The 72,089-nt window shown below is 33.6% G+C and overlaps 4 protein-coding genes across 13 annotated transcripts; 3 read left to right on the top strand and 1 right to left on the bottom strand.

The window, feature by feature from the left end:
- Window positions 1–18,196: 18,196 nt before the first annotated feature.
- LOC100265506 (uncharacterized) lies at window positions 18,197–43,302 on the top strand. The gene is made up of 10 exons (XM_002264730.4): window positions 18,197–18,564; window positions 19,631–19,696; window positions 20,895–21,075; window positions 31,580–31,776; window positions 35,155–35,205; window positions 37,758–37,849; window positions 38,115–38,179; window positions 40,581–40,672; window positions 42,474–42,578; window positions 42,710–43,302. The coding sequence occupies exons 1-10, from the start codon at window positions 18,304–18,306 to the stop codon at window positions 42,845–42,847; spliced, it is 1,248 nt and encodes a 415-aa protein (XP_002264766.1). The 5' UTR covers window positions 18,197–18,303; the 3' UTR covers window positions 42,848–43,302.
- Window positions 43,303–46,845: 3,543 nt separating this feature from the next.
- On the bottom strand, window positions 46,846–49,368 carry LOC104877459 (uncharacterized). The gene is made up of 2 exons (XM_010645714.1): window positions 48,233–49,368; window positions 46,846–48,091 (listed from the first exon to the last, which is right to left on the bottom strand). The coding sequence occupies exons 1-2, from the start codon at window positions 49,366–49,368 to the stop codon at window positions 46,846–46,848; spliced, it is 2,382 nt and encodes a 793-aa protein (XP_010644016.1).
- Window positions 49,369–52,878: 3,510 nt separating this feature from the next.
- On the top strand, window positions 52,879–57,012 carry LOC100253346 (myb family transcription factor PHL11). Its single transcript, XM_002264221.5, has 6 exons — window positions 52,879–53,427; window positions 55,481–55,557; window positions 55,662–55,713; window positions 55,956–56,016; window positions 56,138–56,207; window positions 56,302–57,012. Exons 1-6 carry the CDS (start codon window positions 53,307–53,309, stop codon window positions 56,704–56,706), a joined length of 786 nt encoding a protein of 261 aa, XP_002264257.2. The 5' UTR covers window positions 52,879–53,306; the 3' UTR covers window positions 56,707–57,012.
- Window positions 57,013–58,447: 1,435 nt separating this feature from the next.
- Window positions 58,448–62,031, top strand: LOC100243193 (isoflavone reductase homolog). 10 transcript variants are annotated; one of them, XM_019225128.2, is made up of 8 exons: window positions 58,448–58,674; window positions 58,898–58,988; window positions 59,151–59,382; window positions 59,484–59,579; window positions 60,220–60,725; window positions 61,190–61,430; window positions 61,525–61,728; window positions 61,800–62,031. In XM_019225128.2, the coding sequence occupies exons 5-8, from the start codon at window positions 60,396–60,398 to the stop codon at window positions 61,961–61,963; spliced, it is 939 nt and encodes a 312-aa protein (XP_019080673.1). In that variant the 5' UTR covers window positions 58,448–58,674; window positions 58,898–58,988; window positions 59,151–59,382; window positions 59,484–59,579; window positions 60,220–60,395; the 3' UTR covers window positions 61,964–62,031. The 10 variants fall into 10 exon arrangements, with proteins under 10 accessions (XP_019080673.1, XP_059590728.1, XP_019080680.1 ...); XM_059734745.1 differs by lacking the exon at window positions 58,898–58,988 and having other exon boundaries at window positions 59,280–59,382; XM_019225135.2 differs by lacking the exon at window positions 59,151–59,382.
- The last annotated feature ends 10,058 nt before the right edge of the window (window positions 62,032–72,089 follow it).

The raw sequence follows: 72,089 nt of genomic DNA, 5'->3' as shown, positions 1-72,089 counted from the left end.
TAGTTGTTGTTGTACTATGATACCTCATCTAATCTCTATGGAGAGGGAGTGTGATCAAACATCGTGTAATACGTCGAGACCACTCCATATATGGATCATGAAACTGCATAGCACCCACCATAGGTGGTGCCATCGCAATACACTCCGCACAACTAGCCCATAGGGTAATATACTATGCATGGAATGCCCCCCAATCATACTTATGTCGTCCTCGCCTATCCATGAAATGAAGGTCTTGCTCTACGAAGTAAGATGGAAGTATCCCTTGTTGGAGGCCAAACTATCGCAGCACTCGCTCCGATCGATGCCACTCGACAATGTCAAAGCAAATAAGAGGTGGCATTGTTCGCCAAATCTCCTGGTCTGCTAGAGATATCGCCGGAAGATGGGCAACTAAGTCTCCCACGTAAGGCTCCCATAAAACCTGTTAAAATCAATATTTGAAATTAATAAAGTTAACATTTATATGGTTAACAATAACACATTACATCTTATATGTACCTGGTCATGGGTCTGTGCATCTAATTGGCCTTGATAAAATGTCAACACACGTGATGGGTTTTGAGCCCATGATAAAGGTATTCTCCACCTATATCCTAACAGATCAGCTAGTAAACCCTCATTTAACAATGCCTCATCCTGTAATCCTTGGTCTAAATGCTCAACTGGTAAATCATCGGCTGCATCATGCTCTAAATACTGGGCTATTGGAGGGGTTGGTGGTCGACCAAAATCGGGTCGACCCAGGTGAAGTCTCTCCCAAGACCACAACTAGAAAAAAATGTAACATTAAAATTTTACTTAAATTATAAACTTGAAGCAACTAGAAATTTTAATCTAATGTGAATAATTAATTATACACGTAATAGTGTGACACATCCAGCAATATCGGTGGCACCATCCAAACTCGCTCAACACAACTCCCTATATAGGTGTGCTAATATTGCACTGCCCCAACTATACATAGATGTCTGAGTCAAGTCTCTAAGTAGTGGGAGATAACACATATGGATGTGGGTACCCTTCTTGTTTGTAAGTAGCGTTGAACCTATGAGTCATAATATGAAAGCTCGTGCATACCGTTCTAATGTGGCACCATCTGAATCAACTAGTGGATGAGAGAACTGGTAACATAGCCATCGTGTCGATATCGCTGATCCTTTAATCTCAGATGTAGGGGGAGTCACCCCTAAAAGTTCATAACATTATAGTGACCAATCTATATCACATGTGCCAATGATGGGAAACCCATGAATGCGAAGTCCTAATATGACAGCAACATCTTGTAAAATAATGGTCATCTCCCCAACAGGTAAGTGAAATGTGTGTGTCTCAAGACGTCATCTCTCAACTAGACTAGTGATCAATCCCCAATCTAGTGCAATGTGTCCAATACGGTATACACCATAAAATCCAGATCGAATAATATAAGGTCGAAGACGAGGATCCATCTCCCACTCCCGTATAAACCTAGATATATGTTGTCGACAAGTCAAGACTGAAGCAAGCTATAAAAATACAAATAAATCATTTAGATAATAAACTGCAAATATTTTCATTCTTTAAAGAGATATTATGTGTTTTCATATACATACCTAACCAGAGTCAACTAAATGAGACCTATGTCTATCCTGTAGAACCAAAACAAACATATCTAATGGATCTGGATCAGAACTATGTCCTCTATACTCCATATCTGTAACAAAATTGTGAAGATAAATAAACAATACTTATTGTTTTTAAATAAAAAAAATATTTCTAATGGAAAAGTTTTAAAAATTTATGGAGTTTTCCTTATATTAAGTATATATCAATTTAATAAATTTAAGTAGATCGATTCATTTATGACCAATAAACAAGTCATACTAGTCTAAATTAAAATTAGAGATACAAATACAATGGAACATTTTGTTAACATTTTTAATAGAAATTTTCAAAATTTTGACAAAGTTTCCCTTATAGTATGGACATTATTCCAAATACAAATAACCTGATCAGGCAAATAACATCAATATTTATAATCAAACCAAAGCCAATAATTGCATAAAGTTAGTATCATAGTAGCTTACATCACAATATCCAAGAAAATTACATGCATACATCACATGGTTTAATCAACTCTATTACTGTTTTGACAAGAATGGCGATTGTGGCCACTTTGTTTGCATAACCCACATGTAATAGAAGTCTTGCCCTTTCTAACATCCATTTCATTATGCAAACGACTTGATTTAGGTCGTCCACTTGATGCACGTTTCATCGACTCAGAAGGCATGATAATCGGACCATCATAAGGAGGCCACTCATATACATTGAAAATGGGATGGAACAAGGGTGCCCAAGTATTATAGTACGATTGTGTACTATAGTAGTTTTGAACAAGTGGTCTAAAATCAACTGAACGAAAATGACATGTTGCTAGAATATGACTACATGGGAATCCATATATGAGTGTTTTACCACACGTGCATGCATACTCATGTAAGTTGATGCGATATGTTCGACCACTAGTTGAGCTACTCTTAGTACCCCTATTAGTCTTCACATGGAATTGTCCTTGGATGTGATCATATAAAAAAATATCATGAGATCCCTCCTTAACCACATTTGCCTTAATCTTAACATCGACATATGGAGTGTATTCCTCATTTGAAGCAAGTCGATTAACACCTTGTTCGCTTCTCACAACAAAGTAACTATTTAGTCGAAAAAATGTCAATTGAACCAAAGCAGTTACGGGTAAGCTACGAGCCCCTTTAAGCACACTATTGAACACCTCCAACATGTTTGTAGTCATGATGCCATACCTTCGACCTCTGTCATGAAAGAGCGCTCATTTCTCAAAAGGGATTGTTTCCAACCATTATTGTGCGACTGCATTAATCCTCCCAATTGTGTTCATATGTTTATTGAATTTTTCAATCTTGGTTGCTAAGGCTACTCTACACATCAGATTTTTCAATATTTTATCCTTGAATTGAGTCATAAAATTGCTGGCAAGATGATGCATACAAACCCTATGATATGTGTATGGCTCAGACCAGCCAAGATGAACATCGCTCATTGCAGCCATAATGCCTGGATGTCGATCTGATATAACACAAAGTTTCCTCCTATGAGTTACTTTAGTTCTAATTCATGCCAAAAACCATCCCTAACTATCAATATTCTCACCCTTTGTTAGAACAAAAGCCAATGGAAATAACTTATTATTTCCATCACAACCTAGCAATCATTAAAGTGCCTTTATACTTCCCATGCAAATGTGTACCATCAATACTAAGTACAAGCCAACAATGCTTGAATCCTTCAATAGATGGCTAAAATTTCCAAAAAAACTCATTGAAATATCTCTGTATTCTCCATAATACGAGGAAATGTTTTTGAAATTACAACACATCCTGGAATTGCTTGCTCTAAGGCAATGAAAAAATGTGGCAGCTCTACATATGACTTATAAAAATCACCAAATAAGTTTGTAAGAGCATTAAGCTTCACTTTAGATGTCTTCTTGTATGATATTTGGTATCCAAATTTCTCCACATTACTTGCTTGAATAGCAGCCACTGAAAATGTGAATTGTGTCTTAATCATTCCTTAGATATGCGCAGCAATCAAGTTGGAATCTAATTATTGATGGTCCCGATTCAAGCAAGGATTTACACATTTGTGGGGACCATTGTATTTATTGATTTCAAATGAAGTTGTACCTTTTATAACCATAGCACGAGGTTTCCTTAGACATTGAGATTGCTCAGCCTTCTTGCATCTTAAGACTAACAACTTTGTAGTTGACGAAACAACAACGTACTTTTGGTGTGCACTAATAGAGTACAACTTCGCAGCATGTTGTAAATCTACTTTTAAATTAAAAACTTGGCCAACCATGAACTCTCCACCTGAGTTTCCAATATTAGTGTTCCCCCATGGGGTCTAGTCACTTGAAACGGCATTACCAATGTTTTCTACATTTTCAAACTGCAATGATGGTGCCAAGTGATACTGAACAGAGAAAAACTCTATTAGGTCCTCAGGATCTGGGTTATTTGACATATCACAACCTTCCCTATTCACAGAGACATATCTCCCTTGTTCACTTTCCATTGCTTTGTGAAGAGCTAAGAAAGATGAAACAACATTAACATTATTTTTTTCCTCATCAATAAATTCGAACACCCCATCACCATTATGTTGAACATCTTCTGCTCTCTCACTTTGATCATCACCTTCTTGGGATTCACATTCTTCTTCATCTTCATCTACTCTATACTCATAAGTCATTGCAACTGAGGCACTACTAGGTCCACAACCATACTCAAATTCCTCAACAATATCATTTTGTCCGAGTAATAATTGTGTGAAGTTACCCAATAATTGTCCCCTCATCCATGGTTGTACTGGCACTTTTTCAATATACAATTCAATTTCGTACATTCCAAATGTGTTAACCAATTTCAACATTTGAGATAAACTATTATCATCCCATATTGGACAAGGTTGGAACCTATTTTCCCTTTTTAAAGGATACCTATAGTTGAGAACTAATTGAAATTGTTTTTTGTCAATGCCAGTTCTCGAGTATATCATAGATAACAAGTGTTCATAGGTTGAACTACTAGACACATCCAAAGGCACAATTACAGCTAGATCCCCAATATACTTTACATATGTTTCTGTCCTCAACATTTTTCCTTTACAAAAGCAAATCACAGGAACAATAGATTCAGACATGATTTACCTATAAAAAATACAATATCAAATGGTTTAATAATCAATGAAATAATAGCAAGAGAAATTGCATATAATCTTTTAACATGTGAATACACAATTATATAATAAAACACATTCTTACACATTAGGAGGAAAAATATAAATCACTTCATAATAATAAATTTTTTATTTAAATAGTTATCTATGATACAAATATAATCATAGATAAATGTTTTAATTTTAATAAAATTGATGCCAACATAAAAGTCGATATTTGATTAATGAAAAAATGAAATTGATCAAAATTGGAACAAAATATATTAATTTAAAAAATACGCAGATTTCAAATTCAGTAGAAATCAATTTCAACATTAAAAAGTCAATAAGATCTATAATTTATCAAGTTAGGTTGAAGACCTTAAAATTTCATCTAACCTGATATTTAATTTAACTTTAAATTTAAATCCATTAAAATCTCAAATCATGAATCTTAATTGCTTTGATCAATTATTCATAATTAAACTCAATTTATCTTTAACTACCTTCTAATAGATCTTATAATGAAACTATCTCATCTTATCAATATTAAATATTTGGCGAATTTCTTATAAACCCAATGTTAAGTGGGTATGATCTCATGTTCTATATTCAGAGTTGAACACTTAAAGTAATGGCATTAAATCTGCTCATAACTTTCAGTCTTAAAAAAAATGCATAGAACTAAACCATTCTATTGATGAACTTCATCATTTGATTGGAAATTAAATTTATGTCATCCTAAAAATAACTACGAAAAGGCAATTATTGCTATTAAAGGAATAATAGAAATGGTTGTAGCACAGGGAAGTGATCTCTGGAGAACAATTTGGAATAATGACCAAATGATTAGAAATTCCAAAAAAAAAAAAAATTCAAAATCAGGAAGAGGATGTGGAGAGAGACTACATTTTGATGAAGCATAAAGAAAATGATTGAGAGGAACTTTCCTAAACACTTTTGAAAAGTTTGATAGTTTGTCCTATGTTGGATTTTATTTTATTTTATTTTATTAGAAATTTATATAAGTATGTATTGTGAATTATATGAAGGAAAAAAATAATACATAGCCTAAACTTAAGGAAAATAGATATTATTTTATAAATTAAGGGAATAAAATATTATTATTATTTGATTATTCTTGATTTATGAATTCTTATCCTTATTCTTGTGTTTCGGTATCCTATATTTTTGTTGTCATATCTTATTCTTTATCATGATTGATAAAAATATCGAGTAAAGACTTAATAAAAATATCAAATTATTATTATTATTATTGTTATTATTATTGTTTTCTTCCTCAAGCATTTCAATTAGGATGATGTTTTCCAAATAAAAACTTATACATGTACTAAAAATATTTTCTCTCATTTTTTTTAGTGGGTGATTGTTTATATCCTTAAAGAGCTTATACACGAATTGATAAACTTTATCTTAATGTAAAATTGGCTTTTGATGGTGACAAGATTATTATTATTATTATTATTATATATTTGAAATTTCTTCAATATTCTTAAAGAGATTATGACTTTTTTATTTAGGTCATCACCATTTTTTGGTAAACACAATTTCACTAGACAAGAAAGAAAAACCAATTACCCTACAAACCACAGAAAAATAAACAATGAATATATTCCTCCTAAAAGTTGCTTGTCCTTGAAAATGGACCAATTAATTTTACACTTAACATAGTTGCCAAGGAGGAAAGTGAACCAACCTACATTTTAAATTTCAGAAACAAAGGAGCAATGCAATTTGTACGATAGTGGACCATCATGTTTGTAAACATATTTATTAATTTTTAACATATAATTTAGAATTCAAGAAATAATCCAATTACCACTAAAAATTACAAACTAAAACTAGTTCAAATGAATATTGTTTCTTCTCTACACTTCATTATATTTTTTTATAAATTTTTAAACTAAACAAATGAACTTCAAATAATGTATTAGATCAATTAATGAGTAAATTTTTAAAAATAGTTTGGAACTAACAAATATGCCCAATAAATACCAAAAAGTGATTAGACCAAAACTATTTTAGAAGATGCTGAATTTGACTTGGGATGAGAACTTGAAATACTCGTCGATATGTTCTCTATGCGGTGCATTAACCACAATATGGAGATTGTTCTAGATCTCTCAAGTATGACAATAATATTCATTGTATGAAGCCCTCCACCACAACTCTAATAATAAATCTGAAACAAGTGAGGTAACCAGTTTAATAAAACAATCATTTGTCTTCTAATATCTGTTTTTTATTTGTTATTGGTTTCTATACTTATTTTGTAGATGATATGCCAAAGTTAGTTCGAGGAGACTCTACTATATTTGCAAATCTAATCAACAATTCTATCAAGTTTACAACATGTAAGTTCAGCTTTCCTATTGCTAAATGCAAGCTCTAGTTGTGCAATATTGCAGCTTGAGTAATTGAATGGGGGAAGGAAAAACTCATTATTCATGGTTTTTTATTTAAATAATTATCTATGATACAAATATAATCATAGATAAATGTTTTAATTTTAATAAAATTGATGCCAACATAAAAGTCGATATTTGATTAATGAAAAAATGAAATTGATCAAAATTGGAACAAAATATATTAATGAAAAAAATACTCGGATTTCGAATTCAATAGAAATCAATTTCGACATTAAAAAGTCAATAAGATCTATAATTTATCAAGTTAGTTTGAAGACCTTAAAATTTCATCTAAATTGATATTTAATTTAACTTTAAATTTAAATCCATTAAAATCTCAAATTATGAATCTTAATTGCTTTGATCAATTATTCACAATTAAACTCAATGTATCTTTAACTACCTTCTAATAGATCTTGTAATGAAACTATCTCATCCTATCAATATTAAATATTTGGCGAATTTCTTATAAACCCAATGTTAAGTGGGTATGATCTCATGTTCTATATTCAGAGTTGAACACTTAAAGTAATGGCATTAAATCTGCTCATAACTTTCAGTCTTAAAAAAAATGCATAGAACTAAACCATTCTATTGATGAACTTCATCATTTGATTGGAAATTAAACTTATGCCATCCTAAAAATAACTACGAAAAGGCAATTATTGCTATTAAAGGAATAATAGAAATGGTTGTAGCATAGGGAAGTGATCTCTTAAAATCCCAGTTAAAAAAAGTTAATGTCCCTCATATTTCACCAGCCCACAAGCATCTCCCAACATGTCAACCATTTTCTGGCTCTACTAGTTGTGGATAAGCACAAGGTTGAAGATAATATAGTTTTCTTCTTCTCTGGGGGTTTCTTCTATTTCTCAGTTTATAGAAGGTTTATAAGAGGAGGAGGATAAAAAAAGGAAAACTGAAAACTAATGTATATTTCTTCCTCTCCTCTGTTTTTCTCAGCAACCAAATGGAGTTCTTTACCCTTTATAGTTTAGTTTTCCATCTATATGCACTTCATCTTTTATAGTCCATTTTTTTCTCTTGTAACAACTCCAACAAGGGGTAATATATCTTTATGATGTACCATACTCCAACAAGTAAACAAGGAACATAAACAACAATTTTATATGCTAAAATGATGACTATAAAAAAAAAACTAAAAGAATTTTATTTTATTTATTTGTTTGTTTTTTTTTTTAGGATTTGTCATCTTTGGACTATTTTTTTTACTTTCCTCTATTTTCTCAACAACCAAACATTCCCAAAATTTGGAGAATGATGTAGAAACTGACCCCACACCTTCAATCTCGTAGCTTAAGATAAATCTAGCCCTTGAAAAGTGGAGTACTCCTATTTTTTCTATTCCTATAACAAAAATCACCGCTTTTTTGGAGTTTTTTTATAGTGGTCCCCTCCATTTTTGGTATCTTTAACAAAAAAAAAAAAATCATACTAGCCCCCCATTCCATATCCGTTTTCTTTACCAAAAAAACCATTTTCTTTTTACTAAGCTCAAAATCAAAATAAAATCAAACACATCTTTACCAAATAGAAACCAAACACATCTACAACAATAACAACGTGAAAACCAAACAGATTTAAAAAAAAAAAAATTAAAATTTACGATAACCTGAAAAACTCATAAATCTTACCTAACCAATGACTTCCAAATTTTGAATTTGAGCCAAGGATGAAACGAGAAGGACAAAACCCTAAAGGGAAGAAAGCTAACTAGGAAAGGAAGAAAGCTAAATGGGAAAGGAAAAAACCTAATTAGGAAAGGGACGGAAAAGGTAAAGGATTCAAAACCGTAGTTGGTGACTACAGTTTTATGATGTGGCAATCTACGTGGCCTAGACGCACTAGATTGGGCATTATTTTCAAAATTGGTTTAGTTTATGGAATTTTTTTTAAAAAATGTTGCATTTTGGGTCAAAGCTCTATAATTTTCACCTTTTGCAACATTCAATGCAATATTTTCTTCTGTTTTAGGACCAATGCACCCATTCCATTTTACAAGTCCATTTTTGTGCTCAACTAAAAAAGATCCTAACTTATCCATATGCTCAATGAAGAAAACACAAATGTTATGGTGTCGTTCATGTCTTCACCAATAATTGAAAGACTCAGCCAAATTACTTGTCATCTTATCCCAACGCATCTTCTTAAATTTAGAGATTACCTAATGTTGAGGGTTATTTTCTTCAACCCACTTTGCCAAATCATGATTAAATGTCCTTAAAGTATCCATTGGAACCTCATAATCACAATCTCACCTAGCATAAGTGATAGAATCGAGCATTTGCAAAGCATTTTCCTTCTATTTCCTCCCTTTAGTGTTCCGCTTTGTTAGAAAACTACTGAAGTTTTCTTTAATGTGACGATAGCAATGTGCATGGTTTTCACTGTCAAATACCTCTAAAACACTACAAATAATCCATTGGTGTCTATCAGATATTATTATAACCTCTCTTTCACCTATGACCATCTTCAATTTCTCTAAGAACCAAAGTCAATCCTTGTAATTCTTGGAGTTAAATAATCCATAAGCAAGTGGAAACATGCCATCGTCAACATCATACGAAGAAGTTGAAAATAAAGTACCCTTGTATGGCCCACTCATGTGGGATGAATCTATTAATATAATAGGCCGACACCCCATTTTAAACTCATGTATTGACACTAAAAAGGCAACAAATAATTGCATGAAATGACCATCATCTGAACATTTATATCTAGCAATCGTCCTTGGATTTTTTTCAATAAGCCTTGTACACAACCAAGGCAACAACTTATATGAACATTGGGGCACACCATGAATTCATTCTTTAGCCTTCTCTTTCAAGTTCCATGCCTGGCAATAATTCAATTGCATTTCCTATTGTCGATGAAAATCTTTACATATTTGATGGGGCAAGTAATCTAGATTTGAACGAATAACATCATCAATCATAGCTATGGCTCGATTATAATGACTGCTGGTTCGGAAACTGACACATCTTCTAGAGAGTGGTTATGTTCATTTCTAAATGTATGCACCTGAACTATTTTTGTTCTCTCAACAGCACGAGCAGTTACTTTCCAAGGGCATTCTTCAACAACACATATTACACTCATATGCTTATGACAAGTTCTCTTGAACTTATATCTAAAACGGTCTCCTACTGACATGAGATATATTGCATCCCGAAAGTCATTTGTAGTTGAGAAGGTACGTCCACTACCAAATATTGTACTCTCAAAACGACTTGACTCTAGTGGACCAACATGTGATTCAGCACATCTTTGATGAAATCCTCGTGATTGCATTCTAATATCAACATCTCTTCCTGAATATTGGACCAGTGAGTTACACCCTACCATTGTTTCGTTCAATCTGCATTATAAATATGTTTATTTATCAATTTGTCATCTAATGAATAAACATAAATATTAAAAAATAAATAAATACATGAAATCATTTAAGATTCGATATTCTTTTTATATAACTTACATTTGTCCTCCATTCTCAACTATTTCATTGCCTTCAACTGTTGATGCTAAACATATATATGCACTTGCAAATCGATCACTAAATTGAAACATTTATGTCAAGTCTTCATCATTTTTCAATGGTTGAAGTGCATATAGATCAAACGGGAGACTGTATAAAAATATTGGTCCCACTATATCAATGCTTATTTTCCCACAAATCCTTGAAATAAAATCATTATATGTCATTGATAGTTTTAAACTTATACCCTCTTGTCTCCCACCCATATATTCCACACTGCCATGTTCACCCTTTACTAGCTCCCTCCCAATGTGTAGATAACAATAAATTGTATTACTTAGATCCATTTAAATGGTACTCGATCATGTGCAGCCCCTGTTTAGAAACATGAACCTTTAGTCAAGCTAAAACAATTAACTAATTTCTTAATAACACTACCTAAACCAAATTACTTATAACAAAACTTATTATCACGCCTATGACCATCATATATTAATACATCGTTTATCTTTAGAACTTTACAAGTGAGCTTCATTTACATTTCATAGTCTACAATTAATGTTGTAAATATGGACATGCATAACATATACTTAACATTAAGCAATGCAATTATTCTATTTTATTTGGTAGTAATTTGCTATATTATATAAGTTGGGAAGTGAACCTCTCAATTCATGGGCCAACCATTGTTTTTGTAACTCTTCAAGCCAAATTGTGCTAATGCCCTTGTCTTCGAGTTAGCCCTTGAAACAATAAGTTTTCATTTACTTTGCCTACTACCTAGATTAGACCACAACAATGTTTACAACTAAGGGCTTACCTCCAAGCAAATGGGTCAACCTCTAATTCACTTACTACAACCTCTTACGAAAACAATTATTTCATCCAAATGTCATTACCTGAATTACGATCAATCGCTTCATCTAGACCCCTACCTTGACCACTAAGGACATATAAACAAAACAAATTTCATATTTGTGGCTATGACCATTAGATTTGCACCTAAGGCTCCACTACTATTTTCTCTAATTCCCACATAAATCCATGTCTGCTTTACTATATTTGTTTTATTTTCTTCTTCAATTCAACTCTCATTCATTACAAATTCAAAACTTTTATGAAGAAATTTATTCAAACTTTACTCCTAATCATTTTTAAAATTTATACTCATCTACTCATGACTAAACATGAATTCTTTTCTCATGCATTAAATTCACCAATTAACAACTATAAAAAATCACTCAACCTACTCATTTTGGAATCCCATATAAACAACATTAAACAACAAAACATCTTGAATCTCATATAAACAACATTAAACAAAAAAAGTTGTTCGAACATTCTTAAAAATTATATTCCCTTCTCATTCAATAGTCATATTTTTCTTCTCTTTTTCGTATTCTTCCCAACAACCATATACAACACAAACACAACAATCCAGAAAATAAAACAAAATCAATATAGCTTACCACCATCTCATTTTCCCATCATTTATCAAATTTTAAACCATATTTCATTTCAAATAAACCCTATATAAATTAAAATATAAAATTAGATACAATATAAATGAACATTCAACATGTACAAATATTTAATGTAATCAAGTTTAAATCACAAAATTCCACAAATCACATAACTATGATAGTATTCAAATCTCAAAGAATCAAAATGACAAATCAAAATAAATAGTTATTAAAAATTTTAATAAAATACATATATCACCTAAAAAAACCCTTGCTTTAAAAGTTAAATGCAACTACAATATTTATATACTTCGTTTCCTCTTTATCTCAATTGTTTTCTTTCTCCTTCTTCAACATAAAAGTAAAATAGGAATTATAGGAAAGGAAGAAATGACTTGTCGATGCTGAAATGAGAAAAAGGAAAGGGGTTATTTGTCTACCTAGGCTTTGTTAGGGGGTTCACACTTGGACTTTTGTTTTCGAATTGATGTTTGGTGGGAAAATGATGATGTCGTCTTCCTTATGGTGATGGAGGAGAAACAAAATAAAGGATCATGTTTGGAGGTTCGTTTGGGGTTGATGGGTTATGGTGAATTGAGAAGCTACTAGATTTTTTTATGGATTGTTTCGCCTTGTGATGGGTTGTGCCTGTGAACGAAGAAAAAAGAACATGGGTTTTTGGTGTTAGGGTTTGGTTGAAGAGAGAAGAAGACATTTAGGGGTAAATATTTTTTTAAAAATCAATCCATATGAAGTGTCTAGTTGGATGGTGACACGTACATGAGCCATGTCATCAGCTTTAGTGGGTAGCTGACTTGGACCTTGCTTACATGACTTTTCCTAGTGGGTGATCCAACTAGGAGAGTTGTCAAAGTATAGGAGGACATTTTTAGAAAAGTCTCAACATTACTATTACAGTGTATGAAAAAACATTTATTTTCCCCAAAATCCACTAACCTTCAAAAGTAAAAAAGCAAAGTTTCTAAAAAGCAAATTTTTGCCCCTTAGTGTATGGTTACATAAATTTCCCAACTAAGAAAGGAGGTTGGCTTGGGGTAGCTCAAAACCAACTATTTGTTGTGTATGTTTAAGGTTAGATTATACTTAAATATATTTTTTTCAATTGTCATACATTATGTGGCTTAAATCACACTTTCTAACCATTCTTTTAGTAGCCACTAGCAAACTATAGTGGCAAAATAAAACAAAAGCCAAGTATATGTGTACTATAGAGAATATACACTACTTATAGACACTAATAGTGCTTATTTTACAAGAAAGGTCCTTACAAGGTAATTTCATTCAAAAAAGTTTACCATTGGCCTCAAGACAAGAATTGAACACTTCAAGGACCCAATCTTTAAGTTTTTCTCAAAATTTTAATACTTAAAGAACCTTCCCCACTACACAGGTGTAAAGTTGCCTCCATTGCACAAGTGTTCTTGTACTTAAGATTTTGGACCTCAAACTTTAAATTAAAGGATATTAAGGCATTCATAGTGTTGAACTATTTAATCATATACATGAGAAGGAAAAAAAGAAAGAAAATAAATAATGGAAGAATCATACAAGGCTAAAAGAAAAAGAGAGAAAACAAAGTAATTAAAACAAAGACAAGAGAAAATAGTGCATATTAGTAGATTATTTAAAACCTAAACTCAATAGATAGAAAAATGCAGAGATAATCATGAGAGTATCATAGAGTTTTAGGAAAAATAAATTATCCCAAACAAAATAAAACACACTAAATATAAGTTAAACATGTCCTAAAAAAATAAAAATGACCAATCCTAAAAGAAAATAAATAGCAAAAGAGATCATTTGCATCCAACTATAGTCATAAAAGTAAAAAAAAAATGACTCCAAATTAGTGTCAATCTAGATGTCCTCCTTCCTCCTCTTAAGTCTTCTTCAGTGTCTCCTTGTTCCCTTCAATAGCAATCTTCATGTCCATAAGTTCATGAGGCCACCCGATATTAAAGACCACATTATCATTTTGTGTACTCTTAAGCTTAATCTTGATATTGACATGTTAAACTTATTATGTCATAGTTTACTAGACTTCACTACTTACAAAAGGATGTCATAGTTGGCATGCACACGTCATGACTCTTCAAAGATTCTTTGCTCAAATGTAGTATAACTCTCCTATCAATTGTTGTAAAAGTCTTATAAACCAATGATAGTAGCCATCATGTAGTCCATAGATCTTGTGGAAAGTTCTTCATGGCTAGTGGGAAGCAACAATGAAAGTGTAGAAATACCATGTTCAACTTTAACCCATCCTCCTTCACTACCCTTCTCCTTTTTTAACCCTCTAAAGAAGCTATTGTTCTTCATGGCTAGAGGTGGATGAGGGGTTTTTCCCAATGTTCTTATTATAAGGAGAGGCAATCTTTCTCATCTTGTCAAACCACCTTGCTACCTCAAAAATCTCATGACAATGATAGCTCTTTTCATTAGGCAATAAGGGATGTCTTTTGCTGATGAGAATGGACTTAAGGACAAAATTTATTTTAATGAGGATAAAATGTAATTACGTGCATTTTTATAAAATGAGATTATTAGCTTGAGAGCCTTTTAATGAGGATTAATGACTCAATTATTGGTTCAATTGGTTATTTAAGGAAGCTTATTAGCTAAGCAATTAACATGTTAATTAACCAACTATAGAATAATTTGTTGGTGGACCATGATAGTGGAAATCCTCTATAAGGGAGTTGTTAGTTACAATAGCACTTAAGCTAACAACAACTACTTACTTGATTTTGTTGGTGAGAACAACCTTTCTACATTTTAATGACCAGTGTAGAAGTCATTTTTCATCTCAAGACTAATTTAAAAAAATGACGGAACAAGTGTGAGGAGAAGGTAATTTGGTGATACTTAGGACGACTAATTGTGTGACACTTGGTAGCAACTTGAGATGAGTTAACTGCTAGCTTAGAGACATGTCTATTTAATGAGTAGCCTTAAGCGTGTAAGGGGAAACACTAAAATTTCCTCTATTTTCTCAAAAACTTAAAATTTCAATTGAAGGAAAATCAAGAGAAGAGCTAGAATTTAAAGTACTAGTCAAGTTGCTGAATGGGTAAAGAAGTTGCTATTTTAAAAACTCTTTTTTTTTTTTTTTGGTTTATGATTCTTTGAACTAAAACTAGTTATGTAAATGATAATTTTTGAATTATGTATGAGTTGTAAAAGCAGTTAATATGTTGAAGTATTTATTGTTAAGAAAAATTTTAATCATATGTAATGACTAAATAAAAAGGATATTGATTGAAATATTGAGATTTGTGGCTGATGATTGTTGTAAAAGTAGTTAATATGCTGAAGTATTTACTATTAAGAAAAATTCTAATCATATGTAATGACTAAATTAAAAGGATATTGATTGAAATGTTGAGATTTGTGGCTCATGATTGATATACATTCTTTGTCATGATATATATTGTTATACTTGGGAATTCACCTACATATGCAACCTGAGCAACATGTAGAAGTATTGAAGACACTGTAAATTCAAATTTAAGGCACAATAAGTGACCTTATAAAAAGTAATAAAGATGAACAATCCTTGGGTGAAGGTCCCTAAAGAAAGAAAGAAAAAGCACTCTAAGGTGAAAGACTCAAAACATCCTTCAGAATATCCATGCATAAATGTAATAAGGGGTATAGAAGTATGTCATTAGGTGAGAATCTTTAAAGTCCATCCCTATCACTCATGAGATCCAAACAAACTACTAAAAACAAATTGACAATCAAGAAAATAAAAATGGCACAAAGAAGTTACCTCTTAATTATAGATTTGAACTTTAAAAAAAATGGAAATAGATTGAGTGTGCCAAATCATTGTTAGGTTTATTGTTCATGTGACAGTTTAGGAGGCAGAATGAGTAGAAAACTCTTGAATATTGAGGTTAGGATTTATGTGGGAGAAAAAAATATGGAAGAGCATGAGATAATGGGATACGAGAAACTAAGATAGGGTCTTGTGGGTTTGAATGGGAGAAACCGGAGAAATTAAGAGGAGTTTTGATTTGGTTTTTTTGTCCACATGACACAAGAGATAACAAATGTCCAATATTTTCTTAACCAAACTGGTCATTGAATCAGAAAAGTTACTAATTCACGGTTTATTGGTCGAATCAATAGTCGAACAACGGTCGAACCAGAGATGTCATAAATATTATTTATATATATAATAATAATAATAATAATAATAATAATAAATAAATAAATAAATAAAATATGGAAATGATTCAAATTTTAATTGCAATAAATGAATCAACAAAAATTTCAATAAATTGAAATTTCAATATGCAATAAATAAATGAGGGATGATAAATTTTAATCAGAAAAATTATAAATCAACAAAAAATTAAAACATTAAATATTAAGCATAAAATATAAATATATTAAATATTAAAGTTCAAAACTAAAAACTTAGAGTGTTAAACTAATAAATGGATTTGAGCCATAGCTAACAACTAACAATTACAAAAAAATGGATTTGAACCATAAAAATTTAATAGTAATATTTAATAAACTCATAGCTAACAACCACAAAAAAATGGATTTGCTGTAGGGAGAGTGGTTGGGTCAAAAGCTAGAGTAGGGAGAGGGGCAAGGTTTCGCCAACGTTTTGATGAGGGGGGAAGGGGAAATTAAAAAGGGTTTGGTTTGAAGGGAACCAATTGGTTCATTCAATTCACCGGTTTGATCGTCGGTTCACTTGGTTCAATGCCAATTCAACCCTTAATCAATTCAACTCATCGGACGAAACTAGAACCAGGACTGACCAACGGTCAGACCTAAGAGAAATCTTGAGGAGCAGTTTGAAGGAGAAAATCAACACATTACTTTTTGTTATTGATCTTTTAGGTTTATATATAGATAATCATCAAGAAACACAACAACATATATGCACCAGTTAAACTCCAAGAAGGTTAGACGGTTGAGAAATCTCAAATTGAAAAGTTGTTAGTAAAAGAAACTATTACCATAAGCTGTTAGGAACTATTAGCAATTTTATTTGTATATAAACCTAAAAAATCAATAACAGAAAGTAATGTGTGCATTTTCTCTAAGGAGGACCATGCTGCATGAGAAGTTTGGTGGCCAATTATCTAGCCCATTATTTCTTGTGTGAGTGAGGAATAGAGCCAACTGAGTATCATCCTATCATACCTTCTCCAGTGTATGAATTCTAGATTGATGTCCCCGAAACTTGTTTCCTTTGGTGGACAAGGTTTCAGACCTTCAACATGATCTTCAAAACCATTTGCAAACACAATATTCTCCATTTGTGTTCGCTTGAGTATGTAATTAGTCGTATCTAATTTGATTGGTAGGGAATGATTTAATACCTGATGAAGAACATTTGTTGTTGTAGAGGCTATAGGTGTTACACCAATTTGCTGGTTGGAAGAATGAATGGAAGCTGCCATATTTTGTAGGAAAGACTGAGAAAGAAAAGAGGAATTATTTATCTTTAATTTCTTGATGCAAACGAAAATTGAAAGCAGAACCTTTGCTCTGATACCATGAGAGAAATCTTGATGGACCAATCTGAAAGAGAAAATCCACACATTACTTTTTGTCATTGATCTTTAGGTTTATAGACAGATAAAGTTGCTAATAGTTCCTAACAACTTATGGTAACAATTTCTTCTACTAACAACTTTTCAGTTTGAGACTTCTTAACTGTCTAATTATCTTGGAGCTTAATTGGTGCATTTATGTTGTTGTGTTTCTTGATGGTTATCAGGACCGATCGATTTAATCTGGTTTTTAAAATCATGCAAATGCCACACGGTTATTTAGCATATACGAGGGAATTTTGAGAACCTATTAACAATTCATCTCAAAGTGTATGTCATACTAAATATTTGTTAACAAAAAATGTTATTATATGCTTTTAAAAAGTGGAGGTTACTTTTACATGTGAAAATAAATTTCTCCATTTCAATGGAATGTGACCTTTCTTGAGATCCAAACCCGTTGTATGAGTGGGGGGGTCCAATTCATATTCATTGTAGATTTTGGATGTGGGTTTGGGGAAAAAAAAAAAAAGTAGAATAATAATAATTATAAAAAGGCTCAGACACGAGAGGTGATAAACCCTTTTGCTAGGGTTTAAGGTTTAAGGTTCCGTTGCTACTTGAAAATGGCCACCAGGTTGTTATCAAGAACAACAACCAAAAGCCTGTGCAAAACTCTCCACCATCACTTCCAGCACTCTTCTTCATGTCTCGTTCAGCTCCTCAGAAACGCTCATGTCCTTGGTTCTAGCCCATTTGATTCTACTAAGTTTCTTTATAGAAACTCCAGGGGTATGGTTTGTGCCCCAAATTACGATATTAGCTCTCTCAATCTCGACAATAGGGTTCCTGCCACTGTAATCACTGGTTTTCTCGGCTCTGGAAAGGTGGGCTTTGTTTGTATCTTTGGTACCAAGTGGGTCTGTTTGTTTCTTTCGAAAATGTTTCCAGATATACTTTTCCTCAATTTATTTTTGGCAAGGAATGCTTCTGAAAATTCTCAATGTCGTGCCTTTTTTTTTTGTTTTTTCTTTTGTTGTTGTTGTTTTGTTTTGGTGCTAATCAATGGGTTCTTTTTGTTCCTGTGGAAGTATTTCTGGGCATTTTCAACAATTTATTTCAACTAGAGACTTCTTCTGGAAATTTTCTTTGTCTTGGGTTTTGTTTTGTTTTGTTTTTAGTACTCATTGGCCCTCGTTTTTTCTAAGGAAAATGTTTCAAGACAAAATTTTTCCAATCTGATTCCGTAGAAGATTTTTCTAGAATTTCTTTTCGTTTGAATTTTGAGGAGTCATCTTAATTGATGAAATTTCTATTATGAAACCTAAAAGATTCTCTTGAGGAAAACGAATAGTAAGAAAGAAATTACGTTCTTGTACAAACAGATACGTTTTCCAAAATTTCGTTCTCAGTATCGATTAAGGAAACATTATTGTTTAGAGTATTTCTGGGATCTCTTTCCCTAAGAAGTAATGAAAAACTTTGGATGAGTTCATTCTCAAGTTTTATTATTGTTATTTTTATCATCTCAGGTGGTTTTTCTTTTTGGTACTATTGGCTCTGTTTGTTTCCATGGACAATGTCTCCAAACAAAGTTATCCCCAATTTGTTCCCATGAGAGAGTTTTCTGAAAGTTTCCTCTTTTATTTGAGATTTTCACTTTATTGATGGATTTTGTATTTTGAAACCTAAAATTTTTTCTCTCAGAGAAACAAGCAATAAGAAACATTTCTACTGCATGGAAATAATTTCCCCCAAACTATAAGTTTCCCTGAAGTTTCACCTTAAGAATCTATTGAGAGATTTTTATTTTTCTGGAAAATTTTCTTAGTAATCTAATTATAAAAAGTAAAAAAACCGGATATATAAGTTTGATTGTTAAACTTTATTGCTGTTGTCGTGTTATCTCAGATTGTGCTTATTCATTTCTTTGGTAATATTTAATAATGACAGACCACTCTCTTGAATCATATTTTAACTTCACAACATGGAAAGCGGATTGCTGTCATAGAGAACGAGGTACCGAATTTTATTTCTTAAGACAAAGAATTACTTTCTGTTTTTATACTTGTTTTTTGCATGACATTTTTTTTCTTTGATAAGGCAATTTCAGCTGCTTTTGTTTCTCTTTCAGTTAAAAGTATATAAACATGGTGGTTTAGGACATTTTAGTTTGTGGGCATTTTTGACCATTAGTTGAAATTTACTTCACATTCTCTCCCAGTACTTCTAATAGACAATAATTCAACATTTTTTAAATCTTTGTCTTATTGGTTCATACTTGTGCCATGTGTTTGCCATTATTTATTATGATAACCTTGAAAAAATGAGTTCTTGGTGTTTGCAAGTGTTTACACAAGGTTATTTGTAGAGGTTGATCACATGGATGTGAGGTAGCTACTAGCTAGTTTCAATGGAAAAGTGGAGCAAACTGAAAGGTGAAGAGGGGTTGGCAAAATGATGATGGACTGGTAGGCCTTGAAGGTTCTCATATGGAGATTAAGAACTTTTGAACTAGAGGATTTGCCCGTTCAACATAAGTCAATCCTGAAATATCCAATTATGGTAATCTTTTCAATCTATGAGATGATGTCATGTAAGCAGCTAGCCCACCTTTTGGTGGGAAATCTGATGATAATGATATGTGAGGTTTGTGTGGTTGTGGGTGTTGACTACATAGTCCAAGCTAGTAATCAAAATTTTAATTTTTACTTGGATTTTAATTTCAATCAATCTCAATAGATTCAATAAGGAATAAAAATTTATTAATCCCACACAAGAACACCGAATACAATGTGAAAATACCTATGATATAATTTTGGAGAGATATTCTAAATTTAGATTTACCAAAAGGCCTTTATAAACAGGGAAGGAAGTACCAAAAAAGCCAAAATAGAGGTTCTGGAGGGGGGTGTTTGGCTATTGGGAGGGGTGTTTGAATGCCCTCTATGGGACGTTTTGAACATCCTGGAGGATGTTTGAATGCCCTTTAAGATGTGTGAACACTGCTTAATTTCTGCTTAATAAACTTTGTTTATCATGATTTTCTCTTAAACTTTCACCTAGCCTAACATACCATAGTTATTCTTTAAGCTCTAACTATTTCAAATGCATATGTACCTTGAAGATTAACCAACTTTTAACCAATCTGAAGTCGGCTATTACCGGTCCTTGGTGTGACAGTGCATGCATCTTACTGACACTGTTGTTATTGCAGTTTGGCGAGGTGGATATTGATGGTTCATTGGTTGCTAGTCATTCCTCAGTGGCTGAAGACATTGTCATGGTTAATAATGGGTGTCTATGCTGTACCGTACGAGGAGATCTAGTGAAAATGCTCTTGGAATTGGTTAAGAAAAAGCGAGACAAATTTGATCATATTGTTATAGAAACCACAGGTATGGTATTTTAATATCTGATCCATAAAAGTTGTCAACTTTTGACCTAAGATGGGTTTGTTTGTTTGGTGTCTTTATTATTTATCTATTTAACAGAGCTATCAATTCAGTCCACAGATTTAATCCTACTTGCTCCTAATTACAGTAACTTCCAACTTAATCATATGGTTTAGAAATCTCAATTCATGCAATTCAATTGAGATATGATGAAAACAGTGTTGAAGGAATATTCTGTATTATTATTGTTAATAATGTTATTATTTTTTCTATCTTTCGCATTTGCTTCTAAACATTAGCAAATATTTATTAATACTTATTTTTAGTCTCACATACTCCAAGAATGTTAGGATTTTTCTTTCATGGTTAAAAAATTTCTAGTGCAAAAGTTGTTCAAAACTTATACTCCAAGCATAGAATAGAAGTTCATTTCATCTAAATATGTACTTTTCTAAATGATAAAACATTTAATTGAAGAACAGATATTAGTGGTGAAGGTTGATAATAGTTTAAACCCTTTGCTATTTTAACTGAGATGAACCTAAGTTCATACTTCCCTTTTTCCAATTGATGATCTTTTTTATTTTAAACAAGATATTGATGATATTTCAACTTTTATCCTTTGTGCTTTGAGAGTTGATCTACACTGTCACATCATTACTTTTTACTGAACTTTAAGAAGCTCACCTTTCTTCCTCTCCTTTCAAAGTAGTGACAAGATTCATGGAGTGATGGTTTAGGAATGGGCTCTTGGCGCAATCTTTAGATTGATTGCCTAGTTATTTGACATAGTTTATGAAGCAAATATTTGGATTTATTTTAGTTCTGTTTTTTTTTTTTTTTAAAAATAAAAAGCAAAGTATATTAAAATTGGTTAAAGCATGTGCATGAGAAGGTTGAGTAATCCTCCCTGGATTTACAAAAAATTGATAAAAAATGGAAGAAAGACCTATACATCCATATAGAACAATATGTGAATATGCGACATAAGATCTCCCATGCCTCTTGAGTATTAAAAATAGCTCCTTTGAATAGAAATCGAAATAAATCTTCTCTCCTTGCTAAACTAATCCTTATGGCTTACGCACTAAATGCTAGTCAAGCCTAACAACATTGGGAGGAATGCCCTTAAATGCCATGGAACAAGAGGCCCAAAAGGATGAATACAAATGAATTTAGATTCCATAGTCTCTGAAGTCCTCCACTTGTCCTCGGAAATCTTAGCATTTCTTTCCCTCTACACAATCTATATCAGCGTGATACCAGTGATTTACTACATGACTTTGCCTCTGATGGAGCTCCTCAAACCTCTATATGAGATGGACATGATATCAAAATGCTCCTAGGAGGAACCCAATCCAAGTTAGCTAATTTGGATGGCTTATGCCGAAGGCCCAAAGTCTGCATGCAATGTAAAAAAAGATGGTCAACTATTTCTCCACTCATGCATAAAATATACAAATGGGGTTAAGGGTTTTGTAAGTTCTTCTCAATTGTAGCATGTCATTGGTGTTGACCCTCTTGTGAGCCACTAACCAAGCAGAGATTTTGACCTTAAATGAAACTTTAGATTTTTATAGAAATTTAGCTGCAGTGATAGGATTCATGTCCATAGGATCTAACAAACAAGGCTAAGAAAAACATGCTTTACTGAGAATAAGCCTGAGTAAGATAATGACCAAGCTCTTGCATCTGTAGTATGTCAATAGTTGTTCTTAGGTGGTTGAGTTGTGGATTAAGTGTTTATCTGGCTAGGTATATGGTATTTAGAGACTCATCATATGTTGGATGCTATTCTAGAATTGCTTTATTTGCTCTAGTGTATGCTTTATGTGGATAGTCTTATAGGCAACTGCATCATTTTGTGTCATTTCATGTTCAGTTTTTGGCTCAAATTTTGAAATGACAGTCACACCTTTGAGCTCTTAGATTCTAGGTGTGAAACTAAAGATTACCCTCTTTAGAGGAGTTTTCCAGGATTCATTATTGGGCATTCTTTGCATTTCTGGGTTTTATTTTTAGGGGGTTCTTACTTTTCTTTTTGGACATTTTGAAGAATATGCATGTATAGCATACATATACGTATATCTACTAAGAATAAGCATAGTTTAGTAAGTTTGGAACTATAAATAGTTCACCATGTCTAGGGTTTGGAAATTGTTATTAATCATCAAGAAAATTATTATTATTATTTTTTTTTTCTATATTTTCTATTTTGGATTCTATTCAAAGGAGACTATGTTTTTTTCATTACTCAATGTTATTATTTCCTAGAATCAGTAAGACTTTTAATGCTATAGTCTTGATGTTTGCACCACTGGATTGTGATTTTTTACTGGTTAGTTTTATCTTCCAAAAGTCAGCTTGGTTCTTCAAATTTAACCAGAGTGTCCTTGATGCTAAAAACTCCAAAACCAAAACAATCTCTCTTTAGAAAATTAAAAAGGATTTTTTTAGCTAGCTTTAGTGGTTAGGTCATTTCCACAAGGATTTACTATAAGGACACAATTTTTTGATAACCATCAATCATATTTCAAATACAATCATTTTGTGAAAAGATAATCAATGCAAAATTTGATAGTTTAAAAACAGATTTTTTCAGTTTCTTCAATTGAGCAGTGAACCAAATAGATGTTTACAGAAATCTAAGTCATTGATATCTGGAAAAATCAATTCACAAACAGATCTTATCCACCCAGGATTGGATTTTCTGTTTATCAATTGAAATTAGTTTTGATTTCCTGTTTATCAATTGAAATTAGTTTCGATTTCCTACTTATCAATTGAAATCACCTTTTAGAAAGTGAGATTTTGAATCCTTTATACTCAGATTCATTTCTATTCCATTCCTAAAATTGGACATATTAGATCTAGTGAAAGACAATAGACCAATGCATTGCAGAGTATCTATTGTATTCTCAAGCATCAAATATGTGAGTTTTACAATGGTAAATCAGAAGAATTCGAACTGATGAAAACAGAGACTAAAAGAGCGCAGTGAAGAACTCACAGAGAAATGCTAATGATGTCCATTACTGCATGCTAATGTTCCGCCAAATATCAACAGGTAATTAGCTGTCCATGACAAGATCTTTGACAGTGCAGATCATGTTTGGCAGCTAAGAAAATGAAAGAACATTTATCAGCAGAGAAGACTATTGTTGAAACTATCTCTAATTCCTAACTCTGTCTAAAATGTAGAATATAATCTCTAATATCTGCTCTCTAATCTCTAAAATCTACATATGGTAAGCTATTTGTAGGCAAAGACGCATGCTTCTAGTAGGTTTGCTCTTTATCGAATTATCTTTTGGCAGACCTCAATACCAAGCGATACCAATATCCTTTTGTCGCATAGTATCAAAATGTGAATTTGATACACAGATACTATAGTTTCCCAGTAACTCAACAGTGTCATCCTAGTGTCAAATGTCCAAATCGATACCACTAAGATATCAAAATCTTCTCAGTCCCAACCATTGTTATTAGTATTGTATGATACATGATACTTATCGTGTGATACATATCGTCTCAAAGTGGAATTGATACGTACCATATAGTGTATTGGAAAATACACCATATTGTTCGAGATACGAGTTGTGGTGTTCCGATACATTCGATATTATGTTACAACGATACTAAGACAAGCCAAAAAACAACGCCGTTTAATCTAAAAAACAATACCATTTCAAAAAAAAATCGTTGCAGCTTTCAAGAGAAGAATATTTTAGGTTTTTTTTGGTTTCTACATTTGACACATGCATCACAACTCTTGGACTCTCGACATAAGGAGAAGGCAAGGGAAGAATAGAATGGAAAAAGAAAAGCATCAACGACATTACCGTGAGGTGAGTTCTCTGAGTGCTCCATCATTTGGTTCTTTTTTTTTTTTCCTTTCACTTTCTTTGTCATCATCTAGTTCTCTTTTCGTTCTTATCTTTGGTTCTTTTTTTTCCCTTTGATTTTCTCTCATTTTTGCTATTAGAGAGACCTTGATTTACATAAAAAAGAGGGCTTCTGGTTCTCTCATGGAAATATCAGCTGCTTTAGAGAGAATGGTGTTTTGGGTAGCCGTGTTAGTCTCTATTAGGTCAAACTATAGCCTATAGGAGTATGAACCTCACAACTGAAAGCATAGACCTCACAGTTGTAGCTGTCAGCCTTAGTATTATAGTTGCTACTGTCTTTCTTTAAAAAAAGTATTTTTTTTCCTGCTTTCAAGCTTTAAAAAAATTATTTTTAATTTGGGAGACTCATATATTGAAGATGATGGGTCATGGGATAAGTGCAACCTTAGTGTTGCAACTTCATTCAACTTTTTAAAATATTATTTTTAATCTGGAAGACTCATGGATTGAAGATAATAGCTTGAAGGAGGGGGAAGTGTGGTTGAAGGAGGGGGACAAACTGAAAGTGAATGGCTGTTGGCATACCAAGGAGATTGATTTAAAAGATAGTGTGGTTGGGGCGTTTCATAACCTCTATTCAGAAGAAGGGGGGTGGCGTCCTTGCATTGATGGGTTGACTTTTATGGGGCTAGATAGTAGTGAGGTTGAGAGGCTAGAGATTCCTTTTTTGGAAGAAGAGGTGTTTGCAACTCTCTCAGATCTAGGCAAGGACAAAGTCACAGGTCCGGACAGCTTCACCATCACATTTTGGCTTTTTTGTTGGGATGTTGTGAAGGTAGAGGTTATGGGTTTTTTTTTAGAGACTTTCATGATTGGGGCAGATTTGTAAAGTCTTTGAATGCTACTTTCTTGGTTTTAGTCCTAAGAAGGGAGGTGCAGAAGACTTGAAAGATTTTAAGCCGATTAGCCTTGTGGGTAAGCCTCTATAATTTGTTGGCCAAGGTGTTGGCTAATAGACTTAAAAAGGTTATGGGCAAAGTGATTTCGGAGTCCCAAAATGCCTTTGTGGAGGGTAGATAGATTTTAGGCGTAGTATTGATTGCAAATGAGGCTATGGACTCAAGGTTGAAAAGCAATGAAGGTGGTGTGTTGTGCAAGTTGGATATAGAGAAGGCGTATGATAATGTCAATTGGAAGTTCTTGTTTGCAGTGCTTAGAAAGATGGACTTTGCGGAGATATGGATAAATTGGATAGAATGGTGCATCTCCATTGTGAAATTTTCTGTTTTAATAAATGGATCTCCTTCCGGTCTTTTCCAAAGTTTAAGGGGATTGAGACAAGGAGATCCCCTCTCCCCTTATTTCTTTGTGATAGCCATGGAGGTGCTTAGTTGTCTATTGAGGAGGGTTATTAGGGGGTGCTACGATATGTTGGAGGGTGAGAGGTAGGAGTGGCGAGGGGATTCTAATCTCGCACTTGTTATTTGCTAATGATACATTGGTGTTTTGTGAGGCGTCTCAAGACCAGATGACTTATCTAAGCTGACTTCTCATGTGGTTTGAGGCTTGCTTAGGTTTGAGAATCAGTTTGGAGAAAAGCGAGTTAATACCGACGGATAGGATGCATAATATAGAGGACTTGGCCTTAGAGTTGGGGTGTAAAGTGGGTGGTCTCCCTTCTTGCTATTTGGGTATGCCTTTGGGCCCCCCCTTCAAATCAGTGGTGGTGTGGGATGGCGTTGAAGAGAGATTTCGAAAAAGGCTAGCAATGTGGAAGAGACGGTATATCTCAAAAGGAGAGAGACTCACTCTAATCCGAAGCACTTTATCTAGCATGCCTATCTATTTCATGTCCTTTTTTTGCATGCCAAGAAAAGTGAGGTTGAGATTGGAGAAGATTCAGAGGGATTTTCTTTGGGTTGGTGGAGCTCTTGTGTAGAAATCGCATCTTCTTAGGTGGAACAGGGTTTGCTTGGTAAAAAGGAAAGGTGGTTTGGGTGTGTGAAATCTAGCTCTGATGGTTATAGCTTTCTTAAGCAAGTGGAATTGGCGGTTTGCCGATGAAAGAGAGGCCATTTGGAAGCAAGTCATTAGTCACAAGTATGGTGAAGAGGATGGGGGCTGGCGCTCCTGTGCAGTGAGTGAGAGGTATGGTGTGGGATTGTGAAAAGCAATTAGGAAGAAGTGAATTTATTTGAGTGGTAGGTTGGCCTACTAAGTGGGTAATGGGCAGAGAGTGAAATTTTGGATGGACAAGTGGTGTGGAGATGAGCCACTTTGTGAGTCATTCCCTTCCTTATTTTCCATTTCTTTGTCTAAGGAAGTTTGGGTGTCAGATGTTTGGAACTCTGATGGTGATGGGGGTGGTTGGACCCTTCTTTTCTCAAGGGCGTTTAGTGATTGGGAGGTAGAGTTGGTGGAGCCTTTTTTGCAAAAGATCCAAGCTTTTAGGGTGCAAAGGGAGGTGGAAGATAGAGTGATTTAGATAACTTCAAGGTGTGACACCTTTATGGTCAAGTCTCTTTATTCTATCTTGGAGCCCAGTGATTCTCTTTTGTTCCCTAGTGGTAGTGTTTAGAGGGCAAGTGTGCCTCCTAAGGTGGCTTTCTTTGCTTGGGAGGCTTTTGGGGGGAAAGTCTTAACTTTAGACCAACTTCAAAGGAGGGGGCACTCACTGGCAAATAGATGTTTTCTATGCTTCTCTGAAGTAGAAACGGTGGATCACCTTCTTCTTCATTGTGCAAAGACTCGGGTTCTATGGAATCTTCTTTTCTCCCTCTTTGGTGTGGCTTGGATTCTTCTTTGTTCAGTGAAGGAAACTCTTCTTGGGTAGATGGGGCTTTTGTGGGGAAAGCTCTTAAAAAGACTTGGCAAATGACCCCCTTATGTATATTTTGGACAGTCTGGAAGGAAAGGAATATGTTAGCGTTTGGTAATGAGGAGCTTTCGCTCCAAAGATTGAAAAATTCTTTTGTATGTAATCTTTGGTCTTGGGTTAGGGTGTCTATAGTTGAGCCCTTCTTCGCTTGTAAGCTTCATTGATTGGTTAGGGTCTAAGTAAAGGCAGGTGATGTTTTTTGTTTCTATCCCTTCCCCTTCGGTTTGAGCCTTTTGACTTCTTTTGTATACTCCCTGTATACCCTGAGGGCATTGCTTTTGGTGCTTCCTCTTTTCTATATATACATCTTTTTTATCTATAAAAAAAAATAATAATAATATGTCATGGGAAGCGTGTAAGTGCAGCCTAAGCCTTAGTTTTGCAGCAACTTCTTTCAATTTTTTAAAAAATCTATTTTTATTAGACTCATAGCAATATGGGTTTTTGAAGAGGTTGAGCTATGGGAAACCGTGTTAATGCTACTATTTTGTATACTTATATTAAGAGAAGGCTACAATATAGTGCTATGACTGCCACCGACCTTAAAAATAGTTATTTTATTATGTAATCTCATGATTTGATAGCAAAAGTTGACAACAAAAGAATTTTTTTAACCTCTTAAAAAATTATTTCAAGAGGTTTACACTACAACATTATTATTGTCAACTTTTGCTACTAGACCCATTGCTTCCAAATCATGAGATTACATAATAAAACAACTATTTTTAAGGCTGATAGCAGTCATAGCACTATACTGTAGCCTTCTCTTAATATAAGTATACAAAATAGCAGCACTAACACGGTTTCTCATGGCTCAACCTCTTGAAAAACTCATATTGCTATGAGTCTAATAAAAATAGATTTTTTTAAAACTTGAAAGAAGCTTTTATAGCATTAAGGCTTAGGTTGCACTTACACGCTTTCCATGACTTATCATTTTCAATATATGAGTCTTCCAAATTAAGAATATTTTTTTTTAAAGTTGAATGAAGTTGTTGCAGCACTAAGGCTACACTTACTCACTTCCCATGACCCATCATCTTTAATATATGAGTTTCGCAAATTAAAAATAATTTTTTTAAAGCTTGAAAGCAGATAAAAATATTTTTTTTATAGAAAGACAGTAGTAGCTACAGTACTAAGGTTGATAGCTACAACTGTGAGGTCTATGCTTTCAGTTATGAGGTCTATACTCCTATAGGCTATAGTTTGGCCTAACACGACTATAAACCCTTTTTTATTTTTTATTTTATTTTATTTTATTTTTTTATGTAAAACAAGGTCTCTCTCATAGCGAAATTAGAGAAAATCAGAGGGAAAAAAATGAACCGAGGATGGAAAGAGAACTATATGATGACAAAAAAAGGGAAAGGAAAAAGAGAAAAAAAAAAAAACGAAGAAGAAGAACCAAATGATAGAACACTTAGAGAACTCACCTCACGGTAATGTCACCAACGCTTTTCTCTTTCTGTTCTATTCTTCCTTGTCTTTACCTTACGTCGAGAGTCCAAGAGTCATGATGCGTGTGCCAAAGGTAGAAACCAAAAAAACCCCTAAAATATTCTTCTTTTGAAAGCTGAAACGATCTTGTTTTGAAATAGTGTTGTTTTTTTAGCTTAAACGGTATTGTTTTTTGGCTTATCTTAGTATCGTTGTAACGTAGTATTGAATGTATCAGAACACCACAGTTGGTGTCTCGAACGATACAGTGTATTTTCCAATACATTATACAGTACGTATTGATTCCACTTTGAGATGATATGTATTGCATGATAAGTATTGTGTAATATACGATACTAATGACAATGACCAAAACAATAGGGTAATGAAAGAATGGTATTATACAAAAACCTCAAAAATAATTCTTTAAATAATCTTAATTTTGTTGATCAATAATAATATCTCCAAAGCCTTAGCTGTAAAAATATTTTTTGCTTTCAACTAGCCAAACTGGATTTTTTTTCCTAGTTTTATAAATAATGAGAAATAGTTTTTATCCCCCATTATTGACTTTATTGCCAAAGATAAACATGAAAAATATCTAAGGTATCTAAAAAATAGAAACATGAAAAACAATGAACAAAAAAGAGAAAGGAAATTGCTCAACAAGAAAATAGTCAGAATTGTATGTGGATTTCTGGTACTACAACAACAACACTTCTTCATGCAACCAGGATGCATTAATCCCCCAAAATTTTTGATGAATCATTTGGCAATTCCAGATGTGTCAATAGAAATATAAAAAAAGGGAGGATTGAAGAGAGGGATTCCCAAAGAATTTGACAATCTCAGATGTGTCAATATTAATGGTGCCATTATTTCAATGAATCATTTCTTCATGCAATATTATGGCATGCATGGGAACATCACTACTGCTGAAACATGTCAATAGCATGGGTGCTGGTGATATCATTTTGATGAATCATTTTTTCAAACAGCAGATTATGGTACCCATAGAAGCATCTCTATTGATGAACCATTTCAATAGCATGAATGCTGGGCATGGCCATGGAAGTAATGAAAATGAAAAATGTAGTTGGACCATGTTCCCTATGCATTTGAGTTTCACTTCCTTGGAGAAGATGAGACACTCAAAATGAAAGTGTTCTAGTGCACCAGGAGGTCAAAAAGCAATAAATTGGAAAGCAGAGTATTTGGCTTTGGAATGATACCAAATCTAGTATGTGTTGTCTGCCAACTGCTGAGCAGTTATCCTTAGGGCATCCATTAAATTCTTGATAAGTGTTTGATTCTTGGTAACTTCATTGCTAAATTTGTGGAAAATTCCAAACTATGAAACTCTCTCTTTCATCATAAAGGCTGCTTAACCACGCTTTAACCTCCTGTCAAGGTGTTCATCAAACATTTGCAAGGATTCCAAAGCAAAAGGTATTTGTGGTCTACCAACTATTAAAACAATCATTCTTACAACATTCAACAAATGCTTGGTTAGCGTTATTCTTTTTTTTTTTGATAGGAGGTTAGTGTTATTCTTTGACAACTTCATTGCTGAAATTAGTGAAAATTTTCAAATTATGGCACTATCTCTTTAATCTTTTCCTCCTCAAGACTATCTTTTGGTATGCCAAAGGTATCACATTTCCCTTTAAGAATTTTCATTCAGCTATTTCTGTTTGCTATTCATGATGTCCTCTTTCACCACAATGTATGTTATGTTCAACTCTTGCCTAAATCTAGGTTTTTGGCTTTGATGCGAACTAAAGTGGTATGAATATAGGAACTGGTTTGGAAAATAAGAAAAAGCATCACCTTCCATATTCAATGATATTTTCTTAGAAAATCAACAAGTTCTAAGGAAGGAGATGCCTTTTCCTATTGCTCAAAATAGTTCCTAGATGCATGTTGTTCACTAACACCCTCCCAAAACTGCCATTCCAAATGTTGATAGACAAATGAGGGTCTTAATTCAAAAACCTTTGCAATCCTTCTTGTATTTTCGAGGACTAGCCATTCACTTCCTGGTAACATTTTTTAGTACCCTGCAAATTTCTTATTCATTCTCAAATCCTGTTGTATGTTTCTGTATTTTTAGTGATATTAGCTGTAGTTTTGATGGACGAATGAGGGTTCCTGCCATTCACTTAATAACAACCCAGAAAATTTGTTGTTTTTCCTCAAATCTTGGTAACAATAGCCATGTTTTCACTTTTTGTCTCATCATGTTTGGACCATGTCATATCTTGTATCTGTGATGTGCTGCCTAGGGTGCAGGCATTGTTAGTTTCAGTATTTAATTTATTGATGGATGTTGCTTTTTCAGGCCTTGCTAAACCGGCTCCTGTTATTGAAACATTTTGTACTGATGAGTTAGTTTCACGTTATGTGAAACTTGATGGAGTTGTTACTTTGGTCGATGCTAAGCATGCCATGCAACATTTAGATGAAGTAAAACCCAGATTTGTGGTGAATGAAGCAGTGGAACAAGTTGCTTATGCAGACCGTATCATTTTAAATAAGGTATGATTTGTTTATTTCCTTTAAAATGTGATGCAGGATGACACTTAATCATTTAATAACACGATAAAAAATTTCTGTTAGTAGGCCAAATAATGCTTCACCAAAGTCTAAGAGACGTTGTATCTTGAGGATTTTGGTAGATGGAAGTCAATTTTTAGGTTTTAACGCAAGCTTCAAAGGTCAATAATTGCATGTAGTTCAAAAATTGGGGTTTTAGGGTTAGTAAGAATTGCTCTAAGGGATTGAGTGATGATGGATAAATGCATTGAACTAAGATCTAATTGATGCAATTGTGGAAGTGGAGAAATACAGCTGATCCTATGCACAACTTGAGGGAAGAATGGTATGGGTGGAATGAAGCCTTGGAACTGAAGTTTGGCCTAGCGGATTCCAAATCATGATTAGTTGCTATTCCAATGGGTTTTTTCGCCCAGGACTTATTATTATTATTATTATTATTATTAAATGATGTAGAACTGGTGAGAACCATAGATACATGATCCCTACCCTAGAACTGTGTATTGGATATGCCCGGAACTTGAAACTAAGACTGCATACAGGAGAGGGAGCACCTACCAGTTGAGCTGCCCTTAGGGGGTGTTTTTGCCTTTGTACAAAAGCCAATATTGTCTCCTTAATTACTTTTATCTTTTTCAATGTAGTGCTAATGGTTCTTACTGATGCAGAACAGCAGAAGTAAAAGAAATATGATGATACTCTAGGCAGCATTCCCAAAAACCTTAGGCTTCACAACTAGGTTTAGTTTGCATCACAGAAATAAGAAAACATTGAAAGCTAGAAGGTTTTGTGTTGTCATTCATTCATTTTCTTTTTTTGATCAGTGTGTTGTCATTCATTCATCCTTTTAGAAGATAGACTGATCAGCTTTATACACTTCAATCCTAAGACCCCTAAGACTCTTTGGAGATAATCACAGGAATAATAAAACTGGGAAATCAACAACTTGAACTAATAAACAAAAATTAAAAGACTCTTGTAAATTTTAAAAAATATTAATGATTTTGGAGATAAGAACACTTGTGGCCCTTTGACTGTACTCATAAAAAAAACTTGGGCTGAAATCCATGTTGAATTATATAAAATCCCAACTGAGGCTGTTATCATCCATTGTATGCCAAATTATACTTTTGGCCTTATAGTCCAATCCTTTATGCCTCCTGTAAACTTTTACAGGTGGTTGCCACTTGTGACCATCGCGGACTTCCTTACTTTTAAACCATCTAACATCTAATTCATTAGCTTCATAAACTTTAAGAAAGTGCATCAATGCTCTTTCTTTGTGACTGCGGTGGTAGGATTACTGAAAGAAAATAAAAAGGTTTATTGAAAGTCAGAGCCTTGCGTTGATACCAAACTGATGCAAGATTGAGCTTAAACCTTAAATAGTGTTGTCTAGGGCCCCAAGGTCTAGGGAAGTTTCTAGTATTATTTTCCCAGTATCATGGAGGTGTTCCTGGCTGGAAGGATACATCATCCTTTTTTTACACAATTTCTCTATCTCCTTGTTTCTTATAAGAAAATAAGAAAAAAGGAAAACGGAACAAAAAGAATTGGAAAGAAGTAGGATGAGAAGAAGACAGAGAAGAAAGAACCTAGGACATCATGAGTTATCAACTTGAACCTTAAAACTTTGATTAATCAATTCTAATGTCTTTTTTGGTCTGAAGGGATGCATTTATGGACTCTTGATAACATTAAGGCAAGTGAAGACCTTCCAAGAAGTCAAGAACATAACCCCCTGCAATAGAAACTGAATAGGACTCAAATTCTCTAAAATAGAAAGTTTCTGAGCACATGATAGGCTAGCTTGCAACCAGATAAAAGATTTCTAATAGCTCAAAACTAGGAACTATTATAATTGAGTTTGATGGGAATAAATATTTCTGAGTAATTAAAATCCCCAGAAAAGAAAACTTTCTAAATGGCAACTAGGACTCTACCAAACCCAGATACGAAACAAACCTAGAACCATATTACTACTAATTTGGATGCCAAACCATCCTAATCTTTAAAGTTGCTAAGCTACACATGGTAGACGTAAATTCAATGAAGTTACAATTAACTTTTTTTTTTTTTTTGATAGGCATACGGGGAAACATGTATTAAAAGCTCCTAAAATGAGACATAGCACAATACATATGAAATATACAAAAAAGGCCCAACAGGACAAAGGAAAGAAACAAGAAGACCCCTCTCCTTACTTTAAACTCAACCAATCTACAAAATCTAACATAGACATTATGTGATCCTCTATATACACCTTAGCCTATTTCCCAAAAGTATATAAAAAAGCAAATTTGATTGCTTGGTTGGAGTGCTTAACATCCTGAAAGGCCCTTTTGTTTCTCTTGTTCCAAAGAGTCCATGACAAACATAAAATTAGTGGCCCTCCATGCTTTTTTCCATTTTTTTCCCCACGAAAGAGCCATGCCAACCCAAAGAGAGAATGCGTGACCCACTCCACTCCAAAGCCCTTTGGTTTTGACTAAAGAATGCGTAGCCCACTCCACTCCAAAAAGAGAAAAAACCAAGCGTCATACCATTCTTGTTTTGGAACAATATAGAAGCAAGTGGTCTGTCGTGTCCTCCGCACCTTTGCACAAGTAACATCTACTTGGGAGAGTCCAACCCCTCCTTTTGAGTTGGTCAAGAGTAAGGATTCTACGCCATGATCCTTCCTAGGCAAAAAAACTGACCTTCATTGGTGCCTAATAACTCCACACAATACTAGATGGATGATGCTCTCTATATCCCCTAGATAAGGAAGAATAGAGACATCTGTCTGAAAACTTGCTGCACTTGGATTCATTCCACCTTAGTTTTTCCTCCAGTTCTCCTTTAATTACCAATTATTGCAATTTCTGAAAGAAACTCTCCACTTCATCCAACTCCTAATCATTAAACTGCCTTGAAAAACGGGGGCTCCAACCACCCCCTACCCCATTCACCTCCCATGCCTTTGCCATCCATCTCTCTTTGTTAGAAGCAAAGAAAAATAAATATGGAAAGGCTTCTTCCAAAGTTTGATCCTCGCACCACTAGTCTTTTCAGAATTTAACCCTTCTCCCATTTCTGAGTGAAAAGTGAGACCATTATGATAAACTAACAAACTCATTACTCAAGCATCTAGAATTGAGGCTTCCTTTGGGCCCAAACACATTCATTTTAGACCTTGACAGAGGGCATGTCTTAGAACCAATCGCTGCTGCATTTATAGTGCCTTGGCATTATTTTCAGTTCATTTTCTATCATGTGAATTGTCGAACTTATGTATGCTCCAGTTGTTTGCTTTGGGATTTTAAGGAGATTCTATATTCCTATATTTAATATTTATCACTGTTTGATTCATCTTGACAGATTGATTTGGTGACTGAGGCTGACTTGGAGAGATTGACCCAGAGAATTAAGGTAAGAGTGCTGTACAAGAAGAGATTTTTCCCTTTTAAAGTGAAATTAAGTTGTCTAATGGGTATTAGGATTTCTGTTTTTTTTTTTTTTTCATTATTTTTTGTTCTGTGCTATGAAAAGTTGAACTTGTAATCAGCGGTTTAAGGACCATTCATTAAACCACAAAAGGAAGCACTTTAGTTGTTATTGACAATAACTAAAAATGTAATGCTCAAATAATTTTACCAAAATTCACAATTACTTTTTAAAGTTGTTACTCTTTTCTAAAAACTATGAGCATTTTTAAAGGTGAAATGATATTTCATAATCAATTTACAATCTCAACAAGGCATAATTGTATATGAATTGATGTGAAGAAAATAAATTAGAGAACTAAATGCAATCCTGGTTCTGTTGAGTTAAAGCTTTGCTTTGTTTACCAGTGTTGAATTACAGGTTTGAAAACCTTAGTTTGTGAATATTCTAGGACACTGCAATGTTACCATACTTTATGAGCCATTGCAAAGAAATAACCCAAAATTCTCTGCATATGCTTTGTTTTTCTTTCCCTCCATTTTTTTGGTGAAACATCTGTTACTTTTTCCACTGTCGAGCAATACATCTTAACCAGGGATATCATGTTGGAAACTGTATGTTCAAAACCAAGACCATGTGGCTAAGTATTGGCATGCAAGTATTGGACTTTAATCTATACCTTGATTAACAACATACCTGCGAACAAGAAATGAGTACCTAAAAGACTGGTGTGTGTATATTCATATATATATATATATATATATATACACACACACACACACATACATATGCATGCATGTAGATATCCTTTAGAAATAGCTTGGGTTTTTCTGTGTGGGAAGCCAGATCAATTGGCTTTCCAAGTGGTTGTGCGGCTCACCCCTATCAGGTTTTAAAATAATTGCATGTATTTTTTTCAATAGCCATTCTAAAATTTAAGATTTAAACTAGGAAGAAGAATGCATCCAAAAATATCCTGGTTGTCTTAAAATATAAGGCACATAATTAGTATTTGTTATTTCTTAAGAGAAGCCTTTTCCTTCCTTATTTATGAGGGACATAATCGTAATTAATATTATCATTATCTTTCTTGTTACTTGACCAACTTTCCTAAAAGCTTTAAGCTATTAGGATATGATGCTCCAATGTATATTAGGCTAACATCTTCCTTCACATGTGGCTCCATACCTACATGTGGAGAGACAAAACAAGGATCATGGATTATAGATAAATATATAGGGCAACAAACGGTAGGAGAGACTTGAACTTGAGACATTTAGTTAACCGTAGCTTTGATATCATGTTAAGTTACTAATTTTTCTAAAAGCTTAAACTATTATGAATCCACAATGTATATCTAACTTTCATACCAAATGAAAGGATTTAGTTGAGCATCGCAAATGGGGTAATAGTCCAAAAAATCAAATTTGCAGTAAATCTATTATTACAAAATCAGGTTAATGATGAGTTAGTGTTAGTATCTATGATTTAAAGTTCTTGTGAAATTGGGTTGGGTTCTTCAGTTGGAAAATTGATAGGTGAAAGGGGTCTTTGGAATTTGTGGTTCTCTAGACACTTAAACAATTGGGAGCTATGTATTGTTGGTTCTTTTTTCCTCAAGATACAAATATATTTGGTAAGGAGAGTAGAAGACGATAGGTGTTTGGAAGGATTCAAATAATGGAGTTTTTTAAAGTCAAATCCCTCTATTTTGTTTTCGAATTTGGGAGTGAATTTCTTTTCCAAAGGACATTATTTGGAATTCATGGGTGCCATCTAAATTGAGCCTTTTTTTCTTGGGAAGCTAGTTGGAATAAAGTATTGACAATATATCAGCTTCAAAGAAGAGAATGGCCATTGGAGAATAGTTTTTTTTTGTTTTTTTTTTCCTGTAAAATCAAAGGGGAATCTATTGATCATATTCTCTTCATTGTACCAAATCAAAGGTTCTACGGCAGTTGCTATTCTATTTCTTTGGCTTAGTTTGGGTGGTCCATTCCATGGTAAAAGCAACTCTTTTAAGCTAGCATGAGTTCTTTGTAGGAAGGAAAGAGAAAAAAGCATGGAGAGTCGATCCTCTTTGCATTTTTTTAGACAATTTGGCAGGAACAAAATGGAAGAGTTTTTGAAAATGAGAAGCAGCCTGATCAACAGTTGAAATATTCGTTCATAAGTAACTTCTAGTTTGGGTTTGCATGTACATAAAAGAAGGATCGATGTCTTTAATTGATTTTGTATATTGGTTGGGATTTATGTTCAGAGAGGATTGTTTTTTGTTTCCCTCTTATGAGGCTTAGCCATTTGGTGCCTGTTGTATATGTCTTGTTTACTTTGGTGTACTATTTTCTCATGCAATATATTTACATCTCTTATTATCTATCAAAATGTTGAGTTGATTCATTAATAACATATGTTACTTGCATGTGTTTAGGTTTTTAACATGTGATTTTTGCATTATTTTTTTTTTTATCTTTTTTTTTTTTTAATTTTGGTTTTTATTTTTATGTTTATTTTTATTTATTTGTTTATTTTTACAGCATATCAATGGGATGGCTCAGATAAAGTTAGCTAAATTTGGATGTGTTGACATGGACTTTGTTTTGGGAGTGGGAGGATATGATCTTGAGAGGTCATTGTGCTATTTATTCAGCTGTGTATCTTCTGTAATGTATCAGTTTTTGTCCTTAAAAGACAAAGGAATTCTGTTACAGCCAAAAAATCTTTTCCATGTCAAATTCTTTGTCATCTTTATTTCTAATCAATATTTTTTTTTCCTTCCAATCTTTACCTTTTCTATTTTTTCTGGATAGAAGAGACAAAACTGTGATGCATATCTATATTTCGGCATTGTAATAAAAGCTCATATTTGCATTGCATATGCATTGGTTTTGCAGAATTGATTCCGAGGTTCAGGTAGATAGCTCCCATTGTGCAACCCATCAACATGAAACCGGGAAAGGTAGTGTCTTTTCTTCTTTCTCTGATTCATGCCTTATCATGATCTGTTTGCCATCAACAATAGAAGTTTGTTGCCAGGAAAAAGATAGGGAAACAAAAGTATGACTCTGGGGAAATTATGTTTCAATTAGTTGCGTTTGAGCATATGTTTGTATGACTGTCATCCCATGTTTCAGATGATTCTTAATAGTTTAAACAAATCGGGAAGTACTTTTTCAAGTTTTGATTAGGACACTTAAAAATTTAATTCAGGACACCTACATTGAAGTGTCTATCAGGAACACTAACCCTTCAAGGTAAAGTGACTCTAGGCTGTGCTGTCAGTTATTGTTCCTGAAGATGTTAGCTGAAATGCAAAAAGATAGGAATGCCATTACCTTGAAGGTCAAAAGGCTTCCTTTTGAGCCGCCTTCTCCCTTAAACCCTAAATCACCAAGCACCATATATAGAAAGGCCCTTGTCTTCTTCCTCCATTCACTTTTTCCCTTTCCTTTCTGAAGAAAAAGAATAAAAAAAGCCCCTTACCAAGCTTTTTGAGGAAAAAAGAAGGCTACACTGCTGCTGCACATTGTTATGGTCTTCCAAAATAATAATATTAATAATAAAAAACCCTAAATCATCAAGCTCCATATATAGAAAGGCCCTTGTCTTCTTTCTCCATTCACTTTTTCCCTTTCCTTTCTGAAGAAAAAAAATAAAAAATCTTTGCGGTAATTGGCACCGCTAGCCCCCTACCAAGCTTTTTGAGAAAAAAAGAAGGCTACACTGCTGCTGCACATTGTTATGGTCTTCCTAAAATAATAATAATAATAATATATAAATAAATAAAATAAATAAAAAATAAAGAGAGGGGGGGAAGAGACTCATGGCTGTGCATAGCAACCAAGAAATGACTGAGAAGAAGAAAATCATGAAGTAGAAGATTTGGAGGTGGAGAGGGTGGATTTTGGGGATAGGAAAAAAGATGTTGGGGTTAGGGGAGAATGTGGGTTTAGGATTGGGGTTTATTTGGGAGCAAAGAAGAGAAGTTGAGTTGAGATTTTTTTGGAGAAGGGTAGTTTGGGTACCTTATAAACTTTTTGCATGCTGATGTCATCAATTGTCACCCATAACTTTAATGACTATTCTATGGAGAGGAAGGTCATATGATCAACACCAAAACTTGGGAGAGGGGTGCGTAATTTTTTAGACCACAGGAATGTTATTTGTAATTAAGGTTAACCTAATTTGCTTTCAATCTTCCTACTGAGTAGAGTTATCTAAACTAAAGTTGCATTTAGCAAATGTTGGGACTTTTTGCAATAGTGGGGAAAAGCCTTCCAGTAAAAGTAGATAATCTACCACTAAAGAGTGATTAAGACCTTTACTAGTGTTTAGCCCTACTTTAGTAGCAACTGCTTCTGATAATAAACCATTCCATTTTTGGTTTAGACTAAAACAGGATTCTTTGGACACAGTGTTGTTGTTTGTTGAAAAACTAGTAGCAATGTTTTTTAACATTAGGTTCTTATTCCTATAAAACACATTGTAAGATTCTGATTTTAGTTTAAGTGTCATCAGAATGTCATGCAGCGATGTATTATCTGAAGTGATAAAATTCATAGATGGGGAACCTTTTCCCCTTTTCATATCAATCTCTCTCTTCTCTATCCTCTTTCTCTCTTCTCTATCCTCTCTCTCTTTCTCTCTCTCTCTCAAGCTCCACTACAATATCAGATTAGAAGACATCTCTATTTTAATATATGTCTTTACCAGATGTTTTGTTGTACACTTCTTATTTGCTCTATGCTTGGAATCCACCGTTAAGACTAATAAGTTCTTCTAGTTTGTATATTCTAAAAAGAGTTGAATGACACATGATTTGGATTATTTAAAGCAGCTCTATTTTAATATATATTTGTTGTCTGATGTTTTTTTATTGTATATTTCCTACCTGCTTAATGCTTTGATTTTGAGTTGAATGATAATTGATTTGGACCTATTTAACCCTTATTTATGTATTTCAACCTTCTTATTGGTGGATCTCAATATCTACTTGTTTTATGATGGTGAACATAACTCAGTAGGAGGTTGTTTCCTGATGTTCCATCTGATGTGCCATTAGAATTTCACAATTAGCTCTCAGTGGAACAGTATAAAGTTGTGCTAAGATAAGTCATCTGCAGGAAATGGTTTTGCTTTTGGTAGAAAGAGTGCTTTAGCATTCAAATGGCACATCTAAAAAGTTCTTTTTCCTTTGCTTGCGCCTGTTCTATTAAAATGTTATGTAATGGACTATCATTTTAGTTTATTTGGAAAATAGCTGATCATTTTGATATGATTTCACCTGTATTTCTAACACAAAATTGATTCTAGAGTGATTTCAAACTCATTGTTTTGGTGTTTCATTTTGGTTGTGACAGGACACCATAAAGGACATCATCACGATCATGTGCATGATTCTGCTGTCTCCAGTGTCAGTATAGTTTCTGAAGGAACCCTTGACCTTGATGAGGTAAATTTTTCCATGATGTTTTGTGGATATCTTCTATTTGAAGGTCATTTGATGAATTAGGCAATTTCAATGCTTTGAACAAAAAGTTTTCTAAAATGTCGTCAAGGTGCTGAGAGAAGCATTTACCCCATTTCCCAATGACTTGGGATTGTGTGCGCTATATCCTGCTTCCCCATGCCTTCCTGGATAGACCATTGGAAAGGCACGTGTTTATTAAAGAGGAAGTGCGCTGTTGGTGAAAGGCAAATGATAGCATTGAAGTCTCCAAGTTTAGGAATATTAGGAATATAGGCTCTTGCAGGATTGGATCAAGTGATGTTGACTAAGCCCTTAAAGATTTGAAAAGGTGTAAATCAAAGGGAAAAAGCTAGGGTGAAGTGGGTGGAGGAAGGAGACTAATTCTAATTTCTATGCTTTTGGGATGGCAAATGGTAGGACATGAGTTCATCAGAAGAGGGCATAGTTTACTTTTGTGTGGTTTGTCTTGACATATTCTTCTGCTTTTTGTGTCTGTTGAGATTGATTACATGAATAGAATCTTAAAGATAGGGAACTGATCTGGAAACATCATAGATAAAGTGGAGGTATTCAAGGATAAACCAGGTAGCTGAGCTTGATATCAAAATCACATCCCATGGAGAGGGTTAATTGTGATGTGAGGAAGAGACCAGGTGGCCTTCTTGTATGTGGCATGCAGGGGAGCTGTTTGGAGAATAGCTGTACGGTATTGGATTTAATTTTCGAATTAACTTTCCTAACTTGAGTTGTATAAGCTCTAAGAGCCCTGATATCTGCAAGTTAACAAAGCATTTGGCCTCTATGTCAGCTCTAAGATTCCTAATTCCAGCCACTATCAGTATTTAAGGTTTATGTTGTCGGTATCAACCGGAAAATTGAGATTATAGATTTTTGTGATGAAGATTACAAGAGGTTTACAGAAGAAAAATCAACAATTGCTGAAAATCTGATACTCTCGGAATTTAGTGGAGCTTTGAGGCTTTTAGACAAAATGGAGGCCTCTGGTTTTTGATGTCTGGGACTTAAATGTAGTGCCATAACAGAGGAAGCCTGTAGGATGTGACATTGCTGATATGTAGCATTTTACATTTAAAATGTTTTTGACAACCACACCTATCATCTATTGTTAGAGTGTAGTTCACTTTATAAATTTCTATTAATATGCTTGCAATCATTATATTTAATCAATCAGTTTTGTATTATAGTGGAGGGTTTTTTTTTTTTTTTTCTTTTTCTCTTTTTCTTTTGGTAATAATCAGATCAAGTAGTTTGGATCCTTGTATATCCAGTCACTTGATTGAAGTTTGTTATTATAATTTATATCCCTATGTTCACAACTGTCAAATCATCGTAAAATCATTGAATAGGCTAGTTTTGACCTGATTGGCATGCTTAGGTTGGGATCACATCTTGTAGTTTGGAGCTCTGGTTGGTTCCAACACTGATCAATGCTTTGCAAATTCCAAATAGACAATGTCTAATAGGTGAGTGGTGATTTGGTGGTGTTCTAAACTTTCAACCCCAAAGTCCCTTTAGGAAAGTTAGTTGAGTTTGTTTAAAGGCCTGGGGTTTTGCTTCTTTGAGCGCATTGCTCAGTAGCTAAAAATGCACTTATAGAGAAATCAAATATTGAAGCAATAATGCCAATAATACAAACAGCACTACTTTTCCTATGTCAGACTCAAAAAGATGCATACATGCACAATATGTTTCGTACACAAATCAACCATAGGAGAATCGTAAGAAAAAGTATATATTTTCTCTTTGGTGGCATGTGAACCAGGTAGATGATTGGCTGGAAAGGCTTCTTGAAGAAAAAGGGGAAGACTTGTACAGGATGAAGGGGGTCCTGTGTGTGAATGGTTCTGATGAACGTTATGTTTTTCAGGTTCTTATCATTTCTTAACCTGAATTTTCATGATCTGAGTCATTACTCACGACTTAAAGATGAGATTTTAATCCCTTTTCTTGTGATTTTGCTTTTCCTTGTTTTCCTTTTCCCTGTGCCATATCTTTCAGGGGGTGCATTCTACATTAGATGGCTGCCCAGGCAAAACATGGGAACCTGATGAGAAAAGGGTGAGCAAACTCGTATTTATAGGAAGGAACTTGGATGAAACTGCTCTAAGAAAAGGTTTCAGAGGTTGTCTAGTGTGACTGAGAAGTCGGTCATGTCAGATTGTCCAAAAGCTTAAACAGCAGATGAATGGGGGATGACTGAAGGGAAACACAACAGCAACATAGGCCTCCAAGGATCACCAACCCCCAAGATTTTTGTCAGAATGATGGGGTTTGCATCACCAAAGCATTAGGTCTTTTATTATGGTGGTGGGATTTCTAGGGTTTTAGCTATTGGTAGTTGGGTCTTTATCTCTCAACTTCCATAGTGGAATAAGAAATTTCTGAGATTAGGCAGAAAATTTCATATCTTTTGTAAACCTGATTATCAATGTTGTACTGTCTCATATATTTGTGACTTGAGGCTATTAATTTTGTTGGAGAAGAAGAACTCAAGGAAAGGTCCATTTGTTAGTGATTTTTGTGAAGCGATCCTAGCCTGTATTGCTTTGGTTTGGAAGCAATTCTAAATAGTTAGGTTACATTTTGATTGACGGAATAGGATGGAAAAAGATACTTATATCTTACGATATTATATTCTATTAAATGAGATATGCATATTTTAGGATTTTAAGATATCATTTTTAACGGGATATGATACCATTAGACATTATATTCAATGTATATGATATCCCAAGGTATCGTACATAATAAGATATATTATGTCATGCTTATATTTAATTTGTAAAATAAATGAAAAATACATTATTTTTTGTTCAAAAGTATATTGCATTTCAATATTTATTAAAAAAATATGAAACTTGTCTTACCTTTATTGATATTTAGAAATTGTTTAATAATTTAAAATTTAGTAAATATTTATTTATTAATAATATTCATGTCTGATTAAAATATTTTAAATTTATATAATTTTACAATATATTTTATAATTTTGTTAACTACAAACTTAATATTTTAATCAAAATTTTTTATTTTACAAAATAAGTAATATAAAAAATTAAAAAATTAATGAAAAAAATAAACTTATGATATATATGGGATATATATCATAAACCATTAAAATATATCTTGTATAAAAGAAATATAAAAAAGAGAGTGAATAATATATCTCATCATTTATTACATATTATATGTGCTAAAAAAATAAGGGAGAATTACCCAAAAGGATAGGTTGGGCAAAACAATTACTAGAAAGGATGGTATCTTTTAATAATTATTGGAGAGGACTTTAGTAAGTTTAATATACCAAAACTGTCCTTTAACTAAAACTTTTAAAATTCAAAGCATTTAAAGCACTTCACTTGATTTGTCAATACATTTATGGTATATGGGTCCCACATTTATTGTAATTATTGATATTTAAATTTTAAATCAAAATTTTGGGTTTAACCCTTACAATTATATATAATTTGTTATTTAAATTTACTATTTAAAACAAAAATACTTTTAAAAAATATTTTCAAAATATCATTTATTGTTTTTTTACCTTTTTTATTTTTATTCTAATTTTTAATTTTATGAAGAAAAAAATAAGTTTTATAATTATATAATAAAAATGATGATTTTTTCATATATATATATTATAATTTTAAATTGATAAATTATGTTTTTGTATTAAATTTAAGGAAGATAAAATGTTTAATTTTTCATTCAGATTCTCTAAAAATAAGAAGAAAATGATAGAAAATGTTTAATCATTTTTTATTTTTATAATAAAATAATTTTAAAAAATTTATATGATTTTGTTTCCTTTGCATAGTGTTTTTTTTTCATATAAATTTTTTTTCTTAATGCATCAAGTGGATGATGTTAATATATTTGATATGTTGAATATTAATAAGGTATAAAAGGTGATCCTTAAGATTATTACTTTTATTATACAATACAAGCACAACAAAAATATGTTATAATTACAATATAAATACACTTACATTACAATACATTACAACAAAACCTAATTAAGAAATTTATGAATTTTTTTATAAAAATGATAATTTTGTATAATCATACCATATTTCACAACATACCTATATCATAAATAATTTCTGAAATTAAATGAAATACTAATTTGAATTCACGTAGTTTATATATATATATATACAAAAATTATTAAATAATTTCAAAATACTAAATAAATATTGTTAATATATTAATACGATGTGTTAATACCAATAGGGTATGAATAAACATTTTTAAAATTATTACTTTTATAATGAAATATAAGTACAACATAAATGCATTATACTTATAATATAAATACACTATCATTACAATATATTATAACATAATTTAATTTATTTTTATTTAATTTTTTCACGTGCTATATTACCCAATGAATAATTGTGAGTTATTCCATTTAATAGGTGTGTGTTAGTCAATTGAATATTTATATATTATTCAATTGATGCATGCTCGTAAAAAATAATTATTTATTATATTATGATAACAAAGTTTTTAATTGTATGTTTTATATATAAAACGATATAATAACTTTAGAATATGATTTTTTTTTTTTTTGAAGTAAACATACGGAAATTTCATTAAACATCATAATGAAGACAAGAAAGAATACATTGCGGGGGTGTATAACCCCAAATGTGTAGACTAGTAAAAGAACCTGCACCCTTGGCTAAGCAATGGGCAGCAGAATTCGCTGATCTACGGGCATAAACAACTTGGACATCAACCAAGTGTTGTAACACATCTAAACAGTCTGCAATAATGAAACCAAAGCTTGTATTTGGGCAAGATTTGTGCTGAATAGCTTGAACAACACGCAGACAATCGATCTCCACTACAATCCTGCTTCTTGATCGCTCATGAATCCAACTTAAAACTTCGCGAACACCCAAAGCCTCTACAACTTCAGGAAGGGTTTGATGTGGAAAAGGCTTGGAAAAACCACCCATAAAGCGTCCCTAATGATCTCGGAAGACAGCACCTATAGCGCCTTTATCCGGAAATACAGCCCCATCCACATTAATCTTAATCCAGCCATAATCTGGTTTCTGCCATTTGGAACTATATGAAGGAACAGTCACTGCAGTAGCCAACGTCTCATTTGCATGAAACCAACTTTCCAACATTGTGAAACAACCATTAACAACTTGCTGCGAATGCCGAATTCTACCATTCCAAACAATATCATTTCTACGCCACCATAATCCCCAACAAACAGCAAGATATTTAGCAAATACAACAGAGTCACAATATGCAAACATCGTAGCTAACCAATCCACAAAACTTCCAAAATTACCTTGTAGCATAGCAAGACCAGATTCATCCCAAACATCACGAGTAGCTACACATTCTACAAGAGCGTGAAGGGTAGTTTCTGGTTCTGATCTGCAGATGGGACAACACATTGGAGTGTCAACATGGCGAATAGTCAAAGCAAATCTTGTAGGTAAGCAATTCCTTGCCGCCCTCCAAGCAAAATTTAGAATTTTGGGAGGTGTTGTAACCTTCCATAACTGAGCCCAAACAAAATTAGAATCGACATCACTAGCCACAAGAGCTGCAGATTGTCTAAAACATCTCAAAGCACCATAGCCGCTTCTGGCAGTATATTCACCTCTAGCATCAAAACTCCAGGAGATCTGATCTTCACGACTTGACATAGGAAGTGGAATATACAATATGAGGTCGGCATCTCTAGCCATAAACTTGTCCCTTATGAAATCCTCACGCCACAACCCTTCAGTAATTAACTCGTCCACTTTAATTTCGTCGAAACCAGCAATAGGAGGAGTAATGATAAGTCGATTTGAATTGTCAGGCAACCAAGAATCGCCCCAGACCTGCACCTTTGTCCCTGATGCAATAGACCAGTAATAGCCCCTTTTGAGTAAATCTTGAGCTGCTAAGATACTACGCCACATGTAGGAGGGATTACTACCCAGCTCGGCATTAAGAAAGCTCGAATTTATGAAATATCGGGCTTGAAAAATTCTAGTAACAAGACTATCCAGATTTCGTAAGAAACGCCAACCTTGTTTGGCAAGTAGAGCAAGGTTGAAATCCTCTAACTTGCGAAAACCCAAACCCCCATCTTTTTTCTGCTTACACATTTTACCCTAGGACATCCATCTGATACTTCTACGCTGAGGATTAGAATCCCAAAAGAAGCCATTCATCATAGACTCAATATCCCGACAGAGGTCTTTAGGAAGTAAAAGCAATTGCATAACATAAGTCGGAATAGATTGAGCTACCGTTTTCAAGCAAATTTCCTTTCTAGCTCTCGACAAATGGCGACCATTCCAATTCTGTATTCTGTTCCACACTTTACGCCTTACAAATTCAAAAAGCTGCTGTTTATTTTTCCCCACCACAGCTGGCATACCCAAATAAATACCGGGATCAGCTTGTTCCTTAACTTGTAGTATCGAACAGATACCACGTTTAACAACATCATCAGTGTTGCGAATAAAAGTAAGAGCAGACTTATTCAGATTAATCTCTTGACCTGATAAATTCTGATATCGCAACAAAATCTGCTTCAAGCTCCGGCTTTCACTTTCGGTTGCTTTAAAAAACAGGTACGAATCGTCGGCGAAAAATAAATGCGAAACCGTTGGGGCTCCTCTCGCCACACTACAACCATGAAGAACACCACAATGCTCACCCTGTTTCAAAAGAGCTGACAACCCTTCAGCCGCCAAAATAAAAAGATATGGAGACAAAGGGTCTCCTTGGCGCAATCCTCTCGTTGGGTAGATAGGACCCAGTAATTCACCACCAAAAACAACTTTGTAAGAAACAGTACATACACACATTCTCATCCATTCCAGCCATTTTGAACTAAACCCCATCGCTTCCAAAACAGCAAACAAATAATTCCATTCCAGTTTGTCATGCGCCTTGGATATATCGATTTTAAGAGCAGCATATCCAATTCGTCTTTCCCGTTTACGCTTCAAGAAATGCAAAACTTCATGAGCAATAAGGATATTGTCTATAATCGAACGCCTAGGAACAAAAGCGCTTTGTGCCTCCGAGACAACGCCATCTAAAACTTTCTTCAATCTGTTTGTCAGAAGCTTAGAAGCAATCTTAAAAATCACGTTACACAATGATATAGGCCGAAGATCAGTCATACTAATAACCTCTGATTTTTTAGGTATAAGAACGATATTAGTACGGGTTAGAGAATCTGGGAACATACCATCATTCAGCCACCCGATACAAGCATTCGCGACATCCTCGCCTACAATCTCCCAGTGTCGTTGGTAAAAACCCGGACTAAATCCATCATTACCCGGAGACTTATCCGGATGCATGGCGAAAAGAGCATCCTTCACTTCCTCAACAGCAAAAGGCCTAGTCAAAGACTCATTTTGTTCCACAGAAATAACAGGAGAAATAAGAGATTGAACATCAGATATATCACAACCCCCACTTCTAAAAAGCTGCTTGAAATAATCAACCACAATCTATTTAGCACCATTATCCACACCATACATCTGACCATCCTCGCCTCTTAAATTTGCAATAGTATTACGGCTTCGACGTTTTGATGCGGCTAAATGGAAGGCTCTACTATTGGAATCCCCAACCTTCAACCAAAACAATTTGGCCCTTTGTTTCCAATATTCCTCTTCTTGCCGAAGAACCAGATTTAATTCATATTCAGCATGGTTAAGCAGTGCGACATCCCCAGAAGCCCCTGCCCATTTGAGAACCTTAATCTGATTTTTCAACTCCTTAATCCTGGATTTCCACTTCAATCGTAGTCTCTTACCCCAATCTTCTAAATCCTTGCTACACCGAACCAATTTGGACATCACATCCGAATCTCCATTAGGGCCCCAAGACTGCCTAACAACCTCAACACACTGCGGCTCCAGGGACCAAGAATTTTCATACTTAAAACGTCTCAAGCTTTGACGAGGCACAAACTTCCTTAATTCCAAAAGAACAGGGAGATGGTCGGACGTAGAAACAAAGAGATGAATAAGACGTGACTGGTGAAACAAGTGTTTCCAATCCGCAGAGACTAAAGCCCTATCCAACCTCTCCTCCACCCACCGAGTAGTTCCCCTACCTCTTTCCCAAGTATACGCATAACCCACATACCCCAAATCAGAAAGACCACAATTCGTAACTACTTGGCGAAAAGCTTCAATCAAAGAACCAGGGTGAGGATGATTTCCACATTTTTCAGATTGATGCATCAACTCGTTGAAATCACCTATAACACACCAAGGAAGAGAATGAGCAGCATGGAGATTTCGGAGAATTTCCCAGGAGGAAGAGCGCTGCGATCTATTTGCTAGACCATAGAAGCCTGTTAGTCTAAACATGCGCTGGTTTTCAAGAGTAACAATAGCATCAATGTATCGGTCATGAGAGCCCAGAATAGTAACTTTATCTTTACATCTCCAAATCAGGCCCAACCCAGCACTATGACCCCGACAGTTCACACCATAAGAACCTTCGTAATTCAATTTATTGGCAATTTCAGAAATTCTAGCAGAAGTACAAAAAGTTTCAATTAAGAAAATAACTTCGGGCTTTTTTTCACGGACCAAGTTCGTTAACAACCGAACCGTCTCTAGGCCGCCTAGCCCACGACAGTTCCAACTAAGGCAACTCATTGTTCTCGGCGGGCCTGACCAACAGAGCCCGCCAATTCCAAGTTTTTTGGATGATGATCATCAGCAGTAGAAAAATCACCCTCCATTGGATCATTAGTTGAATGGGCTTCTTGGGTAAGGCCCACTCTCTTGCGCTTTGGTTCAACCCCTGTCACGTCCACCTCTTCAAAAAATACTGATTCAGGTAATTTATTCACAATCTGGTCAGCTGTAAACTTCGTGGTTTGAGGCGCAGATGTTGGCTCCACTTTCTTGCCATTACCATCCTCATGTGGTCCATGTATGGTAATTGCCCCTTTCTGTTCTCCATCACTACCCACATTTGAATTCTCCCTATTCCCGCCGCAATCCATGTCATCCCCAGAAGGTGGCGAAATCTTCGCCTTTCCATCTTCAATCGTAAGCATCACCAGAGCTGCCTTGAGCCATTTCTCCCCAATCCGTAACTGAGCTGCACGTCGCGGAAGAGCCCGCAATTCAGGACCATAGTTACGAACATTAACACCCTCTTTCGTGGCATAATTCAGACGACAGAATTTTTCTCCATGGCCTAACATACCGCATTGAAAACAATATGTGGGGAGCCTTTCATACCGAATTGTCACCTGTATCATACCCTCTCCCTTTGGTTTCTTCAGGTTTATCATCTTCTTAAGGGGTTTCAGTACATCAAACTTGATATGGATCCGCATATAATCCCTTCTAGCACCCAAGTAGTTATTTGGGTCTGACTCCAAAAACTCACCCAAGTGGCTTCCAATCTTTCGCGCAATAGAATCCGACATATTGTATCATGCAATTGAATCCACATAGCCAGTTCATTAAGATCAACCTTATCCAAATTATCCCCCTGCGCTACACGTTCAAAGATAAGTGGGTGGTTGTCATAAGTCCATGGACCACTCTCTTGAATTCTCCGGATGTCTGCTTCATGGCCGAACTGAAAAAGAAAACGTTGCGGATAGATCTCCTGTATTGAAATACCCATACCTGGCCTCCAGTTAGCAGCCATGACTTGGCTCATTTCATTTAACCTGATAAAACGCTCTGTAAGGAAACGCCCAACCAAAGCGAATCGTAGGTCGTACTTCGTCACCGACTGTTCCTCGTGAAAATCCGTATCTTCCACTTCGATTTCTTCGTCATCCAACGCCACTGTCGCCACCTTATTTGTGATGTTCTCCACATTTGTGTTGTTATTGGACGAGGATGCCATGCATGCAAAAAATTATTGAATAAAGGAAAAAGCAGAAAAAGGGAAAAAGGGTAAAACTTAGACAGGAAATAATAAAATAGGTAAAGATGCAGAAGGAAAAGAGAATGAATCAGAACAGAAATTAATATAATAAGTAAAAGATGAAGAGTGATGTGATGGGAGGGAAAAGGGTTAAGGATGAAGAACAGACAAAGAAACAAAAGGAGAGAGAGCACTCAAAGAGAGGCAAGGATATGGTTTTTATTTATGAGATATTAAAAATTATTTTTTTTTACAAGGTTCTTTAAAAAATCTCAATTTAAAAAAAAACAAAATTTTAAATAGTTAATTGTTCAAAAGTGATAACAATTTTTTTAAGTTGAAAAATGTACCGTTGATTGCCTATCAACATGTACTTATCATCAGGTATGGGCCCCACATCATTGACAATCTCAATTTATTTATAAATAATATAAAAAACATATTAAAGGGTAAAATTGTCCTCTAAAAGAGTGAGCCTTTATAGTCATTATGTTTTTTAACCCACTCTTTTGGGTAATTCTCCCAAAAAATAATCCAATTTTTTTATTTTTTTTTTCCATCAATCAAAATATATTGTTTTTTGTACTGCTCCTTGGCCTAAGGGAAGGTTTCTAGGTTGTTGAATCCTGAAGGTAGAATGTTGATTCCCTATTACACCGAGATCGATACCTAAGGAGGGCAATCTTGAAGGTAGAATGTTGATTCTCTATTACACCGAGATCGATACCCGAGGAGGGCAAATCTACTTTAAGGGTAGTGCTTTGTGATGCCTTAGTCAAGCATTCCATAAGTAGTTCTTGCTTTTTGTTTGTTCGGTTTTGGGCTAGGTGAATTTGCTTAATTGTGTTAGACCCTTGAAGTAACACATGGAAGTTGTCAATTATCCTTGACTATGAAATCACCTTTATTCTCGTACCCACATTCTGGGGTACTACATCGAAGGTTCCTAGGTTTGGGAACAAGAAGAGATGCACATAGCCCACTCCCAACAACAGATGCACATGCCCATGTCTTTTGAGCATACACAGGTATATTATTTCAAGCATAACCACAAGACCAAATAATTAGGCACCCTCAACTTGGCTTTTTTCATAGTTGGAACAAGATCTAACAATCAAGTTTGACAAAATGTTGCAAAACTAGATTTTGGTTAGATCATTCAATTATTTAATACATTGGGGATGATTTGGATGCCTGGACTAGGAGTCTTGTTCAGAATTCTTTGCTAGAACCTGATTTTCCAAGTCAGGCAGATCTGATGAAAAAATTTCTTATCTTAGATGGTCTCATGACAATGGCGTAATTGGATCATATTTCTAAAGTTGTGGTCTATAAGATATAGTTCAATTCTTTGCATTTGGGTAGAGGTATCTCTTAGTTTGATTTATATCAACATTGCTTGTTTCCCGAGAAAAAAAAAAAAAAAAACTTCTTTTCAAGCTCTTGTCTAGTGTTTGCCATTGTATTTAATGCTAAGTTATTTTGTCATCATGCGATTTTTCATTACTATGTATTGTCAACTAACTATACTTGTTTATGTTATGTAATTTACCATGTTGTTTGACGGCTTTTCAGACAACTGAGCCAATGTTTTTCGAATCAAACTCGAACCCAAAAAAAATTGAGATTTGAGTTTCTTGTAGATATAATTTATTCATGGGGTAAGTTTGAATCAATTAGCAACTCCACTTAAGTCGCTGTTAGAAATACCATCATTAAGAGGGTGTTTGTTTTTTATTTTTTTATAATTCATTATAAATTTTTTATTAAATAAAAAAAATCAAAATATTTGATTAATTCTAAATATAAAAAATAATATATTGATTTTTCTTTACATTTTAATATTTAATAAAAATAAAATATTATAAAACAAATAACCTAATATTTAATATTATTAAAAATTAAAGTTTTATTTATAAATTATAATTATGTAAAAAACAAACGCCTCCTAATTCTAAAAATAAAAAATAATAAAGAGAGGAGGGAAGGAGGAAGAGGGTGAAGAGAGGCAGGCCCACGTTTCACGGGTTCATGAAGACGGAATATTCTTCGGTCACCTGCACGGGCCGTCTCTTGCGGACATTTCGAAACGTGTCCACCCAGCCTGCCCGCCCACTCCCCACCGCCAATACTGTCATGGCTTTGCTATCGTCATCCTCCTAGACGTGGCACGTGACCATGAGAATATTCTCATTTTCGAATATTTTCCTTCTGGCATCCACCTCCCCTCCCACGTATTATCGATCCTATTTTCCACCTTTATAAATCACCATTCACTTCATCCTTGCCTACATTATTTTATATACTAAGAAAATAAAAAGATCGTCTTATAAAGTCCTCTCAGATTTTGATCCAACGCGGCCTGATGATGAAGAAACAAAGAACAGAACACAATGAATCGAACGGCGGGGATCTAAAGAGGAGATACACGTGAAGAGGAGTAGTCATTTCTCTCTCCACATATATATTTATTTCTTTCATATGACATGTTTCCTCAGATTCGTCGCCGATCTTTCCTCTACAAGTGTGTGGGGATGGCCTTGTGTATAAAATATTTTGGTGTGTCCCCCATTTGTTTTCTGTTGTGGAATGCCAAACCAAGCTGTTGCTCTTCTGTCCGCCTCTAAAATCACTGTGTTGGAATTGGAAGAAGGAGGAAGGAGGAAGGAGGAAGCAGGAAGAGTGAGTGATAGATGCTACGATGGAGAGAGGATACGAGAACGGAGTGGTAATGACGCGAGACCCGAGGCCGCGCTTGCGCTGGACGCCCGATCTCCACGACCGCTTTGTCGACGCTGTCACCAAGCTCGGCGGTCCACACAGTAATTCCTTCTTCTACGCTTTAGTTTCTAAACTAAATTCTTTCATTTTCCAGGAATTTTTGTTTATATATATTTTTTTTGGTTATTTGATTAAAAGAGCCTCTGAAAGCGAAATTTAACCTCCCATTTGAGAACAAAAATATTCTTATTATTTTTTTTATAAAAATAATATTTTTTTTAAAACCTATATTTAAATACTTAAAATAAAAAATAATATTTATGTAAAAAATGAATTATTTTTCCAAGAAAAACATGAAAATGATTAGATTTCTGATTTAGGATTATTTCATCCTTTTAATAAAATATTTTTGTATTTTTTATGTTTTTATTTATTAAAAAAATGATTACAAGATAAATTACTTTAATTTTTAATTTTTTCATAATAAAAAAGTTAATTTTTGTAATTAATTTATTTAAATTAGTTTTTGAGAAAAAGTGACACATGATCCTAAGGGTTTAAATACTTTTTCCTTTTGAAAAACTTGGCACATAATCCCACATCTACTTTTAGTTTCTTTTTATTTTAGAAATCCATCACTTTGTTTGCAAGTTGAATTTAATTATTATTTTACATTTAACTTTTTCTTTGAATATCTTTCCTTTGGAATTAAAGGAAGGTTTACACTTAAAGAGTTTTATGAAGTTAATTTACTTAAAATTTATTACTTGATTTTTATTTTAATTGTTAAGATTGTTTGATAAAATTAAATTAAATTTTATTAACAATTTTCAAATTAATATATTTATCCTTATTAATTTTTATTAATTTTAAATAATATATTTATGTATTAAATATTTATATTGAAAATATTATAGATATATAAAATATTTATTGTGAATTTTTTTTAAATGTATGGTCATCGATATAAAAGAAACTTTTATGAGATATAAACAAATAGATAGAAAGAAATTTGTAACTTAGAATAAATTATTTATTTTGATTTAATATTTAAAATTATTTTGATTTTTAAATTATGATATTAAGTTAATTTTATCAAATATGTTTAATTTTTAAATTAATTATTAATTTATATTATCCTATTAAATTAATTTATCAAATACTCTCTTAATCCTGCATAATAGACTCGATATAGTTGGGTTTTAATATAAATCCATTCATATATAAGTATAAGTTGTTATGGTGTATTTGGTTTTTCACTTATTTTTCAATTTTTATTTTTAAAAATTTTAAATTTGAAAAAAAAAAATTAAAATCATGTTTGGAGTACTTAGATGTATTTTCTATTTTTTATTTTTAAAAATAGAAAATAATAATAAATTTTATATAAAATACAAAAACCGATAAAAACTTACATTGAAAATGTAATGATTTTACAAAGTGAGGTATTAAAATAATTTTACTATTTTAAAATTTCTCAAAGTAATTTTTAAAGGGATCTATACTTTTTACATAAAAAAATATGCTTTTTTATATAGAAGTTTTTATTTTTATTTTATTTTTAAATAAAAAATAAAAAATATTTCCAAAGGATGCCTTAAAAACCCATTTACCATTTTCATATTTTATGTTCATTTTAACCACCAAGCATTCTATTTTAGGGCCTACATGAATACAAAATTTCAAGCAAATTATTATTTAGTTGACATATTTAAGTTATAAAATTAATTATTATTATTTTTATTATAACTATTAATTTTTTTTCAATTACTATTATTTTTGTAAACTTTTCTTAGATGATTGAAATTTCAATGTACTAGTCATCTACATTAGTAATTTTGAGTTTATGAAATCCTCGTGCTTGGATGAATGTTTATCAGGATTAACCATTCTACAGTCTTACTAAAATTTGAGGGCTTTTTGCCTTGATCATTTTTTCAAGGATACCACAAAATCCAAGTATGGAATTGTTCTTAAAAGATTTTTTTCTTTTTATTTTTTATTTATTATTATTTAGAATTGAGGTATCAGAATTTCTAAAGTAATGAAAAGGGTGACTCTTTCCCTTGGCATTATGTGACAATATCTGTTCTTCATAAGTAATATGATTGTTCTCTTGCAATCAACTCAATCTTTGGGGTTCTACATCTCCAGAAGCAACACCCAAGTCGGTGTTGAGGCTGATGGGCTTGAAGGGCTTGACACTGTACCATTTGAAGAGCCATTTACAGGTCTAACTCTTTCTGATTTGAGTGCTATACCCTATCATTCTTGTTCTTTTTTTGTTTTCTGTTTCTCCTTTTACTCCTCAACAGCTAATCTTACTGATCTGCAGAAATATAGACTTGGACAGCAATCCCGGAAGCAAAGCATCACAGAGAACAGTGGTGAGTCCTTAACCTTGATGCAAAAATTACCAGCAAGCAATGATTTCAAGAAGTTTTGGCATAAATGATAGCCTTATGAAAGAACTATGCTCGTTGGCATTCTTTTAGGGCGTGTAGAATTCATACACACGGCCCTTTCAATCATTTTTATATTTTAGTTCTAGCTGAATAATATGCTACTTTCATATTTCCGGCCTCCAAAACTCTGTTTATGCCCTTCATCTTGGGAGTTTCATTTGTAGATTACAGGACTCATGCCTCAGGAACGAGTGCTAAATCATCAAGCAGAAACAACGAACAAGGGTATGTCTCACCATGGTATTTGAGATATGGTTAACTAGAGGTCTCGAGTTTGAGTTTCTCCTACTGTTTGTTCTCAGTGTGTTTGTAGTATTTCTTTGCTGATGATTGGTAATGGAAACAGAGGGATCCTAATTGCAGAGGCAGTAAGGTGTCAAGTTGAAGTACAAAAACAATTACTAGAGCAGATTGAGGTATATACATCTCCAACTTAGGCTGCCAATAATTCCCCAATTATCAAGTATGCTAATCGATCTGCAAACTCTGCGGTTTCTTTTATTACCATAGGTACAGAAGAAGTTACAAATGAGAATAGAGGCTCAAGGAAAATACTTGCAGGCAGTACTGGACAAAGCACAACAAAGCCTCTCAATAAATGTGAACTGCCCTGGTAGTCTAGAAGCCATGAGAGCCCAATTAACCAACTTTAATATGGCTCTGTCAAGTCTTACGGAGAACACAAATGAAGAAGACATGAAGGTAAACATAATAGAGAAGAGCATACCAAGTAATAGGGCCAATGGTTCTGTTTTCACAGCTTACCGAGAGGCAGAGGAATTAGTAAACAAGGATGTCAAGTTCAGGGAGGGAGAAGGTTTTAGACATTTTGATTTGAATACCAAGGGTAACTATGAATTTGCTGGTGCAAATGGAGCTGATTTTGAAGCCAAGATGATTGCATACAGAAGATGAAATTTAAAATACAACGTCTCACTTTTACTTTGATGATTTACATGCATGTTTGCATGGAGTTATTATTCCCAATGTAATCTTGAATGTTGTTGTTTCGGGTTCGCCATGTTACCTTCCCAAGGTAATAAGAGAGAGCTTTCTTGGATGCTGCACTGTTTCAGGTCAATGTAAGATAAGAAGGTATAGAAATTTTAACAATCTATGAAGAGGATTTTCTTTGTAATTCTTCCTTAACAATAGCGTCATCATACTCAACGTTCATGCTTGATCTTTATGCAAAGCCAATACTTGATCCTTTCCTGATCATCTCATTTTCTCATTTCTTCATGACTTGTTACCATTTTCTATGAAACTTGGTTTAACCAGACTACCTTCTGTTGGTGGTATCTTTGATATCTTTGTAGTTATCATTCTTCCATGCTCTCAAGTTGGGCTCCCATGCTCAACTCAGATTTCCAAGTGTTCGAGGTTATCATGTGAAGAGTTCTCCACTGCTATTATCTATAATAGATCTGTTCCAACCGTATAGATATTGTCCGCTTTTAACTCAAAGAAGCCCTCACAGGAACTTTTCCCCCTATCCGATGTGTGATGTCACAATATCTGTCCACCATGAATCAAAGCTCTGCTGCAGCCTCAAAACTGTTGCTGCAGCCAATCAACATTTCTCACCTCTCCCCCGATGGTTCATAGCTTTTTTTTTTGCTGCTAACCACCTCCCTAATCACCAATTACCAGCAGCCAAATGACCACCATAGTCAGCTACACCCTTGATGCTGCAAGTCCTTCCCCTCTGTTGCCACCATAGATGGAGAAGCCAATAAGGTTGCAACACCTCCATATCAATGCCGACTCTCACCAGTCACCACCATCTGAAAGAGAGATTAGGGGCGCCTGTAGTCTTGGGGAGTATTTGGCCTAGCTTTTTGTATGGGTTTGGGATATGGGCCTTTGTTGGGCTTCTTTTCTTTTGTGTATTTACTTTTGGTCTGATAAATCAGAGTTACTTACCGGTTTTGTTTGCTTGTGAATTTAATATTTGAGCTTACGTAAAAAACACATTACGTAATAATCTCCCCTCTAATGTAATTTTCTTTGAATGCACAAGCTCATCTGATTTACGATACTTTAACTAGATCTCACCGTCAGAAATAGTTTCTATGATAAAATGATATTTCATTGCAATATGTCTTGTCAAATTTGTTGTCACAGATAGGTAGATAGACTCTTTGGTAAATGTGTTTGGTGTATCTATATAAATTGTCTTATCCATGGATGGGATAAAGAGTCTTCGTACAAATTATTTACGTATGGGGATAAATGGAGTTTTATAATATTTTAGAATAATAGAAAAAGAAAAAAATTTGTACAATACATCCATGAATGGTTTAAAAAAAGCAAAATTGTGGTAGAATTAGAAAAATTAAGACCATGGATGTGATTTAATTTTTTTTTAAAATAAAAATCTCTTTAAAAATATTTATTTGATTATTTTTTGTAACCAATTTGTTTAAATTATTAAACTACAAGAAACATAGTTTTAGTAGGGGTGCATAAAATCTATAACCGAACATAACATATAGGCTCACACATATTTTAACCGCATCTAAATATATTGGTAAAGTGGTAGAAAATTTGCATGAAAAAATCCACACTTAAAATAATGATAATTTTTATATGCATATAACGGCTACCATATACGGACATGTACCTGACGCTTGACCGCTGCAATATGTTCCGTATAAAGGGCTAGCGTACACTTGTTCTCCACCACGTTGAGAGCCAAACCCACTGTGACCTCCTCTGCAAAACCTCGGCTTTCTTCATTTCTCCTTTCGACTCCGATTTTCTCGCTTGTTGTCTATGTTTCAAGTCTGAAACTACGCCCTAAGGTTTTGTGGGATTTGATCGAGTTGTTGTGAGCATTTTTTCATGGGTTCTGGAGGTGCGAGTCACTAAAATTTCTAGGTACTACTTCTTTTCTTTGTTGTTGTTAGATCTGAATCATTTTTCAATGTAGCTTTTGTTTGTGTATATAAAGCTTAATGGTATTCGTTCATCCTTGGATGAAAGATTGAAATTCTGATTATGTAGATCCAACTTTCAATTCAATATGGTTCATTCTACTAGAATACAATGCTTGTATGCTCATTCTTATGGAATGCTATTGACTTCATTTGATTCCATGTAGAACCAGTTTTATTTGGTAAGAAAGGTGAGCCAAAATACAAAGGATTTGAAAGAGGAACAGACATCTCTGAGAGAATTCAATCTTTCTTCAGGTAGCCATTATCTTTTAGGGTTTGGGAATTGGTATTCCATGTGGTGATCCGTGCTTTGCCTGCTGCCATAGGGATTTATCTTCATCCTCTGTTCTATATTTTTTGGGCTCTATTTCCTTTGTGTGATGTGTTGTGGAGCTTATCATGTTTTATTTTTTGTAGGGGCACAGTGAAGTTTGAAATATATGCATACATATAAGCGTTTGCTTCGTAGACAAATAAGAAAATTTTTTTTTCTTTCTAATTTTTCAAAATAAGTTTTGATTTTTATTTCAAAATAATGGGTGTTAGTTCAAAAGGAAAATAGATGTGCCAAACAGAGGCACAATTCATGGCAATTCAGGCAGAGCTTTATGAGAGGGTGTGTAGACTTACAGTGATAGAGCAGGAAAAGGTGTGTTGTGTGATTTGGCTTTGAGTATGGGTTTTCTTTTAGTTTCCTTATCTTTATATTCTTTTACTTTCAATTCTTTTTTCGGTTTAAAATATCAGCAGGCTTGCATATGGGATTATTTCAATAAGTGGAAACAAACAATATCGGTTGCTTCAAACCAAACTCTCGAGGAATCTAACTTGCAAATGGACCAAGTTGTAAGTACTCTGGAAAATGTGTCCATCTACGAGTAATTGGTATGAGAAAGAAATTACATGGATTATACAATCCTTAGATGATTATATTCATTTCTTTGCACCTATAGCAGGGGAAATGCTATAGATGGTCTATAGTCACACTTTGCCACGGCCAGCTTTTACCATTTTTTTTAATACATATTCAGAGAATCATCAATTTATATATATCAGATTTTGACGTTTTCTTCATATTTTAAAATCATATTCAATTTTTTTTAGGGGCAGTCAGGTAACTATACACTGTTTAGAAATACACTTGTGGGTGCTATGCTCTTTGCTAGCTACCATGCAAGGCAGCAGTTCAATAACAAGTAATAATTGTCACCTCCACAGAAGGGACACCCCTCTAGGCTCAGATGTCAATGTGATTTCTTTCTCACAATCGAATCTCTCTCCTGTTTTCACTTTTCTCATCAGATCACAGAATGGGGGAGGAGATGGCAGTTTCCATGGCATGGCAAATTATTATTATTATTTTTAATAAATATAAATATAAGTATAAATATAAATATAGTTTGTTATTCTGAAATCTCTAGCTTATCACTTCACTTTTATGACTCTTTCTGTCAGCTTTATTTTAATCTTATTCTTAATATGATAGATACGGTCAAATAAATAAATCTTGGCCTTGATCGATGGTGGGGTCTATGTTCTAACTCAAGTAAAAAGGAAAAACCATTGAAGCAAGCTCCATCCCATTGCTAAATCTTCCATATATACAAACCCTTGGTTGTGAATTGTGAGAGTGGAAGGCAGAATAAGAGTAGAGAAGAGAAGATGGAAAAGAGCAAGGTTCTTGTAGTGGGTGGGACAGGCTACATTGGAAGGAGGATGGTGAAGGCAAGCTTAGCCCAAGGCCATCCCACCTTTGTCCTTCAACGCCCCGAAATCGGTCTGGACATCGAGAAACTGCAGATGCTGCTGTCCTTCAAGGCCAAAGGGGCCACCCTTGTGGAGGGCTCCTTTGCAGATCATAAGAGTCTGGTGGAAGCAGTGAAGAAAGTAAATATGGTGATCTGCACCATGTCTGGGTCTCATTCCAGGTCTCACAACATTTTGTTTCAGCTCAAACTTGTTGAGGCCATCAAAGAAGCTGGAAACATTAAGGTATATATATACATATTGTTTTAAGTCATGTAGTTCCTTTTTGCATATAGTATTTTGATGAGCGCATCAACCATATCTGTAGTACAAAGGTATAATAATCCTTTTTGATCAGATTAGAAAGCATAGTAATGGATAAGATGAAATAGTTTATTTGATTTCAATTAAATTCAGGTTAATGGAAGCACTGCAAAAGTATAAAAAATATTCCTTTGAAAATCATATACGAATTTGAATCTGTATTTTTCTTTTCTTTCATGGCTTCCCGAAGATCATATCCCTCATAAATGAATTAGTTTTTTTGGGGTACTTTTAATGTTTTTTAGGGCTTAATTTTTTGTAAATTAATTTTTTCTGAAGGCAACCACTCCTAGTAATTTCCTCACCCTTTTGATGGGCCTGCCTGTATTTATTCTATCAACATCAAAATCTAAGATTGATAATAATTGTGTACAAAATTTTGGCAGCGATTCTTGCCTTCAGAGTTTGGAATGGACCCAGCAAGGATGGGAGATGCACTTGAACCAGGAAGAGTAACATTTGATGAGAAGATGATTGTGAGGAGGGCCATAGAAGAAGCCAACATCCCCCACACTTACGTGTCTTCCAACTGCTTCGCAGGCTACTTTGTTCCGAGCCTAGGTCAGTTGGGTGTTCTCACCCCTCCAAAGGAAAAGGTTTGTCTATATGGAGATGGCAATGTCAAAGGTACTTACAATTAATTATAAAATTTTGTGATACAAATTAACTCTTTGCATTATGATGGAGTATATGTGTGCATGTTTTACGGGGTATTACGCAGCGGTTTTCGTGGATGAATATGATATTGCAACATACACAATCAAAACAATAGATGATCCTCGTACTTTGAACAAGACAGTTTACATTAGGCCACCAGAAAACACTCTCTCCCAGAGGCAATTAGTTGAGATATGGGAAAAGCTCACGGGGAAGAAACTGGACAAGTTCAGCATCTCTAAAGAAGACTTTCTAGCCTCTATGGAAGGTAAGAAATGAGAAATATTGTCTTCCAACTTTACTTTACATTCATTTATTCATATTCTTTATATGGTGTAGGTAAGGACTTTGCATTACAAGTTGGGGTAGCACATTTCTATCACATTTACTACGAGGGTTGTTTGACGAACTTTGAGATTGGAGAAGAGGGAGAAGAAGCTGCAACGCTCTATCCGGAGGTCAATTACAAGCGAATGGATGAATACCTGAAGCTTTATGTATAACTAGTGTGCATGTCTGTCTACCAAAGCTTATTATATGGTGATGAAATAAAAGCTTTGGAGTTGGGTTATGGGTTCTCCTATGTCGATAAGAATGCATTTGGAAGTGTTTTTCTTTCAAAAATTTTTAATGGAAGCATTTTTGTAGAAATTGTTTGTAGGATAATCATTTATCTAAGAGTTCATTTGACAATAATTATTGGAACACTTCTAACATTTTTAACACTTTAAAATTTTTATCTTTCAAGTGTTATAAGTACTAAAAATACTTTTTAAAATTACTATTAAACACACTTTAAGTTTTTTCCAAAACATAACACAAGTTGTTTTCTAACATGTGATTTTTCAAAATTTTAAAAGTATTTTCTAGTTAATTTTACTAAACACCTAATTTCTTTTTTTTTTCAGAAATTCTTTTTAAGTTAAAAATGCTTTTTACAATAATTGCCAAACCGAATCTAAAATAATATCACCAAAATTTACTTTAAGATGATGCAAAAGGCCAAAGTAAAAGGGGCTATATATATAACCATTAAATCAATCATATATGGCGTCTATAGCTACTTAAGCTCTTGGTTGGGTTGTCTTTGTGGATCACATATTAAATTAATAATCTTGTTTTGAAATAAATAAAATTAATTATGCCATTTAGCATAGTTTTAAAAGAATAATTAACTACATTATTGGGGTCTTATTAGATCACTTTTAGAATTATTTCTTAGATTCAATTGAATCGAGTTCTCCATTGCTAAGGGTTGGAATCTATTAGGATAGAACACTTAAAAATATGATATGATATAGTAAAATAAAATTTCATTAATAAATTTATTTGTCATGATTTGTTATTTTTATTGTATCCTTAATTGTTCACTTATACATCATTTGTATTGTATATAATTTTGGTGTATTAAATGTCGTATAGAAGATTTACGTCCTGAGTTCCTTGTAAGATGATGAGTAGTTCATAATCAAGTTTATGGAATTAAACAACCTTTATATACATATAAGAGATTTAATCATGGATGTAAAATTATAGATATTTTTAAATAAAAAACTAATCATATGCACATATAATCATATTTTTGTACTCTTTTAAATATATTTAATTCATTTTAGATGAATTTTTAGGATTAAAATTGCTTTTAGGAAGTGGTTTTTTTTCAAAAATCAAGTGTCCATTTTTAATGCCTATTGCTTTTGTTACTTACCTATGTTTCATGGCATCTCATAATATATGATTTGATTCACCAATGTGTAATTATGCTGATTCTTTTTTTTTTTTCTTTTTTCTTGACAAAAAGGAGGAAAAAAATTACTGATTATACAAATTATTGATTTTGATGGTCACATGTGTGAGATATTTTGTAATTATTTTCAAAAGTGGAGATATTGATTTATTTTTTTTACTTATTGGGAAGATTTTTATGAGAGAGATAAATTTCTTTGTTATTGTTTTCCTCTTCTTGTACACTAAGCTTTGTATGAGTATACGTAGACCCCAAAATTTATTTCACTTTTATTTTTACATTAATTTTGAGTTCAACTTTATACTTAATTTTTAAATCTCAATTACATTAGAGTTATTTTTAACCCACTTATTATCTAATTATTAGTTTTATTATTATTATTATTATTATTTTATTTTTATTTTTTTTTCTTTTTATTTCCTTCATTTCTCTCTCCTCTCTCCTCTCTCCTCTCTCTCCCCTACCTACTCTCACCTACCCCCATCCCTCCCAAGTCATGCGGACATGACTCCCTCACCTTTCTGCCATAATTTTCATTTTTTTTCATAGGATTTCTCTTCTTCCCACGGAGTTTCCACTCTTCCCATCTTAGGGGCCCCTCTATTTTTCTTTCTCTGAAGGTTGGCAGCTGGACGACCTCGAAAAGACCGCCATTTTTTTTTCCACTTTTATTTGATTTTATTTTTATTAATTTTATAAATATTTATTTATATATATTTATTAAATGTGTACAGAATTAAACATCGAACAAATTAAAAATTTTATTTAAATGAGAGGAATGATTCAATAAATATGTTCTAATAAAATACTAATTTTAAAATATTTTTTTAATAGAAGAAAGTTTTCTTTTTTATTTATAAAAGTTCAGAAAAATGCATTTAGAAAAATCCAAAAGAATTTTTTTTAATAGAATTTGATAAATTGTTTTTAATAAAATTGTCCAAAAATTTCTTTGTTTAATAAAAAAAATTTGTAAATAAAATTGTCTCAAAGATTAATTTTTAATAAAATTCTTAAAAAAAAAATTTAAATAAATTCTTTTTTCTCAATTAAAATGGGATTAAAAGTGTTTTTTTTTAGAAATAGAGGATTTAAATTTTTGTTTTTCTTTTGCAAATAAAGTTATGTTGTTTTAAATAATTTGTAAAAATCACTTTTTTTAAATGAAAATGAATTAAAATACTTTTGTAAATAAATGGTCAAAATTCATTATTTTCTAGTAAAAGCAAGTAAAAATAATTTTTGTACCCAAATTGAAATTTTGTAATAAATTCTTTTAATACAATAAGTGTAAATAATTTTTTTTTTTAAATTGAATACAAATGAAATTGAGAAAATAAATTGATTTTTTTTTTGTAAATAAATAAATTGAAAAAAAATTATTTTTAACAAAATTCTTTGAAATTTCTTGAAAACTGATTTTTTTTAAATATTTTTTTTCGTTCAATAAATCATTTTACATAATTCTCTTGTAATTTATTTTGTGTATTTTTGTAATTAGATTTCATCATTATTTTTTATATGTATTGATTTTCACCATGATTTGTATATTGATTATTTTTCTTCGTATCCATAGTTAATTAATTAATTGTCATAATTCTCTTAATTTGTTTAGTAGAGGTCGTACATATACGAGTTTAAAAGGGTGCTACGGCTCACCACTGTATCTTTCCAATAAGTAACCTGACCCCAGACCTAGATTCGATTTTTCACAGACCTATTTTTTCCTTCAGAAGTCACACTTAGGGTTTTTCTTTTTTATTTTGTTTTTCCCCAAAATGCGGGGTCCACATTATCTTATTGTTTGAGAATATTTGGGTGATAAGTTCATTCATGTAGAGAAAAAAAAAGAGAAAAAAAAATTTATATTATTCATACTCAGTGATATTAGGTGAGGACCGGGGTTGAATCAAGTAAATCTCTCCATATGGATGGATAATTTCCAAACAGATTTTAAAGATAAAAAAATAAATTTTTACATAAGTGAGGCTCAAACATGGTACAAGGGCACTTAAGCTTCCTTTGGCACAATTACATTGGCATTCAAAAATTGCTTCCTCAAAAGTAAGGAGTGGGCTAGACTATTGCATAACAATACAACATTAATACATTATGTAACAATCTCCCCTCTAATGTGACATCTTCTACTTCTAAAAGCCTAAAAATTAATAAATTTCTCTGAAGATAAAGTTTTTGTAACCATTTGCACCAAATCCTATAGATATTCTTCATTTTGGGCTTAAGGGACCCTCACGGTTTTAAAATGCATTTACAAAGTTAAAAAGAACTCATATTTATATAATATTAACAACTTTCTCTTCAAATTGATAAATGATAGTTTTTTCATTCATTCTTTCATTCGTTCATGTACAGAGTATATATAGAGGGTAATCACAATTCTAAGAATGGGAAAGAATGATATAAGGAAATAACAACTAATATCCTAATATCTCAACTTTCATAATATCTCAATATTCCTAATATCTCAATACTAAATGATACAAGGAAAGAATGATATAAGGAAAGGTTTCCTAATATCTCAACACTCCCTCTCAAGTTGGTGCATAGATGTCACACATGCCCAACTTGTCTAAAAATTTTGAGAACACTTGACTTGAGACAACTTTGGTGAGGATATCGGCCAATTGATCTTCTGATCGAATCTTAGGCAATTCCACAATCTTATCATCCAACTTTTCCTTAATGAAGAATCTATCCACCTCGACATGCTTTGTACAGTCATGTTGTATTGGATTATGAGCAATGTCATATGCGGCTTTATTGTCACAAATCAATCGGATTGGTTGCCTAGATAGGTAACCTAAATCTTGTAAGAGGAGTATTAGCCATAATGCCTCACAAAGTCCTAGAGTCATACCTCTAAATTCTACTTCTGCACTTGAACGAGCGACGACATTCTGCTTCTTACTTTTCCATGTAATAAGATTACCACCTACAAAGGTAAAGTAACCAGATGTAGATCGCCTATCATCCACTGCACCGGCCCAATCGGCATCAGTATATACTTCTATACTCTGATGATCAACATTTTTAGCGAACAAAATTCCCTTCCCAGGAGCATTCTTCAAATACCTCAAAATACGCATGACTGCATTCATATGTTGCTCTCCAGGATTATGCATGTATTGACTCACTACACTCAATGCATAAGCAAGATCTGGTCTTGTATGAGCTAAGTACATTAATCTCCCCACAAGTCTCTGGTATCTTCCCTTATCGGTTGATACTTGATTAGGCTTAACACACAATTTCAGACCTTCTTCTATTGGTGTATTAACAGGTTGACATCCTGACATTCCAGTCTCTTGTAAAAGATCTAAGGCATACTTTCTTTGAGACAGAAAAATTCCTTCACTTGATCGAGAAACTTCAATCCCAAGAAAGTATTTCAGAGAACCTAGATCTTTCATTTAGAATTCTCTAAATAGATAATTTTGCAAAGTTTTTCTTTCTTCAGGATCATTTCCTGTAACTACCATGTCATCCACATATACGATAAGTGTCGTAATCTTACCATGTTGCTTTTTCAGGAACAAAGTGTGATTTGAATTACTTTGACGATAGTGATTACTACCAAAATGTGATTACTACCAAAAAGTGTTATTTTGTAGACCTAATTATAATGGTTTTAAGCACCTTTGAGTAGTAATCATATTCATTTAACCCAATTAATTCATTAAGGTCCTTAGTAATTGGTTTTAACCATTTTGTGGCAAGTTTACATGTTTTTATCAGCTTATGAATCGATTCAAGCATGCCAAATGATGGAGGAGCTACTTGGACAAGTTATGGAAAAGCTTTTGGAAGCTCAAATTCATGAAGAACCAAGCTTTGGATCTCCATAGCCCTTTGCCAAAGTCGTTCAAAGTATGCAAGGAAAGAACAATGGAGAAGAGGAAAACAGAGTGAAGAAAACAGAGGACAGCAGCTGCAGTTTTCTTTCGCACTTTTGGAGCACTTTTGGAGCACTTTCCGAAGTCCATTTTCTACATTCTATATACCATTTCAAAGCTCAGGAAGTAAAGAATCCAACGCTTCAAACCATGTACGATTTGGAGCTGAAATGAGGAAGATATGGCCTTCGGAAGACAACTGCTCCAGGCTTGTGCGAAAATTTCGCACAACACCTTCCAAATTCACACAGCCCATGCGTGGTGCGAATTTTCCTCTGTTTTTACCGACTCCACTTTAGATATTTTCCTATGTATTTTTTGATGTAATTTCCTTTCTTATCCTTGTAACTAACCAATCACAAGCTTTTGCTTTTGTAAAGACTATATAAGGGGTGGAAATCACCTCTTGGAAGATATAGAACATGCGTGTTACGTTTTACACTAAGTGATATACAGAGCTTTGTCGTTTCTCTTTTCTCTTTACTATTTTATTTTCTTAGTAGCCAAACAGCCTCTGAGGGCTTTTCCTCAGAGGATGATTGGCTAAAACTTTTAGTTTCTCAAAGTATGGATGTTATGTGATGGCTTGGATGCACTCCCATGGAAATTTCTCGCACCTAGAAGGTAAGGTAATCGTTTTTCATTAAAGGTTCATTAATGCAAAGTTTGGTTTTTATTTCCTTTGGACAACTTCCAACGGCCAATACTTGATAAGCTTTTGGATTTCTATCCATTAGTTATCTCCTACGAGCTATTGGAAGGTGAGGTTTTCAATTCCAAGTTTTGCATTAATCCGTTAGAACCAATTTCAATGGCCATTGAAAGGTGAGTTTATCACCTGGAATGACTTTGAGTTGCCAATATTTGGTAAGCTTTTGGCCTTAGACCATTAGTTATCTTTTACGAGCCATTCAAAGGAAGTCTAAGGTGAATAACCATTGATGAAATTCACTACCATCTATTTTGCCATTTTAAAGGATTAAAACTTGATTTGCTAAATCCATACCGGTTCGGGAAGCAAACATCACCATAGTTGCAACCCCAACGCGAGGAGCCTATCATGAGATTTCCAATTTGCATAAGAGCCAGAGCATAGCTATCCTATCTTTGAGAAACTTGTTTTTACACCCTTTCATTTTAGTCTTTAATGTTAGCTTAGATTAGTTTAAATCTTTCTAAAACATTTACATCTTCTTTTAAAGCTAACATCCATAAGAAAATCACCTATTTTCCTAATTTGAATATCACTTGTGTTTGCGAAAACCTTTCCCAGTGAACGATCCTAGAACCACTATGCTATAGTAGCTTGGCTACTTTAGTAATAGTATTCAAGGTATAAATTTTGTTGATACGCCTTTAAAGCTAAGCTACCATGAGTCGAATCAGATAGCCAAAAGCTCTCATTGATTTTGTGAACCTTCCAAACCATGCTCTTGGGGATTGCTTCAACCCATACAACGACTTTTTCAATTTGCACACCTTCTGACATTGTTTTTCTGACACCATGCATCCTGGTGGAAGATTCATATATACTTCTTCAGATAACTCGCCATGTAGAAAGACATTTTTCACATTGAACTGTTGTAATGACCAATCCAGGTTTGCAGCTAAAGACAGTAATACTCGAACTGTGTTGATCTTAGCTATAGGTGCAAATGTCTCTGTGTAGTCAATTCCATAAGTTTGAGTGTACCATTTTGCTACCAGACTTGCTTTAAATCGTTCAATACTATTATCTGCCTTGTACATCACAGTATAGATCCAACGACACCTAATTGGTTTCTTTCCTAGTGAACATTCTACGAGTTCCCATGTTTCATTCTTCTGTAATGATTTCATCTCTTCATTCATAGCTGCTTTCCACTTTGGATCAGCTAAGGCTTCCTGCACACTGTTAGGAATAACTACAGTAGATAATTGATTTACAAATAACTTATTTGATTCAGACAAACGATGGTTAGACACATAGTTGCTTATGGGATATTTGGCTTTGGTAGACAATTCAGGTTCATATGTGGGTTTAGGAATACCTCTATTATGACGGTGTGGTAACCGTTTCATGCATGGATTAGGTTCCAAATTAAGAACACCCTCAACAGATGACGATTGGTTTGGTATTTCAGTGAAGACATCTTCGGACCCAAATTGTTGACCACTCATATCCAACTCACCCGCTTCCTAGTTCACTAGTTCAGATTGTCCAGATTCATCATCTTCAGATATATGATAATCATTAACTCACTCACTTCCTGGTTCACTAGTTCAGATTGTCCATATTCATTTTCCTCAGAGATATGATAATCATAATCGAGAGTCTGAATTTCCTTATGGTACTCCCCTTGAAGTTCAGATTCAGATGAAAAATACATTGAATCTTCATGAAACACCATATCCATTGTAATAAACATTCGTCGAGTTGGATGATGGTAACATCGATATCCCTTTTTGTGTAATGCATATCCAACAAACACACATTGCAATGTATGAGAAGTTAACTTGGTGCATTGGTGTTTGTGTAGATGCACAAATGCCACGCAACCAAAAACACGAGGAGGTAGATTTGGGACTGTTGGGGCAACTACGACATTAGTAAGAGCTTGGAGAGGTGTTTGGAAGTTAATTGAGCTAAAAGGTACCCGATTGATCAAGTATGCGGCAGATGTGATTGCTTCTCCTCAATAAGATATCGGTATTTTTGCTGCTATCAAGGACGCACGAACAACCTTTAATAAGTGCAGATTTTTCCGTTCAGCGACTCCATTTTGCTAGGGTGTATTGGAACAAGTTGTTTGATGAATGATGTCATGTTCTTCCAAATACTTTTGAAGATCAGAACTTTGATATTCTCCACCATTATCATTACACAAAACCTGAACCTTTGCATTGTACTGAGTTTCAATCATTTTATGAAAATTTTGAAACAACAAGTTCACTTCATCTTTGGTCTTCATCAAGCATAACCATGTCATTCTGGTACAATCATCAATAAAAGTAACAAACCAACGTGAGCCACTCAAAGTTGGGACTTTGGATGGGCCCCAAACATCATAATGTATAACCATAAAAGGAAGTGGACTTTTATTCAAAATTAACGGAAACGAAGCACGATGGCTTTTAGCCAATTCACAAATATCACAACGGAAACCAGAAATATCACTCTTTGTAAACAAACTAGGAAAATTTTTTTTTAAATAACCAAAGGAAGCATGTCCCAGACGTCGATGCCACAACCAAATTTCAAACTTTTTCTTCTCCTCCTCAAATCCATCTGCCATCAAGGCTTGTTGCAACTTATCTGAATCCTTTGACTACAAGTCCAAGTAATAGATTTTTCCCCGCTTAATACCACAACCAATCGTCTGTCTTGTTTGAATGTCCTTAATCACACAAAATTCAGGCAAAAAAATGACAATACAAGATAAGGCTGCAGTGATTTGAGAAATTGACAAAAGATTATAATCTAGAGATGGAACAACTAAAACAGAATCCAAATTCAAAGTATCAGTAAGAGTTAAGGATCCTTTCCCAATGACTGGGGTTGTGTTACCATTGGTTGTGGAAACAATTTTTTGTGAGGAAGGTCTAAGGGGTGAAACCTGTCTAGAATCAAAAGTCATATGATCTGTAGCACCAGAATCAATTATCCATGCACTATTAATAACAGGTGTAAAAGTATTTAAAAACTTACCACCATGATCTGTAGCAGCTACCAATGCAGAGGCTTTCTCAACAACATTAGCCTTTGTTTTTATTTCGGCAACAGTTGCAGTCGAGGTTTTCTTGGAATCCTTCTTCCGTTGATCACAATTATTATCATTAATAACAAAGTGGTGATAGCCTAAACATGATCTAAAGGTTCATGTTCAAACCCTCGGTTCCTCATTGTTTTCCTGGTCATACTAAGAGTCGTTGCTTTGAAATTGTGGGATATCTAGACTGGTGGGATCAATCTTATTGCATTGAGTGCATTTGAAGGTTGACTTATCGATATTAGGGCTTGTCTTAGGATGGTTGATCGCTGTCGGACTACCATAGCGACAAAATATCCAGGATTTCAATTCCATGGCTCTAATACCATCTTCAAATTGATAAATGGTAGTTTTTTCATTCATTCTTTCATTCGTTCATGAATAGAATATATATAGAGGGTAATCACCATTCTAAGAATGGGAAAGAATGATACAAGGAAAAAATGATATAAAGAAATAACAACTAATATCCTAATATTTCAATATTAAATGATACAAGGAAAGAATGATATAAGGAAAGGATTCCTAATATCTCAACACTTTATCCTCTATTCAATATAAAATATCATAAACATCCTCCATGCAGACACAATATTATCGTTGTGTTCCATGAGATTATGAGACTAAACAAACAAATACCCTTTACGAAGCCAAACAAATCCCACATTGAGTTCGAGGATTGGTTTTTATATCATTTATGACTCACACCCAATCGGATAGATATTGCATGTTTTAGATTTAAGGGACCCTCGTGACTTTAAAATGCGTCTACATACATAAGAAGAGTTCGTACTTATATAGTTTCTCTCATATCCGATATTTGATATTACAACTTTAGTAAAAATATTAGCTATTGACTCCTTTGGTGAAAATATTAACTATTTGCTCCTCCAATGTAACCTTCACCTAAACAAACTACTAAATATTCAGTATTGGTTATTCTTTTGTTTTATTTTAATTATTTTATTTTATTTTTGTAGTTATTGGACCAACAACTCCCTTTACTTTAAATAACCATAATAAATAAATTCAAATATAGTAAAACTCATTGAAACTTGTGCTTGGATGAATGTTTATTAGGTTGAAACATTGTACAGTTTTCCTAAAATTTCTTGGCCTTTTGCTTTAACCATTTTTTTTTATAGGATACCACAAAGTCGAAAGTGTTTGGAATTTTTACTAAAGACAGATTTTATTGTTTAGAAAAAAAAAAACAGTT

The sequence above is a fragment of the Vitis vinifera genome, chromosome 2 (genome assembly GCF_030704535.1).
Source record: "Vitis vinifera cultivar Pinot Noir 40024 chromosome 2, ASM3070453v1".
NCBI classification, from domain to species: domain Eukaryota; kingdom Viridiplantae; phylum Streptophyta; class Magnoliopsida; order Vitales; family Vitaceae; genus Vitis; species Vitis vinifera.
This window is presented reverse-complemented; position numbering and strand designations above follow the sequence as displayed.

Coding starts and splice junctions, on each gene's coding strand:
- LOC104877459 (XM_010645714.1), bottom strand. CDS start 49,368: ATGAGTTGCCTTAGTTGGAACTGTCGTGGGCTAGGCGGCCTAGAGACG. Junction 48,092..48,232: donor AGAGGCGAGGATGGTCAGAT/GTATGGTGTGGA, acceptor GTCTTTGACTAG/GCCTTTTGCTGTTGAGGAAG.
- LOC100265506 (XM_002264730.4), top strand. CDS start 18,304: ATGGCCACCAGGTTGTTATCAAGAACAACAACCAAAAGCCTGTGCAAA. Junction 21,076..31,579: donor TATTGTTATAGAAACCACAG/GTATGGTATTTT, acceptor TTGCTTTTTCAG/GCCTTGCTAAACCGGCTCCT. Junction 40,673..42,473: donor GAACCCTTGACCTTGATGAG/GTAAATTTTTCC, acceptor CATGTGAACCAG/GTAGATGATTGGCTGGAAAG.
- LOC100243193 (XM_010666573.3), top strand. CDS start 60,396: ATGGAAAAGAGCAAGGTTCTTGTAGTGGGTGGGACAGGCTACATTGGA. Junction 60,726..61,189: donor AAGAAGCTGGAAACATTAAG/GTATATATATAC, acceptor AAATTTTGGCAG/CGATTCTTGCCTTCAGAGTT. Junction 61,431..61,524: donor TGGAGATGGCAATGTCAAAG/GTACTTACAATT, acceptor GGTATTACGCAG/CGGTTTTCGTGGATGAATAT.
- LOC100253346 (XM_002264221.5), top strand. CDS start 53,307: ATGGAGAGAGGATACGAGAACGGAGTGGTAATGACGCGAGACCCGAGG. Junction 55,714..55,955: donor AAGCATCACAGAGAACAGTG/GTGAGTCCTTAA, acceptor TTTCATTTGTAG/ATTACAGGACTCATGCCTCA. Junction 56,208..56,301: donor AATTACTAGAGCAGATTGAG/GTATATACATCT, acceptor TTATTACCATAG/GTACAGAAGAAGTTACAAAT.